Genomic DNA, 60,948 nt, shown 5'->3' on the forward strand with positions numbered 1-60,948 from the left:
GGAGGGCAATTGGTACTCCATATGTTTATATCAGACTGTTGTACCTTTGGCCAAACTTGAGGTTGATGAGTCATCGGTGTCCCTTTGTGCTGACTTGCTTGGGTCTGGTTTATAGAGGATAAAGAAGTATATGCAGAAGGTTGTGACCAGCATCATTTGAATATATATCATATAGAAAATACTGCATCATTACAGTGTATGAAATAGCATCTGCCCAGCGGCCCACTGCTTGCTAGTTACATGGCGGGCATACAAGTTTATTTTATAGCCAGCCCTGTGGGCCAATACATTTCAAAGGGTATACTTTTGACCATGTCACTGACTATGAGAAATATTTCAAAAATAATTTACAAATGTGGAAGCCAGATGATGTCTGTTAAGTTCATGATCAATCAAACAATCACTTTCACAGATCAGCCTACCCATTTATCTAACACTAAATGTTATTGGTACAGAGAATGTTTTCAGCCAATGTACAGTGTTGTTCCTTTCTGACAGTATATGACAATCACACATGAATTCATTAATTACATTATTTAAACACTTTATCTCAGTTTCCTATTCTAAATACAGGGCTGGTTACATGATAACAGGGCCTGCAACATTTCTCAGTTATCAGTTCTGTGGGCTTGCAGGGTATTTTAGGAGTTTCATACACTGACCATTACATTTTTCACATTTATGATCTTTCATTTACATGACAACGTTGTTGCATACAACAGAGACCACATATCGGTATATGGTCTCTGCATACAAATACATTCCAAATGACATGCTATGCAATCTTTAACCATAAAGGGAGCAATGGGTCAATGTTTTGAATATTCTCAAACTAATTTTCCATTTAATAGTATAGAACAGTCTGTTGTATGCTTGCAGGCAGTATGTTCCATAATGTGGCTAGTCTGTGTGTCATGGTTAGCGGCCAGTACAGGAACAGCAGTTGGGCATGACTAGTCACAATACACTTACATCACAGCCTCCAGGAGCATCCACAGTAACGCCTCGCCGTCTTCTTCTGAAACCCAATGCAAAAAATGCTATGACTAAGAAAGTTATTTCAAAGTCCACATCTGAATGAGTGATGATACTTAATCAATGGTGATACAGAATTTGGTTTCTTCTAACCTCATTTTCTTGCTGGTGTATTTCATTGCTGTAGGTATGATGCTTGTCACTGATAATGTGACTGCATTGTTACACTACATAACAGAAGGAATTGGGATGGATGATTTTCATGGGTGACAGCTGTGATATAATTAAGTTACTTTCATGGTTTTACAGAGCACACTGAACCCCCTCCTTGGCATAGGGGTTAGAACCTCTGCCTGAAGAGCTGAAAATTGCAGGTTCAATCCCCAGTTACGTCATACCAAAAGACAACCCCAGATCAAGAGGGGGTTGCGCACTCCCCCTTTAGTCAGGAAAGTTTATTAAATGACCATTGAAAAAGTGTGCAGCTTTGCTTTCTAAATGTAAGACTTGGGCAATTTCTGTGGTTGAGTAACAATTGTGTCTCACAGGAAAAATGATGGGCAAGTGTGCCTATTGCCCAAAGTCCTCCAGTCAAAGATGACACAACACAAAAGGACAGTAATAATGTGTACTGAAACAGAAGACTTAGTTATGGTTTGCAAGCTCCGACTGAACAGCCCAGGTGAAACCTAAAACACAATCCAAAGGTTAAGATGGCTTGTTGTCACCTTGACAGTGCAGGCAGAAAGAGGAAGATTTCAAGCATGGGGGTGCCACCTCCCTCTTGCCCCTGTTATGTGACAACACAGACCCTGAGGATTGGCTGAAAACACTATTGCTATGGAATCCATGGCACCAGTGCCTTGAGTCCCAAATCCCTATCAGATAACTAGTAAAGAGTGGGATATTGGGTTATTTGTGCAAGGGCCTGAGACAAAATATCCAGTCTTTTCCATGAACATTTCACTGAATCACACAATGGCAGATGAGTATGTAGGAACACACTATCACCAGTGCTTACAGTACTGTTTTAATAGAGGCACAAATATTGCAAGAGTATTGCAAAAGAGGCGTTCTAAATATTTGTAATTACTTGTAACGTCAAAACGATTCAGATCACCCTTGCATTTGTGAAATATAACTCTTCTATTCTTGAATTTCACAAAAATGAGGAAATACAGCTCCAGAAATATAAAGTAACAAACAAAACCATGGAAACTAATCTGAAACAGTAAATGTTCATTTCTGAAATGACTTTTCAGAGATGCCAAACAGTTATCGCCATCTTTTAGCGCCAATGTTCATTAAATTAATGAAACAAAATTAATTATGATACTTAATTAGCTATTCACCAATGTGTCAAGCATGTTCACGACCATCGGAAGGAAATCATGATAGTATAAATAGATGTTTTCTCACAACTAAGTGTAACAGTTATTACCATTTCAGAATTTCTCATACCATTCATGAAATAACATATATTTATTTTATACAGTAACCTCGAATTGAGTGTGTGACTATCTCAGTGTTTCTTTTACAGAAGATTGATAGAGAATGAAACAATTAATGACTTGTGAACTAGAACTTGCTGTTAAAAGATCATGTAACATCAACTCCCCTCCCCCCTCCACCACAACCCCCACCCTCCCACCCCCTGCCATATCCTTTAAGTTAAAATGAACTTCTAGGGTTTATAACTTTAACTTTTATTTTTCTTTTATGTTACTTACCACAAAGAATTCTTTTTCTGTCCATCGATTTTGTTAAGTACTTATACATTGGGGAAAAAATACTGGAAGCATAACTGACCGGAACTGCGCATGTGTGATACTGATGCAGTTTGATGGCATACTTTTATCAGGACATCTAATAATGTCAAAAACTGAAATCTAGACTTGTATGTTCCCGGGTTGGCCAGCTTCACACATTAAATAATGAACATGGGGAAAACATATACTCACTCTGTGGACACAATGCTTTTGACAGCAGCAGACCAGGTTACTATGTCTGGTGTCTTTCCCCTGTTGTCACATGCAGATGGATCTGCACCATGCTCCAGCAGCAATCTCACCACTGCCTCACTCCCCCTCTCACATGCTTTATGAAGAGGGGTAGACCCAGACCTGTCAGTCACTGATACATCAGCATTCTTGTCTAGTAGTAATCGCACCACTGCCTCACTCCCACTCTCACATGCTTTATGAAGAGGGGTAGTAAACCCATCATCATCAGTCACTGATACATCAGCATTCTTGTCCAGTAGTAATCTCACCACTGCCTCACTCCCACTCACACATGCTTTATGAAGAGGGGTAGACCCAGACCTGTCAGTCACTGATACATCAGCATTCTTGTCCAGTAGTAATCTCACCAATGCCTCATTCCCTCTCACACATGCTTTATGAAGAGGGGTAGACCCATACCTGTCAGTCACTGATACATCAGCATTCTTGTCCAGTAGTAATCTCACCATTGCCTCATTCCCACTCTCACATGCTTTATGAAGAGGGGTAGACCCATACCTGTCAGTCACTGATACATCAGCATTCTTGTCCAGTAGTAATCTCACCACTGCCTCACTCCCACTCACACATGCTTTATGAAGAGGGGTAGACCCAGACCTGTCAGTCACTGATACATCAGCATTCTTGTCTAGTAGTAATCTCACCAATGCCTCATTCCCTCTCACACATGCTTTATGAAGAGGGGTAGACCCATACCTGTCAGTCACTGATACATCAGCATTCTTGTCCAGTAGTAATCTCACCATTGCCTCATTCCCACTCTCACATGCTTTATGAAGAGGGGTAGACCCAGACCTGTCAGTCACTGATACATCAGCATTCTTGTCCAGTAGTAATCTCACCACTGCCTCACTCCCACTCACACATGCTCCATGAAGAGGGGTAAACCCACCATCATCAGTCACTGATACATCAGCATTCTTGTCCAGTAGTAATCTCACCACTGCCTCATTCTCTCTCACACATGGTTCATGAAGAGGGGTAGACCCATAGCTGTCAGTCACTGATACATCAGCATTCTTGTCCAGTAGTAATCTCACCAATGCCTCATTCCCCCTCTCACATGCTTTATGAAGAGGGGTAAACCCATCATCATCAGTCACTGATACATCAGCATTCTTGTCCAGTAGTAATCTCACCACTGCCTCACTCCCACTCACACATGCTCCATGAAGAGGGGTAAACCCACCATCATCAGTCACTGATACATCAGCATTCTTGTCCAGTAGTAATCTCACCACTGCCTCATTCCCTCTCACACATGCTTCATGAAGAGGGGTAGACCCATAGCTGTCAGTCACTGATACATCAGCATTCTTGTCCAGTAGTAATCTCACCAATGCCTCATTCCCCCTCTCACATGCTTTATGAAGAGGGGTAAACCCATCATCATCAGTCACTGATACATCAGCATTCTTGTCCAGTAGTAATCGCACCACTGCCTCATTCTCTCTCTCACATGCTTTATGAAGAGGGGTAGACCCAGACCTGTCAGTCACTGATACATCAGCATTCTTGTCCAGTAGTAATCTCACCACTGCCTCATTCCCTCTCACACATGCTTCATGAAGAGGGGTAGACCCATAGCTGTCAGTCACTGATACATCAGCATTCTTGTCCAGTAGTAATCTCACCAATGCCTCATTCCCCCTCTCACATGCTTTATGAAGAGGGGTAAACCCATCATCATCAGTCACTGATACATCAGCATTCTTGTCCAGTAGTAATCGCACCACTGCCTCATTCTCTCTCTCACATGCTTTATGAAGAGGGGTAGACCCAGACCTGTCAGTCACTGATACATCAGCATTCTTGTCCAGTAGTAATCTCACCACTGCCTCATTCCCACTCTCACATGCTTTATGAAAAGGGGTAGACCCAGACCTGTCAGTCACTGATACATCAGCATTCTTGTCCAGTAGTAATCTCACCAATGCCTCACTCCCACTCACACATGCTTTATGAAGAGGGGTAGACCCAGACCTGTCAGTCACTGATACATCAGCATTCTTGTCCAGTAGTAATCTCACCACTGCCTCATTCCCTCTCACACATGCTTTATGAAGAGGGGTAGACCCACAGCTGTCAGTCACTGATACATCAGCATTCTTGTCCAGTAGTAATCTCACCACTGCCTCACTCCCACTTTCACATGCTTTATGAAGAGGGGTAGACCCATAGCTGTCAGTCACTGATACATCAGCATTCTTGTCCAGTAGTAATCTCACCAATGCCTCACTCCCACTCACACATGCTTTATGAAGAGGGGTAGACCCAGACCTGTCAGTCACTGATACATCAGCATTCTTGTCCAGTAGTAATCTCACCACTGCCTCATTCCCACTCTCACATGCTTTATGAAGAGGGGTAGACCCAGACCTGTCAGTCACTGATACATCAGCATTCTTGTCCAGTAGTAATCTCACCAATGCCTCACTCCCACTCACACATGCTTTATGAAGAGGGGTAGACCCATAGCTGTCAGTCACTGATACATCAGCATTCTTGTCCAGTAGTAATCTCACCACTGCCTCATTCCCTCTCACACATGCTTTATGAAGAGGGGTAGACCAAAACCTGTCAGTCACTGATACATCAGTATTCTTGTCCAGTAGTAATCTCACCACTGCCTCACTCCCACTCTCACATGCTCTATGAAGAGGGGTAGACCCAGACCTGTCAGTCACTGATACATCAGCATTCTTGTCTAGTAGTAATCGCACCACTGCCTCATTCCCTCTCACACATGCTTTATGAAGAGGGGTAGACCCAGACCTGTCAGTCACTGATACATCAGCATTCTTGTCCAGTAGTAATCTCACCACTGCCTCATTCCCTCTCACACATGCTTTATGAAGAGGGGTAGACCCATAGCTGTCAGTCACTGATACATCAGCATTCTTGTCCAGTAGTAATCTCACCACTGCCTCATTCCCTCTCACACATGCTTTATGAAGAGGGGTAGACCCACAGCTGTCAGTCACTGATACATCAGCATTCTTGTCCAGTAGTAATCTCACCACTGCCTCATTCCCACTCTCACATGCTTTATGAAAAGGGGTAGACCCAGACCTGTCAGTCACTGATACATCAGCATTCTTGTCCAGTAGTAATCTCACCAATGCCTCACTCCCACTCACACATGCTTTATGAAGAGGGGTAGACCCATACCTGTCAGTCACTGATACATCAGCATTCTTGTCCAGTAGTAATCTCACCACTGCCTCATTCCCTCTCACACATGCTTTATGAAGAGGGGTAGACCCACAGCTGTCAGTCACTGATACATCAGCATTCTTGTCCAGTAGTAATCTCACCACTGCCTCATTCCCTCTCTCACATGCTTTATGAAGAGGGGTAGACCCAGACCAGACAGTCACTGATACATCAGCATTCTTGTCCAGTAGTAATCTCACCACTGCCTCATTCCCTCTCACACATGCTTCATGAAGAGGGGTAGACCCAGACCAGTCAGTCACTGATACATCAGCATTCTTGTCCAGTAGTAATCTCACCACTGCCTCATTCCCACTCACACATGCTTTATGAAGAGGGGTAGACCCAGACCTGTCAGTCACTGATACATCAATATTCTTGTCTAGTAGTAATCGCACCACTGCCTCACTCCCACTCACACATGCTTCATGAAGAGGGGTAAACCCATCATCATCAGTCACTGATACATCAGCATTCTTGTCCAGTAGTAATCTCACCACTGCCTCACTCCCACTCTTACATGCTTTATGAAGACCATCAAATGTACACACTTGTCCATTCACATTCTCATCATATACCAGCTGTTCCAGCATACCAATATTCCCAGACTGACAGCACAGGAGGGCCACTCTGACTTTCTCTTCCATTGTACAGTCCGGTAGGGAGAATCCCTGTACACAGAAACTGTCATAGAGGAATCTCTCTCTCGGTGAGCAAAGGCAGGACAGAAAAGACCTTCCAATGTCAGTGGAGCTGTATAGAAGATGTCTCTCATCTGGTGTCAGATCTTTCACACCTGCAGCAAGATGCTGGACAAACTTGGGATCATTACATGCTGGGTGCCTGAACACATGGGCATATCTCCGGTCTACCACTGCTGCAGCAAATCTCCTTGCCAGCAGCTGATAGTGACAAGGACGGATCAACACATGCAAAATACTGACAGAGTCAGGTTGCTGAACAAAGACATGGTCACAGATGAACTGCAATGGCAATGTTTTGATAATGTATTCTGTTTGTTCACAGAGTATCACATTTAATGTCTGAAACAGTTCCGGTTTGCACTCTACATACAGACAAAACATGAACACTTTACACTGTAGTATGTCCCTGCACTGACTGATGTCATTGTAAGAGTATGCCTTTGAGAGGTCCTCTACTCCACTTAACTGCAGTGCCCAATCCCACTGGTTCCATCTCCTCTCACTCTCATACTCATACTCATACTCATACTCATACTCATACTCATACTCATACTCATACTCATACTCATACTCATACTCATACTCATACTCATCCTCATCCTCATAATAGTGTCTCCTCTTAGGAAAGTTCCAGAATATGGCCTTCATCTCCCCGCCTTGCATGGCCAACAGCAGGAGAGCAGCAAATAAGACCTTGTTGTTGCTGTACAGGTGGCGACAGGTGGCCAGCAGTGGGGTCAGTGCTGTTGATGCTGCTGCTAAAGGAACAACATAGGCAATGTGTCATATCTTTTCTTCAAAAGATAGAACATCCCATCTATGAAGATACTAACATGCATATAACTGATCATGACTGACCTCAGCATCAATACCCTGAAAGTTTCATTAGCAAAACACATGCTGACATTTACAAACACTCTTATTTCAAACCAACATCACAGCTGTGTATGTTTCAGAAGAACTCTCATATACTATATGCAGGACTAACCTAATATTGACTCCCAACTGTGTTGCCCTAAAATATCATTTCCTCAAACTATTGTGACCCAGTCAATTTGACAATTATCAACAAATCATCCATTTACCACAAGCTTCCCATATCTGTCTTGTATGTGATACAAGATAAAGGGGCTTTGATGTTTCACCATTGCTGATTTTCAACACTGCGAGATACAATATGAGATGTTGATCTAAATATTCCACCTCTCTAGACAGTGCAGTGCCTTTGATGACAAAACACAGCAATTGTACGTACCTGCAATTTTGCAAGTTAATTTTTAGTTTGCAAGAATACCGGGCAAAACACAAAGGAATCACCTGATGGATGCACAAAGCACACCATCAACACCATGACCAAGTCCTAAATCTTCAAGATATTTCTCAACCCAGCAGGAACCCGATACTAGGCTTTCTGTATGCAATCTTTGAGAGCTCTGACAAGTCAAGTGGTGCAATGATGTTTATCTGATGCACTTGTGCCTCTTCTGCAGTATTGTACTTTGGACTTTATTATTACATTCCTGTACACATTAGCACCACAATGAACCATGAATGACGCTGTCGGTTCCAAATGTATTCGTGTGCTTCAAATACTCAATAACACACGGAAATTGGCCAACACGTGATGTTCAATGGCATTGTACACAAAAAAAGTAAACCATAGGGTTTTACTGTCTGCACTCATTTACATCGAGTATGGGTACAGCAGTGGAGTGTCATCAGCTGGCCATTTCAGCTGGTTCCCATGGTAGCATCTGGTGTTGCTCATTTGTGACGTCATTCTAACTTTACATCACAATATGATTTGAATGACGTCACCACTGTTGATGACACAACAAAACAATTGTTTGCGATGTTTCTATGTGTCTATACACAGTGAATAGTCTTGCAGTTTCCATGAATCTAACACCATTTCATCATGTTTTTCAACCAATCAGATTACAGAACAGAGTGACTTTTGGTTTACAATACACATTAGCACCACAGTGAACCATGAATGCATCATAAAAGTTACTGGTGATGTGTCACACCTTGAGTAAAATGTGCATATTAGTCTACCATGAACACATCACAGATGCCAACCCCAAAGTGTTGCAAATCAAAGTTTCAAGGCAAAAAATTAGTAGTTTGACCATAAAATTAAGTGTCAACTAAATACTTGAAATTATGCTGGATTCAGATAAAGAAAACATGATACTAATCAAGAGTGAAGGTTTCATTTCACATACCTCCACCAGCATATTTCCAAATTATCCACATTATATTTTCTCTTTTCATTTTTAGTGAAAATGTATATAATCAATGAAAGTATATGTTTTTGTCTATATGTGCAAATTTTAATCAATTTTCTTCATATTTCAAAGAATTTCTAGTGCAATCATGTTGGTATAGTTTGAGGCTTTAATTCACAGCAAGTACAATAAAATTGTAGATGTTTGCATCTCTGAATACATGCACTCTATATATGTGATGTAATGTCTACATTGCATATAATTGGCATGAAAACAGATTTCAATAAATATGCATAAATATGAAATAAACATCCACTACACACCTCTCTAATTACTGATGTTGCTTACCCTGACAAGACTGTGTGTTTGAAGTACATTCACTATCTTTTATCTGTGGAGGAACCACGCAGACAACCTGTGGAGAGTCTGTACGTCCTGTGGTAATGGGCTGTTGCTCCATGTGGCCGTTAGACAGTAGTCTGTTGAGGGCATAGCGGCGGAATCTCTTGGTGTGACAGTTCCGCATCACACACGGAGGCTGGCCTTTAAGAAGGGTTTCAGCAGCCTTAAAAGATGTATTTATATAATCATTTCTGTTCAGCTAAGTGGAAGGAGGAGTTTCACAATAAAAGATTAAATCTAGTCAATGTGAAGAGAACTGAAAATGGAACCTAATTGGCTTGGCATTCTCAGTGACTAAATAGGAAAGGTTACCTCTGATGAGAATCCCTAGTTTGTAAATGCAGGTGTACTTCCTACCATCAGAACATGGACTCCGCAGCTATCACCATCTGTCTGTGGAAGTGTCTTGTATGGCCTTTCCCTCCATGTTCGTAATGTCTGGCCTGTCAGTGTACTCCTCACTGCCATGTACTGTCTGCAAACCCATGCCAACAAACTCAGTGGACTGTACAAACCATATCAGGCCATGTACACATAATTTATACAACATATTTATCCCATATCTGCAACTGACCACACATAATGTGCTGTCTGCAACATGCAATATTCCATGAACTGTATAATTTAAATACATGAAGGATATACCATGTTTATCCAATGTACTGTTTGTTACCTACCATAAACTATGTGTGTACTGTGTACCTGTACTATTGACTATCACATGCATTGCATTTACCTACACCTGCGCTGAGCTAAAAGAGTGAATGCCATTCACATGACCAATTACCTCCAGTGTGGAATAAGCTTCAATGTTTCGTCTGACTGTCTTGAATTGATGACACAAATTGTTTTGTCTCGGACATTGGCTACAAGGAGTACCCAGTGACTGTTTCCAACACAAACTGGCATCAGCAGCCACGTGAATACCCTCAGATCCACCTGTAACATAGACACTAGGTAAGTCAAAGTGAGTCAAAAACACTTAGATCCACCAGTGACATGTAGATATTAGGTGAAAGGATTACACTCAGATCCAACTGTGACATAGATACAAGGTGTGGTAAATACACACAGATCCAACTGTGACATAGATACTAGGTGTGGTAAATACCCTCAGATCCAACTGTGACATAGATACTAGGTGTGGTAAATACCCTCAGATCCAACTGTGACATAGATACTAGGTGTGGTAAATACCCTCAGATCCAACTGTGACATAGATACTAGGTGTGGTAAATACACTCAGATCCAACTGTGACATAGATACTAGGTGTGGTAAACACACTCAGATCCAGCTGTGACATAGATACTAGGTGTGGTAAATACACTCAGATCCAACTGTGACATAGATACTAGGTGTGGTAAATACACTCAGATCCAACTGTGACATAGATACTAGGTGTGGTAAATACACTCAGATTCAACTGTGACATAGATACTAGGTGTGGTAAATACACTCAGATCCAACTGTGACATACATACTAGGTGTGGTAAATACACTCAGATCCAACTGTGACATAGATACTAGGTGTGGTAAACACACTCAGATCCACCAGTGACATAGATACTAGGTGTGGTAAACACACTCAGATCCAACTGTGACATAGATACTAGGTGTGGTAAATACACTCAGATTCAACTGTGACATAGATACTAGGTGTGGTAAACACACTCAGATCCAACTGTGACATAGATACTAGGTGTGGTAAATACACTCAGATCCAACTGTGACATAGATACTAGGTGTGGTAAATACACTCAGATCCAACTGTGACATAGATACTAGGTGTGGTAAATACGCTCAGATTCAACAGTGACATAGATACTAGGTGTGGTAAATACCCTCAGATCCAACTGTGACATAGATACTAGGTGTGGTAAACACACTCGGATCCAACTGTGACATAGATACTAGGTGTGGTAAATACCCTCAGATCCAACTGTGACATAGATACTAGGTGTGGTAAACACACTCAGATTCAACGGTGACATAGATACTAGGTGTGGTAAATACCCTCAGATCCAACTGTGACATAGATACTAGGTGTGGTAAACACACTCAGATTCAACTGCGACATAGATACTACGTGTGGTAAATACACTCAGATCCAACTGTGATACTAGGTGTGGTAAATACACTCAGATCCAACTGTGACATAGATACTAGGTGTGGTAAACACACTCAGATCCAACTGTGACATAGATACTAGGTGTGGTAAATACCCTCAGATCCAATTGTGACATAGATACTAGGTGTGGTAAATACACTCAGATCCAACTGTGACATAGATACTAGGTGTGGTAAATACGCTCAGATCCAACTGTGACATAGATATCAGATGTGGTGAATATGCTCATATCTACCTCTAACAAAGATACTAGGTGTGGTGAATACCCTCAGATGCTCCTGCAACTTGGATACTAGGTGAAGTGAATACACTCAAATCCACCTATAACATATATACTATGTAGCCGTGCTTGTATGGTTCGGCTCTGGGCTGTGACTCAAGAGGACAGACAATGATGATGAATCGATAATATGATTTATTGCAGTGCTGGATGAGGCTGTTGTTGAGCCAACCTGAGGAAGGGAAATATGTTTCCAGCTCAACAACAGCAAGTGGAGTCATAAACTCTTTAACCAAGTAAATAATTTTTAACAAATATTAAATAGTTTTAAATATCACAGTAAGTTATGCTAAATATATTATCTAAGATATCAGAGACCAGGTAAAAGATATTGCACTATGGAATAAACTTTGAGCACATGGCATCAGCCATGTTTAAATATACACCAATTTTATAATTTAATATTTTTAACTCAATAAATATGATTATCAATTAAATAATACTTTTGTTATTATACTTTTATTATTTGAAGGACATTTTGCACCTTTTGATAGAGAATTATGAAATATAGAGGCAGATGGAAACAGATAGAAAAATGGCCATACCTGAGGAAGGGAAATATGTTTCCAGCTCAACAACAGCAAGTGGAGTGAGGTGGAAAACAGGTGGCCAAAGGAAGTAAGAGGTCAGAGGACACAATAGCCAATAAGGAAGTAGGTAGCACATCAAAGGAAGTCTTTGATGTGACCTATAAATAGAAAAGGGAAAATCCCAAAGAATGGGTTACCTGGCTAAGAATAGAGAGGAAATTAAGGGAAATCCCTGTTGACAGGGCTCCAGGAAACAGAAGGAAAAGGTGAAGATGTTATAGAGGCGGCATTCAACGGCAAAGACTGAGACAACATGGAACAGATAATGATGTTTCTGAAATATGATGTTTGATTTGATAATGATCATGATCATGATGAATTATGATTGAACTTATGAGTTTTACGAATATATGTAACACTGCTACAACTAGGTAAGGTGAACACTCTCGAATGAATCTATAAGTATAACATAGATACAAGGTGAGGTGAATACACTCAAATCCACCTGAAACATAGATACAAGGTAAAGTGAATATGCTCAGAAGCACCTATAACAATGACATACATCCCCCAGGGTGTAAACATGTACTAAATATATGCGGACTAATTAATAATGTTGTCAGTGTGTAGAGAGACTTACATCCTTGTAGATGTATTGGCTGTATTGTTCTCTCTCCCAAAGCATGGCCAGCTGGCAGGGTAACACATAGCAGTGGTGTCTCAACAAACAACCATCACACAGCAGGCGTAAGTAACACTCTATCACCTAAAATATACCAATATATATAAATATTATGGTGCGCAATATTTTAGGGGTTATCTATAATCGTAAGTGTTTTTCACTATGTGGATAAATTCTAGATTTATTACAAACTGGAACAGTTTTGATTTCCCTACATTCAGTTTAGCAAAGCATCTCAACATTGCATTCAAGGGGAATAATATTCATTAGAACATTAAAACTCATTACAGCTTCTTCCTCCTTACTAGTCTTGTTGCCTGTTACCTGAACCAACAGACTTTTGCTGCTGACTATGGGTGGATCACTGACCTCTGACATGTATGAAAAAGGTCTTACTAACATTTACTATGATGTGTCATAAGTGGTCTTTGTGACATACACTATGATGTGTCATAATTGGTCTTAGTAACATGCGCTATGATGTGTTGGTTGTGAATGAATCATGAAGTGTTAGTGATGAAGGCAATATGCAACATAATATATTGTAGGTGAATTGTGTATGCAGAATAACGACTGTTATACTCACATTGTCATCCAGCCATGTTCGCCCCTGCAATGTAGCAAGACTGCTGCCATCTATCGTCATGTCCCCAATCCGGTAGCTGGCAGTGACATCCACCTCCACATCTTCAATCTCAGCCTGCCCCAGGTGTCTGGGCCATTGCTGTAAGGTGGGCATGAAGCTGAGGGTTGGTGTGTCTGTTCTGTATGCCCCTACAACTACAGCTGACAGAAGTACCATCAAAGTCTCCTGCTCGAGCTCATCAAACTGGAGCAGGTTCACTACGTCCATGTCTTGCAGCCTGGCTTGTACTTCACTGAGATCTGTTGGCCACAACAGTCTGACCTGCTCTGTGAGAGACATACATGGGTTGGTTCTGGAGCTCACACCTCGTCGCATCTGCCAACTTACATCACAAAGGAGTCCATCCACAATGGAGGCAAACTGCCCAGAGGTGACCAGATCTTCTAACTGGTCTGTGACACTTCTGCTGCTCTGTGTGCCTCTACTTCTTAAATCTGTGTCAACCTCCCAGAGTGCAGGATTGTCAATGTCTGCAAGGATAGCTTCAACTTTACGTTTTAATTCAGCACGTTTGATTTGCAGTTTTTGTCTCTTTGGTGGGACAGGACATTCATCATCTTCACTCACAGCCATATACGTAGAGCTGTCACACTGTCCAGTATCATTAACTGACTGTGATGTCCCTGAGCATGGGTCACACCCTGAGGAGGAAGTATGGCCCTCTCTGGATGGGGTAGACTTGCTGGCTCTTCTTGGCCACCGTGGCTCCTTGGCAATTGATACATTGCCTAGATAGTGTATCAACACAAACTGATTGGGACGAGGATACAAAACATAAACATGCTTCCTGAACTCCCGTGAAAATTCTGTTTCACTAAATTTTGCTTGGAAAAATGTTTTCTTGATTGTAGGTTTGTTTTTGGGCTGCCTACTGGTTCCATCATGTTGGAAGTGTATGTTGTCATCCTTCCACCCATCTGGAACAATATATTGAATACATGAACAGGACATACTCCTATGTGCTAGCATTGTCTGGTTAAAAGAGAACATAATGAAAATAATAATAATTTGTAACCTCCCTGGAATATGACCAAAGAAAAACAAACATGATCTTGCTCTTTTTAATAAAAACCAATGAAATTATTTATATTATTAAATTTTGTTCCCTCAGGAGGTAATGTGACAGGCAAGATTCAGGAAAAACATGATGCATCTGTAGACCTTGTCAGGGTTCCCGATAACTTTTCAACAACAGTAAGCACGCCTTATTTTTTCAATATAGGAGTACTGAATGGAATTTAATGGCATGTCAGTAATCTTGTGACTCATATATGCACCACAACATTGCTACTCTTGTGTAGACAGGCAAATAAACAATAAAACAACTCATAAACAATTCTAAGACCGTACACCATTGCTGCAGTGGGTATCTACTGTGTTTTCTCATTTTGTTCCGACCATATCATGCGTATCGGTATTTTTCATCCATACATATGCTGATATGATCCTTATCTGGAGCCCTGTCTCAGACATCTCAAGTACAGTGTTGTCCCTGATGAGGAGTGTTTCCAAGCCCTCTACCACAGTACAGCCCTTCTGACACCCTGAGTAATGCAGAAGGTTGCAGTGTTTGAGAATCTCTATATTCTCTGGAAGATTCTTGGTGGGTTCAACTAGGCAACACTTCCTGGAAGTCTAGTCCATTGTCTGGGCTTCCTGCAGAGGGAGAAAGTGTGCCAGAGCTAACAATGAGCCTCATCAGCTTAACTGTGGCAGGACCACATGATCTCTCTCGCTCTCTGCTTCACATCTACTTCAATCTGTACATGAAACCAATGAAGAATACTGTGGAGTGTGGGAGTCTCTATATTCTCTGGAGAGATCTTTGTGGGTTTGACATGGCAAGGCCTATTGGGGTGTAGACTGGGGTGAAAAGGTATACCAAGGTATTACTAGAACTTCAATATTTTGCCTTCCAACAAGATGTCATAACCTTGCTGTGTACCTCAGTCAAACAGTCGAACCCTTCACATCCATAGCATATGAGAACAGTACTTGCCATTTCATACCTATATGGTCACTCAGGGAATAAAACTTCTGGTAGAGTAACAAATCCCTTACTGTTCTTTAATGCTCAAATAACTTTGCCCCTTTGTGACCACTGCTCTTAATTACCCCTATGCATTTTTACCTAAGTGACCACTGTATTCCTCTATTAAGTAAGAGGACGATGGTCACTCATGGAATATGGTTTAGGCTTATTGTTGATTGGACGCTATAGTCTGTACATTGCTAACGAAGCCTTAAATTATCTTTTGGAACTGCGTATTTACTAAAATAGACATGGTACTATATTCAGAATGGGGTATCCCAGATTTGCCAGACTTGTTGGTTTAACCCACTCATCGTCAGTATAAGCACCATGTTTAAGGATGTAATTCCCGTTGCTTGTCTTTTAGCCAGTTTTCTTCTCTGCGTCTTTTGAAGTATATTTAAGGAGCAGACCATGCACATAAAAATTGATGTCACAACTGGCGACTTGAGAAAACAATGCGAGAAATAAAATTGTGTTCAGTAATAGCCGCTTGTTCGTTATTCTCCGACACCGCTCTAATCTGACTCCAAAAACGTCAGACTAAAACTTCCTCAGTGAAGGGAAATGCAACAACATATGAAATAACATCATACATGTATTGCTTTGGAACCCGTAAAGCAGCTTTCAATAAAATGTTCGAAAGCGCACGTAAAATCTCCAAAGCAAGCCGCCAGATCATCTGAAAACAACAATCCACCAGAATCATTCATGTCCTCATGTAATCAAATGCCCCTCCTGATTTCATCTAACAATTAATTGTTTGGTGTACACACGTGAGTGTCGAGTTCTGAAATTTTGCGACCCATCTCATGACAGCTAAACCGCCGAGAGCAGACGACAATTTCAGCTTATCACGTGATAGTCACGTGCATAAATACATGTATACGAAAGTAATATATGGCAGATGGTTTATATGTAGCGTGGAATGGGGCAGGCGATGACAAGGCTGACTTGACTTGATTTTCAAAGAATACGGCAAAGGGAAGAATACCTTTGACACGAGTTTGTACCTCAATCAATATGCGCTTTCTGACTGTTTTGTCGTATATGTTCAATAGCGAATCAAACTTTACGAATAACAACTTCTTGTTCGTTACATTGAGCTACGTTTCGGTGTAGATTCTAGATTCTTAAACCGTTATCAAACGAACAGGGTCGCATTGTCGAATATGACACTATCATGGATTGGGAGACAAGTAAAATTCATTTGGAATATGAATGGAGAGGGTGGTGACGAATGCTTTTCCGGAATGCTCCGTAGACCACGGGACGATTCGAAACTTCGAACTCCCCATTCGTAAGCATATTGTCATTCCGGCAAGTCGCAAAGAACCCAGAGAACTTTCGTAACTACTCGTCTCTTTCCGTGACCTACAAGAAGAGGCCATCCGGCTTGCCGGAATAACACGAGTAGTTACGAATTCCCGAACTCGGTCAAGAACTCGGGTTATTCCGGAAAGGGACGATTGGTGGCGAATGATTTTCGTAATTTGCCGGAAAATGCGTGTTGGGCATTAGACTATATATAGAAACCGGGATTTCCAAATCTTGATCTTAAATAACTTTCGATTAAATCACAAAAAATGATAATAAATCGATCCTGAGATATCAACAGCGAAACTTCAAATCATGAAAATGGCTCTGATGAATATCGACAAATTACAATATGCTGACTTTTCGTCTTCATGCTTATCTACTTCACCAAATCGCTTCGGGTGGACTGCATGAAAAGACAAGGAAGTAAAGAAGTAATATTAATGGTACTACCTGGATCCGTTCCGTCCTCTATGCAGTACACATAGACTTCACCCCCTCTCACGCCCCGAGGAGCAGTGCGGATCACGCGCGTCAGATCCGGGGAGTTGAGGACCTGACACGCCTCTGCCGCCCTGAAGGGCCTGAGGCGATCTCTGTAGTAGGCCATTCAAGTGTATTCGCTGGACATAGCTCTGCAAACGCCAAATGTACCGTATACCAGAATCAGTGAATACTCAAAGAATCCCCGTTTCAGCTGTACACTAAATTTGACCTGTACACCAATCACACTGCATGATCTGATCTGTACACCAAAAGGACTTGTAACACTAAAAACGAACATCAGGCCTCAAGTCAACGACGGGGTATTTGCGCGCATGGCCAAATATGGATATCTTTTATATAAAGCTACATTAATAACCCCGCGTTGATCATAGGAGCTTCTATGCTAATGTTAAGTGTAACAATTCCCACATACTGCGGTACTTGAACCACAACCTACCCGTTCTCCGTCAGTTAAGATGACTGTGCAACACCTTCCTCAACAGTAACGTGTGTCATATGAACTTTAATGCGTAGTTGATTGGTCGTTATAAATACACCACAACTTACGTCCCATTGTGCTGTGTGTAATTTCGGATTCCCGGGGAAACATTCATATGTGACGGCAGATCCGTATGACAAGTTATAACTGGCCCTGCTATGTGCGACGTGGTGTTTGTGGCTAACTGGTAACATTTTTTTAAAATCTTCCTTAACTACACATCAGCGCTGACTCAGATGTATCGGGCTATTGTACAAGGCAACCGGTAGTCACGATCGACAGATAAGGACAAAGCGAAATGGATTTACAACTGTGAGCGGGCTTAGTTTTACGCCGCTTTTAGTAATATTCCAGCTACTTCACGGAACGGTCACCACATTGTACACATGTGGGAAATCGAACTCAGGTCTTCGGCGTGACGAGCGAACACTTTAACCATTAGCCTACCCCTACCCCACCTAGTCAAACAGATACGCTGTCTACACATTATAATATTGCAAGCTCTGTGGTTTCATTTCGTCATCAACGTTAAGCTTTGATGCCTCAATGCCGCAGGAAGCTTCTGCATGTCTGTTGAAAGAAATTCCCTTTATGTTCGGCAATTCGTTACTTGAATCAGGGATAGTCTGCAACAATCTGCAACTCTGTTACTTAGAGTCTCCCTGCGTGAATGTATAACAGTTATTATAACATTCTCAAACCGCTAAAACGTCAACACATCGTTAAAAACGTGCATGGGCGAAGAGTAGCCTATCCAACAGTCCCTGAACCTTTATGATTTTCCCTCCAGCCTAGCCGTCCCTGCTTAATCCCTAAATGAAAGAAGTTTAGATTTCCTCGAATTCTGAAGCCCTGGTTTCCCTTGGCCTCATTTCCAATTTAAATGGGTTTATTTGTAACAATCAAAAGTATATATTCACAGACCATGCATTAGTCTAGGGTGAAAGGTCGGACGCCATAATTTATTTAACTGTTCTGGGATCCACTGGTCGAATCTCAGATGCTATCCTTCCCTAGTTCCTTCACATAAAAGGGTCGTCTAAGGTAAATATCCAACACATCATATAAGGCAATGACGTGCAGCAGGTTTACGCAGTTTCAGGGCATGAAGAAGGTCGTTTGGCTCCATTTTGTTATGTGTTCAACTCGAGGATAACTATACACTTGCCGACTAAGACAAGATGCCCAGACGACATCAGGATAAAGATGGACATTTATTCCAGCAGTATTCCAGCAACATCACGGCGGGGAACGCCACAAATTTGCTTCACACATTGTACCCATGTGGGGAATCGAACCCGTGTGTTCAGTGTGACGAGCGAACGCTTTAACCACTAGACTAGCCCACCACCCCGATAACATTTATTGAACACTTCCACACAACTGCAGGGTCCTTGTTGCCTCATGTCCGAAGCTTTGCAAAATGTTGTTTATAAAAACTGACCTGCAGTACCGACATAGACATGTGCCGATTGGTAAAGGATCATTTAACCTTTTCATCTAATGCTTTTCTTTACCAAAATACATACTTATGTTGCTACAGAAATTATCCCAAAAGTAAACAACCACCGTTACTCTTTAAGGACGAGTAATGGAGTGAGTGAGTTTAGTTTTACGCCGCACTCAGCAATATTCCAGCTATATGGCGGCGGTCTGTAAATAATCGAGCCTGGTCACAATCCAGTGACCAACAACATGAGCATCGATCTGCTCAATTGGGAACCGATGACATGTGCCAACCAAGTCATCGAGCCTGACCACACGATCCCGTTAGTCGCCTCTTACGACAACCATAGTCGCCTTTTATGGCAAGCATGGGTTGCTGAAGGCCTATTCTACCCCGGGACCTTCACGGTTCACGAGTAATGGAAGGATATCTGACCACGCTTACAATCTAGAAAAGATAATTTCCGGATGTATTCACATGTATGGCTATTCGAAATGCGCAACGAAACGCTAATCATAATCAAAACATCAGACCAACTCTTTGTTGTTTTCTTTTTGCTTTTTTTTTTTCATTCTTCCTTTATTTTTATTCAGAATTTAGGGCCTAATCATAAAAAATTATTCTATAAACAATCATATGAATATTTTTTAGGACTTAAATTCCGCAAAGAAAACCCACAGAGTTGGTCTGACGTTTGATTGTTTGATTATGATCAGCGTTTCATTGAGCATTTTATGTTCATTGATTTTCGAGTTAGATTGCAATGTTGCTCTTGAGTCTTGAACTGTGTTCATATTCCGTAGAGCCATGAAGATCCGGGGTAGAATAGGCCTTCAGCAACCCATGCTTGCCATAAAAGGCGACTGTGCTTGTCGTAAGAGGCGACTAACGGGATCGCAGACCTGGTTGACACATGTCATCGGTTCCCAATTGCGCAAATCGATGCTCTTGCGATTGAACACTGGATTGTCTGTCCCAGACTCGATTATTTACAGACCGCCGCCATATATCTGAAATACTACTGAGTGTGGCATAACACTAAACTCACTTACTCACTCACTCACCTATTCACTCACTCACATTTCGTATGTTCGCAAATGAAGAAACCATGGCGCTATGAAGGGCAAAACAAATCTTCACTTAACCTTCGTTTTCAAACGTATGGCGTGTTTGGCTATGTCACTTCCTAGACGAAAAGGATCCTAAGTGGTTCACACCTCGTTTCTCTGGCCGATATTCAGATACCTACTTTCATGTTAGGTGACATCGTTCGTCATTGTCCATTTTTACAACCGACATCAACACCTGCAGAGATCCGAACGATAAGATTCGGATCGGATATGTTTTCACCAGATATTGCGCAGTCATAAAATGCTGGAAAGAACCAGCAACTAGTAAATAAGCCTGCTCTATGTCATATGTCTTTCAACAGTCTAATATGCGAAAAGGTGATACATCGTTTCAGGTTTTTCACATTGGTATATAGTCTCATTGGTAACCCAAGGTAGCACGCACACCTGGCAAGTACTTGTATGATGTCCGCCATTCTCAGTAATTTAGTTAGCCAATAATGAAAATCAATCAATCAACGTATTGGCGGTTAATTCTTTGACGGAAGGGTGTTGTTTTCACACTCGCACTTTACGACAGGGTGTATAGTCAGTATAGATTAGTGAATCTGCACACATTAACATTGCCTTTTGACAAATCTGCTGTGGAAAATAAAAGTAATTAATCAGTATGTTATCGGCTAATCATTTGATTGATGTTTGTTTTTGTAACTCAGCTGATAAACCCTCTTGCATTACTTACATGCACATATTACACACACACAGAGCTACACACACACACACACACACACAGAGTCACACACACAGAGTCACACACACAGACACACACACACACACACACACACACACACACACACACACACAAATACTTGTATAGCGCCAGTATCCGTAAACCGCTCAAAGGCGCTTTGGCTCTAAGATGGTATTGATTTCACATAAAGTTCGAATGCCTCAGCAAAAAGACAAGTCTTTAGATCTGATTTAAAAACAACTAAATCTGGTTGTGTTTTGAGGTGAGATGGCAGATTGTTCCAGAGATGAGGGCCAGTCGTCTCGAGTGACCTCTCACCATATGTTTTTGTCCTAGTCACAGGAACTGTCAAAAGACACTTGTCATTTGATCGGAGGGTACGTACAGCAGGGCAACGGTGGAACAGATGACGTAGGTACTGAAGAGCTAGAACGTGTATTCTTTTGTAAACAAGAAGTAGAATTTTATGTTTTATGCGGTAGTGGATGGGAAGCCAGTGAAGTGAGAGAAGAATGGGAGTAATGTGATACGATTCCTTTGACTGAGAGATCACTCTGACTGCAGTATCCTGCACCTTCTGAAGTTTGTGTATAAGATAACTGGGAGACCGACAAGTAGCGCATTACAGTAGTCCAGACGAGATGTTACATATGCCTGAATCAGAGATTCTGTAGTCTTGACGTTCAGGTATCGTCGAATCATGCTGATGTTGCGAATGTGGCAGTATGCCCTTCTACAGACGTTATTGATGTGTGGCTCCATTGATAGTGATGAATCAAATATAACTCACAAGCTGCGCACCTCATGCTTTGGCTGAATCTCTCGCTGACCAATGCTGAAAAAAGGAAGAGAGATACTGGGTTGGAGACAACGCATAGGGTGGTAAACTATGAGTTTAGTCATATCATCATTCAGTTAGAGGTAGCGTGACGACATCCATTTTTTGATGCATTTGACACATTCTTCAATGGTGAGAAATGAAGCCACAGTTGACGAGGGAATTAAGGGTTTGAACTGTATGTAGGTCTGAGTATTGTCAGCGTATAAATGCTGTCCAATGTTGTAGGATCTGACGATGTCGCCTAGAGGAGAAGAATAAATGGTGAAAAGTAGCGGTCCAAGAACCGATCCCTGGGGCACACCGTAAGCAAGATCCTTAAGACTGGAGATGTGACCATCAATGATCGCCGACTGATGCCTACCTGATATGTATGACTCAAACCACTCAAGAGCACTTCCCCTAATGCTCATCCTGGTCTTAAGAGTATGCGTCAGAATAGCATGGTCAATAGTATCGAAGGCATTACTCAGATCAAGTAGAACCAGTACCGCCGCACCATCTTTGTCTACAGCTCTCCGGATGTCATTGTGCACTTTGCATTTGCCACATCAGAGCTTAATTCACAATGTTGAGTATTTCCATCAGACAGGAGAAATGTCAAATGGGAACCTTTGTCGAGTAATCGGAGTGGTGTTATCACTAATTACACCTGTTAATTATTCATTAACTGACCACATGTGTAGGCTTTACCATCAAACGCGGGATACGGCAAGGGAGAAGTAATGGCTGTATTCCATACAGCTTGTGGGCCGAAACTGTTTTGAGGATACCAACGGAACATCGTTGTTACATAAGAAATACATATTAGCATTTGCTGTGTACTTGGGTAAATAGGTATAATCAGTTTTGTTCTTTATCTAGAATTTTTTTTAGATTTGGTTAGAGTTACGGTTAGGGTTAAGGCTGTCGATCACTGCATTGTATGGTCCAGACTCGATTATTTACAGACAGCCGCCATATATCTGAAATATTGCCGTGTGACGTAAAACTAAACTCACTCACTCAATCAATCACTCACTCACCCATTCACTCATATTTCGTACGTAAACCAATAGAGAAACCATGGCGCTATGGCGGGCAAAACAAATCTTCACTTAACCTTCGTTTTCAAACGTATGGCGTGTTTGGCTATGTCACTTCCTAGACAAAAAGGATCCTAAGTGGTTCACACCTCGTTTCTCTGACCGATATTCAGATACCTACTTTCATGTTAGGTGACATCGTTCGTCATTGTCCATTTTCACAACCGACATCAACGCCTGCAGAGATCCGAACGATAAGATTCGGATCGGATATGTTTTCACCAGATATTGCGCAGTCATAAAATGCTAGAAGGAATCAGCAGCTGGTGAATAAGCCTGCTCTATGTCATATGTCTTTCTCATAATATTGAGTAATATGCGAAAAGGTGATACATCGTTTCAGGTTTTTCACATTGGTATATAGTCTCATTGGTCACCCAAGGTAGCACACCTGGCAACTACTTGTATGATGTCCGCCATTCTCAGTAATTTAGTTAGCCAATAATGAAAATCAATTAATCAACGTATTGGCGGTTAATTCTTTGACGGAAGGGTGTTGTTTTCACACTCGCACTTTACGACAGGGCGTATAGTCAGTGTAGATTAGTGAATCTACACACATTAACACTGCCTTTTGACAAATCTGCTGTGGAAGATAACAGTAATTAATCCGTATGTTATCGGCTAATCATTTGATTGATGTTTGTTTTTGTAACTCAACTGATAAACCCTCTTGCATTACTTACATGCACATATTACATATAACATGTAATGCATTTGCGAAACCAGACCTTAACTCATAATACTGAGTATTTCCTTCAGACAGGAGATATGCCAAACGGGAACCTTTGTCGAGTAATCTGAGTGGTGTTATCACTAATTATACCTGTTAATTATTCATTAACTGACCATATGTGTAGGTTTTACCATCAAACGCGGAATACAGCAAGGGAGAATTAAGTAATCGCCGTATTGCATGCAGCCTGTAAACACTTGTGGGCCGAAACTGTTTTGAGGATGCCAACGGAACTTCGTTGTTACATAAGAAATCCATATTCGCATTTGCAGTGTACTTGGATACATAGGTATACAATGTAATCAGGTTTTTATTTATTTAGGAATTTTTTCAGATTTTTCTTTCGTGGTTGTTAGTTTACGGATTCAAATAAATCAAATGTGCGTATGTCTTTTTATTGGCACAGACCATGGGCGTAGCTATCCAAAATTACACATTATTTTCGCAATGACAGTTAGGCCAACATTACTATGATCTCAATACTATCTAAATATAAAGCTTTGCAGTCTATCGGACGTACGCGAAACAAATGGCTTGCTAAGTGCCTGCAGACTTCATATTTTTACATGACATGGTTAAAAATGGAGGTAAAAATCACAAAAATAGGATCAGATTGGATCAGTCACTATATCATCCAAGCATTAGATAAAAAACTACACTGCTGGGAAACTTTATTACAATCAGGCAGGGAATACTAGAGGTATTTCCAAACAACGGTATGTGATGGGCAGCCACCCTTCTTACTGTTTAGGGTGAAGAAATTCAGCCAGTATAGACAGTTGTCCAATCCCCGTGTCCGTTATAAATTACGTTCGAGGTAGCAGGAGCTGACCAAGTTGCAGCTTGGTTTCGTAATTGGACCATTGGTGAGAAACATTAATCGTTCCCCATCAGTGCCTATTAAGCAATCGCCACTTTCCGTGGCAAACCGGGAGTAACGCAGATTACGGAAATATGCGAGTTTCCGGAATGACCCGAGTAGTTACGAATGGGATATTAATCATTCGTCATCACTCGGCTTGCCTCGGAATAACACAAAACCCGGATAGTTTGTTTGACCCGGAAGTGAAGATTCAGTGTTGACATGTTTGTTGACATGTGGCAGTTTTCGATCTGCCGACGTCTCCCACGGCATTGACAAGAAGGTGTGCACGTAGGTTGTCATCTGTTTACAGGCTGCACTTCCGATGTAACATCTTTACTTCGTGCACTGTGTTATGTAACTTATGCGGTACACTATGACACGGGAAACGGCGTTTGGCTTACGTACAGGTGTCCGCTATGTAAGAGTTCAGTCATCTGACAGTTGGCACAATGCGGTTCTGTAATGCTAAAGGGTATGAGAAAATGAAACCTCTGCAGAATATGATTCACGATACTTTCATGCAAGTGTCCAAGGGAGCAGCAGAGTTCAGAGAAAACTGCCTAAAATCTTTCATCACTACCCATGTAGATGTGTATAGTCTCAGAATTTGTCTGACATCTATAAATGTGAGAGAAAAAATTGTGGAAAGGGCTGGAAGGAAGGGAAAAAACTGCAGTGCAGTGAATGTGAGACTATCTCAGGTAACATATTGCAAGAAACCTGCTCACACTCCAACAATCCTTTTCCCCCTGACTATCATATTACTCACTTGAAGGAAGATTTAGGCTTTGGGAGAATGTTTAGGAACAGTTACAATTAAAATGTCCATGTGTTGGCAAAGATAGTATTATCCAATATTTGATAATATCCAAGAAATCCTTGCTATGGGAAGCAGATGTGCATTGGCAGTATAGGGGCATCCTCACTTTTATTAAGGAGGTAAAATAGTTTTGCCTTGTAATTGATTGTAAAATATCAGCATCTTTGTGTGTCACTTTGGGAGGTGCAAGCCTTTGAGGAATCACATGGTATTCTCAGAGTTTGTTTAGACTTGTAACTCAAACTATTGTCTATCAGTCAAATGACTCAAAAGTGTATTTGTCATTGTGAAATTTCCACTTACACAATAGAAAAAAAACTTAATACTGCAGTTGTTTTAGAAACTGGCATCAAAGTTTGCCCATCCAGTTTATAAAAAACAGTTCAAAATGTATTAAAGAAAATGGAAAGTTAATGTACATTTGTATGCTTTTGGGCTTCGAATCCATGTTAAATCAGTCTACTTTGATGTTTTAAGTACATAGGGACAATTTCTGAAATGACTTTAATGTTTAGGCATCACCAATAGTAATGATATTTTACAGAAACACACCTACAACAAAAAGGCTTGTGAAAAAAAGGACTTAATGTTGTCCATCTTAAATCAAAGAACTTCCCAATGAGAATGTAAATGAAGTAGAATAATTCTGTTTGATCAAAACAAATGAAGTCAGCAAACTGACAGCATAATTAAATATGTGTACAGGCAAGAGTTGAGAAGAGTTTGAGGAATGCATCTGTCACTGTTCACATTCCATGAAGTTACAAGATTTCTTTAACAATTTTCTTGTTCTAAATATTCAAGAGCTCTGTATTTCATTTTTTAAAAGTAAATTTACACAAACATAATGAATGTACATTGCTATTTTCATCCTCCATTATGGAGTTCACCTGTCCTTGATAACCAAAGGTTATTTACAGACCGCCGCCATAGCTGGAATGTTCCTGAGTGTAGGGGTAAAGCTAATATATTTTATATTTTATGCAGTTAAGTTGCCTGAAAAACTTAAGGGTTGTTTCTGTTTGGGGATGTGAATGGAACGTCATTGTTGGCAGTCACTGAACATTACCAACCATAACTGAACATCGCTGAACATCAGTGACCATTACTGAACATCAGTGACCATTACTGAACCTAACTAACAATCTTTGAACATCAGAGACTTTACTGAACTTAACCATCTTTGAACATCAGTGACCATCACTGAACATTACCGACCATTACTGAGCATTACTGACCATTACTGAACATCACTGAACATTGTTGACCATCTGTGAGTATCACTAACCATCACTGGACATTACTGACAATCATCAGCCATTGCTGATCACAACTAGACATTACCGATCATCACTGACCATCACTCATCATGACTGACCATCACTGAGCATCAGTCCCCATCCCTCACCGCCACTTAATATCACAGACCATCACTGAACATCACTGACCATCACCAACCATCACTGAACATCACTGACCATCACCAACCATCACTGACCATTACCAACCATCACAGAACATCAGAGAGGAAGTCCAGCTCCTATACTAAAAGTCACTATCATGTTTAGGCTCAGATGAACAAGGCTAAAAAAACACATTGGTGTTTGTGATTCTTACTGTGATAAATCTTGAATTGATATGTGAACACAAGTTCTATATGGCCTTGTTAAAATAGGAGTTTTGAAAATGACTCTCAATTTAGTCAGGTGGATATCGGAGGGGGACAGCATTCTCTAAATTTGGTAGTCATCTTTTCTTTATCCATGCTTGACTAACACACAGGAAGTGCTGAGCAGTAATACTCATATATCAGTAGACATGCAAGGAGGTAAGTTGGTGTCAGTGATCTACAGACAGTGTACAAGGATATATTCTATGAAAGACATTTCTGTAGCATTTATTTCAGTGTTAGGGGTGGTAGGGTAGCCAAGTGGTTTTAGCATTGACTTTACGCCAAAGGCACAGGTTCAAATCGCCACATGGGTAGATTGTGTGGAGCCCATTTCTGGTGATCCCCGTCGTGATGTTGCTGGAATATTGCTAAAAGTGGCGTAAACCAAACTCAGTCAGTAATTCAGTTTTAGATTGAAATGGTGTGTGAGTCTACACTGAAGCGTCCGTCTATACAGTAAAGAAACAGTTCTGTGGTATAAAGTTGTATGCTTCATGATTTAGTTTTGTGTTTATGGATGTGTTTTACATTGAACTACTGGTTATGTTTGGAAAGTCATGTAAATGCCAGTAAATCCGGTATATACAGATAAAACTTGCCCAAGACCGATATTTTACTGTGTCTGGTAAAATACCCAACTAGTTTTTGTCCTGCTTAAAATGTTACAGAAATTAGAATAAAATCACTAAAATAATCCTTTAATTACAGAATCAGCCACTTATGATTTTCCTGTGAGTTGAGGTTTCCTTTCAAATTCATTATTCTTTGAGCAGTGTGACTGGTCAGTATAATAGTAATTCAGAAATGATAGATGTATTTTGTTCCTTAAAGTAATGAAACACAGAAAATAACAATGTTATCTGATACTTTAAATGCCATGTGTTTGTCGAAACGAAGAGCGAACAGCTCTCTTTTTGATGTTTTAAGGTAAACGTAAGGTTTGGCTTTTGAGGAGGACAATATAATGATTCAAGTTCAAGTTGCAATCAGTCTTAAAAGTTAATTATAGAAATTTAATTCACACTTGATATCTGAATTTATATGGTTCTAATAGGAGGATGACAATGGAGCTGTTATCATGGTTATTATGTACTGTAAAATATGTGAGCTAGCAGGCCAGTTATATGGCGTTACCACAGTTGTTCTTACATTAAAAAATGTGTGAAGGTCTGGATTAGAACATTGATATTCAGTAGCCCATGCTTGTCATAAGAGGCCTCTAACAGGATTATATGGTCAGGCTCTCTGACTTGGTTGACACATGCCATTGGTTCCCAGTTGCTCAGATTGATGCTCATGTTCACTGGATTGTCTGGTCCAGATTCGATTACTTACTGACCGCTGCCACATAACTGCATTTTTCTGAGTGCAGCGTAAAACTATACTCACTTATTCACTTTATTATGGAAAAATCTGCTCTAAAGAACATCATGAAAGTGAAGCGCATCATCTTTTATTCCATTTCTTAGTCTTCTAATCTTTATCATATTTTGTGACCGGCCTGGTAAATTCGGAGGTAGTAGAACACGGTAACCAGCCTTCTAAAACCCCATCAAAAACACTGAATACTTAGTCTGAATTTAAACTTCCCATGTGAAATTAATGTGTCAGTTTGCATTGTCAGAGCCATTGGGGTTTCATGGAATTCAAACCCCCAGAACCCCCACCTTTCAAAATTCCTGGATCCGCCTATGGTATTATTTATGCTATCTAGGATTTACTTTAAGAATTTAGTCCATAGTAATTGAGCAGAAACTATATATCAGTCTTGTATGTGAAATTGTCACCATATGGTGTTTAATATCAATATATAAATATTGATCATATGTAGTCATTGAGAGAGGAGTATCTGCATTGTAGAGACAGCAGGCGTGAATGTCAGAAATGGTGGATCATCAATAACAATGTTTTTTACTTCCATATTTCTCTTAAATGTCTTTGGACAGGCTTGAAATTTTGAAGAGGTAGGTGAGAACAGTTTGCTTTATCTTAAAATTGATCCTTATTAAATGATTCCTTGGAGACAGCTTAATGGTCCTTTCATGAGGGTTGCAGTATTTCCTGGATATCTTAGCTGATAAGCTGTAGCACTTTGATTGATTGTTGCTGATGAACTGTTAATGATTTATGTATAATTTATGACTAGAGGGTCGTTAATGGATTTTATCGAGAAGCATGTACAATGTGAATGCCACCCCTACACCCCACCCCTCTAAAACTTATTTACAAAGTGAGTACCCCTCCTTCCCTTAATTATTAAGCATGATGTTTAATATTTTTATATACAAAATTGGTGGCACCTCTACTACATGAATACATGACCACCCGTAACTCCCAAGAACAAAATGCGTGACACCTCACCCCCTTAAAATCATCACCACACACACACATATACAGACGTACATGTAGAGAGAGCCATAACTAATGAACAGTCCCAATATGACCTGATATACAAGAGAAAGTACATAACAACATGGCAGTATTGAGTGTGAGGGAGGTATTGAGGATCAGTAAAGAGGTACACAATATCCCACCAGAGAATTCAGATAAATTATAACAAACTTGGTCTATAAAATGTGAAATCTGAGATAAATCATCACCAGAAATGACATACCATTTAAAGTGCATTTTCTATTCTGCTAGTATTATAGTAGGTAAGTCACAGTGTATCACTTCTCGGATACTTTTCTAGAGTCTGTTTAGGTCAAACTGATAACAGTAAATCACAATAATGCTGAATGTAGTAAAAACATCAGGCCAACTCAGGGAAAATGTTTCTTAATGTTTGTCTCCTAAATAAAAAGTTACTTAACAAACTATACTCATTTGTTTTTTAATTTCACTGTGAAATTTTACAAGGACTAAGAAATAGCAAATAGCTCCAAGACAAGCCTCAAGGGTGAGGAGTACGTGCACTTATAACACTTTGACTTTGCACTTTGAACTTAATCTTGAACTATATTTTTCAGTTAATTTCAAACACGCATATATCATTTGAATGTTGATGTTCATGTAGAGTTAGGAAAAGGCAATTACAAATGTAAAACCTTTGGATGAGGTCTTACTTATGAAAAGTAAAACCTGGGAAGAGGTCTTACTAACAAAATGTAAAACCTGGGAAAAGGTCTTACTAACAAAATGTAAAACCTGGGAAGAGGTCTTACTAACAAAATGTAAAACCTGTATAGAGGTCTTACTAACGAAATGTAAAACCTGGGAAGAGGTCTAACTAACAAAAGAAATACCTCAAATGTGGTTATTCTGGTAAAATGAGATGACCAAATATATAGTGAGAAGGACACTTCAGACTTATGTGCCATGTTAATGTCAGCATGATCAATAATTGTATCCAAAACACTAAGCATGTACTTTCACTGAGTACAAAATATTATGACTGTGACATTAATACGACAGTGTTGAGAACATTCATAAATAACGTAAATGTGTGCGTGCATTTAATCACATCATGATAATGCAAATGCGTCCTTTCTAGGTTAATGCATTGACTGTATCACCAGTTGCACTATGAGCCCTAGTGGGATCCATGTCAACAAGCTTTGTATACTGCTAATCGCGGGAGTGTTTGCGGGCGTGCTGGTGATATACCGACTGTGGCCAGGAGAGTCTAGTAAAGGGGACACCAAGCTAACTGGGCCAGTAGAGGAACACAGGATGGCAGGGAAAGACGAGTCCAAGGAGGCATCGTGGTACACCCAGTTTGTGGACATCCCATCAGATGTCAAAAGTGCTGAGAATGACCAAGTGAAGGAGGTCATAGTTGAGGTCACGTTGAATGGCAAGGTGAGGATGACATTAAACTTATCTAGCGTCCTAAGGTCAGGTTGGCTGGGATTAGTGCTAGTGAATGTTGTCCCTGAGTGAAGTGTGTGATTGAAAGAAGATGAGGTCAAATGTGGTTTTACATTGTACTCGAGAATATTTTGCTCATATGTTGACATGCATGCGTGTGTATGTGTGACTGCTTGTACTAGCACAGACTTCAACTGGTTTTGTATTGCTATCTCACTGCTGCAGTCAAGCATGAATACCCCACTCAGACACAGTATACTGACTCTGAGCCGACCTGTCCTTGTTGTACCCATCAGTGTTTCAGCCAGGCAGCTGTATTGTGCCATTTGCACCATAAAATATGCAATGTAACCTTTTAATGCTAGAGTGTACCCATTTAATAGAGTCCATAGTCTTCTTCTATAATCTTTACAATGGTTACAATCAATGGCAAAAGCTTCAACTGCATTGGCACATATTTTAGTAGTTTGGCTACCAACTTGCAAAAATCCTGGTTGAAGAACTGATCTTTTAAAGCCAAGTGTCAGGCAGGGACCAACAAGTACCATATTTTAATGTCTATTGGCATGACACAGCTGGCGATGGAACCCACAACCTTTCTCTATCTGAGCAAATGCTCCACTACACCATGCAGGTTGTCCATGACAAAATGGAGGGGAATAAGAAGTATTCCATGTACAAAGATTTTGTTATTCAACGCATTCAAATCTGCAGTACAGGCTTTTTTCTCTCCTGACAGTTGCATGACTCAAAGGACTCCTTGGGGTCAAGACTTTGCTGAGATAAGCCTGTCAAATAGACTTCACTAGGCACGTAGGCAGGGTGACTGTAGGAGATATAACTGTGTTGAGAGTCTTCATAAAATTTAGAAACAGCATGTTAACATGACATTGTGGGTTTGACCAAATAAATAAATGCTGTGGTTCCAATTACACCTTTTTAAAATCTGTGATAGGTAGGTGGGATTTGGGGTTTTTTTCACTTATTTTTCAGAAATAAAGTATGAACCAATAATCCATTTATCAATGTGTAATTGTTACTTCATTCAAACTCACAGCCATCATGTAGACTTTCTGTGTCAGAATGACCGACATCCGTCAGTTGTTTGTTTTCACCATATAGTACTAGTTACTGGTATGAGCTAACTTCCTTTTTATATCTCTCTCCTCCCCCCCCCCCCCCCCCCCCCCCATGTAATGGGGGATATAGTTGACGCCTCTTCCGGCATTTTTGGGGGGTTTTGTTTTGTTTTTCCATGGCACATTTTGATGTTAGTCTAATGGTGGGGTGGGCTTCATTTCCAGAGCAGAACTCTGACCTCAGAAACGTTCATTATTTTTCTGCAAAACTTGGTTGATATATCTATCAGAACCTAAAGTGGTGCCTTTTGCTATGTACAAATTTTTGTCATTCATTATTTTACTCACCCACTCACTCACCCACTCACCCACTCACTCACTCACTCACTCACTCACTCACTCACTCACTCACTCACTCACTCACTGACTCGCTCATATATGCCAGTGTCAAGTCCTCCTCTCTCCATAAGCATAAGGTACATTGTTTCAGTAATTGCTAAGCTTGAGCGCCCATGTAGCTAGTATTCAGGCCTACGAAAGAAAACTCCCTCTGTGCTGAAAAACGCAGAAAAGCCCACATTAATCATAGCAACATAAACACAATAACTCGCTACTCAAACAGTGAAAATGGAAACTTTAAATCGCTAACACCGGAGCAAAAAACAGAACCCTGCAACTTCAATTTTGCACATACGCACATGAAAGAGAAAGTTATGACCATTTTCCAGCTTAAAAAAAAGGTACATTCCCTTTCTGTTGTATTATCTGGCAGTTATCATCATTATGTTTGTGTGCACACTTCTTTAGTTTACTTTCCATTCAAATGAAATGATTGACAATAATTATTTAGACATATTCAATACATTTTCTACACGAGGCAATGCAAGGCTACTCGGAAATTTGACCGAAGCATTGATCATAATACACATGCATAGTAGAGGTCAAAGTTCGCTAATATAAAAATGTTGCAGTTTCATTATTTTTTGTTGCCGTTTTAACTGTTTCAGTAGTGAGGTGAGATAATTTACGTTGTTATTTCCACGATTAATGTGTGCGTTTCTGCATTTTTTCTGCACAGTGGGAAAGTTGTCTTTGGTAGGCCTGATATTGCTGCACATCACAATCTTTCCAAGGGCTGCAGTGTAAGACTACACAGACTCAGCACCCTTCATATTTATTGTGATATAATAAATTGATGTTTTATGAGATGCTATGGACATGTACATGAAGACAGATAATTGTACAAATATTGAACAATATTACAGTATTTTAGCAGAAAATACTCCTTTTTCATTTTGCTACTCTATTACCTGACCATTCAACCATGTAAGGATTTCACTAATGTGAAAACTAGAAGAAAGAAAGTTGAGCACAATTCATTAACTACATTATATTACATTGTATTCATATAAACCTATAAGTGTGCTTCTCACTATATATTAGGTCATCTCTTGTTTTCCCAGAATAACTGCATTTGAGGTTTTTGTTTTGGAGGGACAGGTTTTACTTTTCGCTGTAAAGACCTCTTCCAAGGTTTTACTTTTCATTAGTAAGACCGCTTCCCAGGTTAAAATGATACATGAGTTTTTTAAATCAACTGAAAAATATCGTTATAGATTAAACTCGAAATACAAATGTTTTCCGAAATGGAATCAGAACCACAAATCTCAGATCTGTAGGCAGACGCTCTACTGCACGGCCATCAGGCTGACAAAAGTGATGGTGTTAAATTATTTACTTATAGCTACTGTCATTAAATTGACTTTACTCGCACTTAAGTTATAGTTATGTAGCTTCATTGAATGATCATCTACATTGTAATTATCCATCATTGACAGTATATGTGATAGAGAAAACACTTCTCCTTGGTTTGGTAGACAATGTAAAACCATCTGGATCAGGAAATCCCTCCCCCTCCGGGTTTACATTGTCTACCAGAACCTCGGAGGCATGTTTTCTTCTATATGTAAATGTGTACAATTTGGAATGTATCTCATAAACTGTGTAGTATATGTGTCGTGACATGTTCAAATGAACGCATGAACTGTTTCTGGTCCTGTTTACTGCATGGAACTTCGTCTCCAAAGAATTAAGCTTCTAAATCAACAATTTTGATTATATTTCTTCAGTCCCTGAAAATATTCACAAGGCAAGCAGATCCAAAGGGAAGTGCAACAAATCTGGATGTTCTGTTTCTCCATGGACAAAGCTTCTCTTCAAAAAACTGGCTGGATATCGGGACACTTAGCCTGGTGTCTAGTTGGGGCCATAGAGGAGTGGCTGTTGACTTACCAGGTAGGTAGGTAGGTAGGTACAGGGGCTGTATATGTATCAGGTAGGCAGGAGAAAGAAGTGGTACAGGGGAGGTCAGGGGCTGTAGATGTATCAGGTGGGCAGGAAGAAGAGGCGGTACAGGGGAGGTCAGGAGCTAGAGATGTATCAGGTAGGCAGGAAGAAGAAGTGGTACAGGAGAGGTCAGGGATTGTAGATACATCAGGTAGGCAGGAGCGGTACAGCGAGGTCAGGGGCTGTAGGTACATCAGATAGGCAGGAGCGGTACAGCAAGGTCAGGGACTGTAGATACACCAGGTAGGCAGGAGCGGTTCAGGGAGGTCAGGGACTGTAGATACATCAGATAGGCAGGAGCGGTTCAGGGAGGTCAGGGGCTGTAGATACATCAGGTAGGCAGGAGCGGTACAGGGATGTCAGGGGCTATAGATACATCAGGTAGGCAGGAGCAGTACAGCGAGGTCAGGGGCTGTAGATACATCAGATAGGCAGGAGCGGTACAGGGAGGTCAGGGGCTGTAGATACATCAGGTAGGCAGGAGCGGTACAGGGTGGTCAGGTGCTGAAGATACATCAGGTAGAATGGAGGAAGCAGTGGTCAGGCAGACAAGAAAATTTTTATTTATTTTTAGACTTATCCTATAACAGGTTTTGCATCTCTCTTCCTCTCTTCGACCCAGTGTGGAAACGTGCTGTCTGCTAAGTTGAATCAAATCTTCTTGGCCTCTGACCACCCGACCTTTGCTCCCGCATTAGACACCTGTCAATCATCCTGCATGCGCAGCCGACCATGTGACATCCTCTACTTGTCATCCTCTTTCTTGTCACACCACACTGGACAAGTTGTTTTCTGAGAGAATTGATAGCTCGATTTTGTGACTGACAATGGGTGTTTCTAAAGAGAAGAATACTTCTAAAAAACGCATGCATTGTGTGAATGTAACAGCAACTTTTCGTCGGCAGATCCGCACAATTCTTGTGTTAACTGTATTGGTTTGTGTGAGTGGTCATCTAGATGTAGTTTGTGTATGGGATTAGATGACGATGAATTTGATCTGTACTGGCAGGTGAATAAGAGGAGGACGTCACATAGCGATAGGCGCAGGGCAGAAGATGGCTCTTCAGCACCTAATAAGGCAAAAAAATACCGCCCTAAATTGGTGGCATGGCATTCTGCATCTAGGTCGGCAGATGAAGACTTTCAACAGGAGACATTGGATTCTTATCTTAGTCATGATCTCAGGCTGTTATTGCGTCCGTCGACTTCGGGGAGTTTAAAGGACGCTAGCATAGTTTCATCACCACCATGCATGGTAGTGCTTTCTCCACCACCAGTCGTTTCCCGCCCAATGTCGGTCGTTCGATTCCTTCGATTCCTCAGACGGATCATCATTCTTTTACTGCTTCGAATGCACTTCGATCGTCTACGCAAGATCGAGACATCCTAGAGCGTTTGAGTGAGTCAGACAAAGGGAATCGTTTGAGAGTGTTATCCCATCCTCTGCGTGGTAGCGATTCGATTCACAATTTGATTTCAACAACATGATGTGGCGTCCACTCATCCTCTTGGAATCGTTGCGGCAATTCACAATGCGACAGCGTTTACCTTACCTCCAGTGGGTGAATCAACAACCTGTTCTGGGACATCGTTTATTCACCAGCATAGTTCAGCGCTTCCTTGCATCGAATGTATTCCAGTGATTCCCCAACCGATTCCTTCCAGTGCATCAGCGTGTGTCAATTCACCGATGGCAAGTAGTACTTTGTTTACGGGTGTGCTGAGTGGAATCACCACTTTGATTCCTCAGAGTGGTTTTTGTTCTGTGCCGATTCACAGGGTAGTGACTCAACATGCTGGGTTGAGTGGAAGCAGTTTCGGGAGTGTGGGGTGCTGGAGTGCACCTCTTGTTTCTATGTCAGTTCCACATGTAGTAGTATATACAATGGGGGTTCTAAAACACTTTCAAGGAAAGTCTCTACAAAGCCTTATTTACTAAATAAGGCTTTGGTTGGGCCCTTAGCTCTTGCTACTATTACCCCTACTACTTAACGTGTGTTGGAGGTAACGCTGTGCCGTACGGTACGATCAATAATTCTTCTCTTACAAACCCCCTACCCGGCCCATCCCTCAAGTAGTACAAGTTAGGTTCGTCGGCTTTCATATCCACTTTATCTATGTTGTAAGTTTTGACTGACCATATAGGATCGGTGGCTCGCTTACGGTTATCACCCTCGTGTTCCCCCGGCTGGTATAGATACCTCACTAGGGCCCTATCTGGTATCTGTTTCTCCTTCCCACGCAATGGAGCGGCCGACTCTGCAACTATTGATTTTAGTTTGATAGCGTCTGCCGGTTTCTTACCGGTGAGACGGGTGACTTCATGGTTGATTGCCGACACCACCTTGGGTAACCTCGTGACCCATTCAGTCGATCGTTTTCCAGGGGTGGCCATCTCCCTAGCATACTGATGGCCGAACAAGCGCTCAGCCAAAGTCCTATTAAATCTCTCAACTATGGCTTGGCTGCGATGGGCTCCGGCCGTGCCACGCCTGACCTTTGCATCGTGTTTGGCTAGCAGTTGTGACACGGCACCCATGAACTCCCGTCCGGGGTCAACTTGCAGCTCTGTTGGCCACGTCAGCGGACTGCGTTTGTATATGCGTTCGAATCCTCTGGCTACCTGGGCCGAATCTTTCGTGGTCAAGGGTTCGGCTTCCTTGTAACGACTGGCTACGTCCACTACGGTTAAGGCATACTTGTACCTCTTGTCGTGGGGTAGGAACAGTAGGTCTGCCTGGTGAACGCTATTAGGTATGTTAATACCGAACCTCCTTCTAGGCACGTAGCGTGGTGCCGGCAAATAGATCTGCCACAGGGCTTGTTTTTCAAGCCACGCTTTGGCTTCCTCCGGGGGTACTCGCGCTATTTTAGCTAGCTTATCTACTGCGCTAGCTCCTTTCCAGTACCCACGCGGGCTGTAGTAAATAGCCTCAAATTTTTTCATGTCCATACGCGTGTGTGTTTATCCCATCAATAGCTATCCAACGTTTCGTGTCCATAGGCGACAGGGACGTCTTGTTTATAGTCAGTCCGTATATCTTATGTCCATCACTTTTAAGTGTGTTCATTTTATGCCTAAAGGTACGGGTCTTGAACATGGCTTCCTTGAATCTGGCGTGTTTAATGTGTTGTTTCACCACATACTTCTTAACCCCCTTAGCCTTCCGGATCTCACTATTGTCGGCTTTCAGTATGGAGTACATCTTAGGTCTCAAACCTATGTACTCGGCTATGGGCGTGCCAGCACACTCGTCCTTCATCTTACCTAGGACCTTTTTATTTACCGTACTGTGTATGGCATGGGTCTTAGGGTAGTCGCTGGTGTCGTATAAATCGAGGTGTTTTTTCATGTCCTCATACACGTCCTCGGTTCGAATCTCCATCAGCAGGGAATCCGTGTCAGTGTACAGCACTTCACACCTGTCACCGTACTGTTTCTTGAGCTCGTTGTAGTAAAAGTCGTACATCAGGTGTTTGGATAAATCGAGGATGCTCATCCCCACGTAAACAGGCCGGTTGAATTTTATGTGGCTTTTCTTCATGTGTAGGGCAACCAGGTTGTCTGTGAATATCTTACTACGGTTGAATGCCGGACTGGCTATCAATTTCCTGAGCTTGTCTTCCTCACTCGACCGAACCAGTTTCACGGTCACGCGTTTCCTCAGGTTCTCCATAGTCTTACCAAACACCGAGTTGTTCATGAGCTTGTAGAGATTTTTCTCAAAATCACTGGTGGCTTTTTTTCGTAGGTCTGTGTTCATTCTGATGTAGGGCTCCATCCATGGGCTCTGGTCGAACATGAGCACCCTGTGTATTTTGGTCAGCCTCATACCCAACGACAGGTACAGCTGTAGGTTGCGATAGTGAACGATGTACTTGGTCTTATTCATTAAGTTAGGCACGAGTTTTTCAACGTCTGTCACACGCCCACCTAACAAGTTATGTTGGTACTCAGACATCCAGTCTGGGTTAACCCTCATATGTTCGGGGGCCAGGGGGTAGCTGTTGTGCGATGTGTGTAATTCCTTGGTATACTCTAAGTCAACCTCGAGGATATAACCTTTATTCGAATCTGGTGCAACCCCCATAACATCAACGTGGGGTACCCATTCGAATCCCCCTGTAGGTAGATACTGGCTCATGGCCCAGCCGTACAGGTTGTTTGCGTCGAGGTAGAGAATGTGATTGGTTGGCTTGTTAGGATCGTAACCTTTCACGTATTGATTATTTGCTTTAGCGTATCGTTTGGATGCCATGGAAATCCCACCTCGCAAGCCTTTCTCAATGAATAGGTGCATGTCGTAATCTGTGAGCAATTCCAAATTAACTCCGGTCTTTTTAAGCAAGGCGTCCCATGACAGACCTGGGCTGGTGTAATACCATGCGGGGTCGAGTTTATACTGCTTGAAACACGTCCGCCTAAACGTCTCAAACACGTCGGCTAACAGCAGTACATCTGTCCTCAAGTACAGGTCGTGATAATCACCCAGGTTCTTACAACCCAGTTTATTCCATACGTTAGTCGCGTGCGAGTAATCATCTCGTGAGACGGACGCCTCATTCAGCTTGCTATAAAAGCAGTCAATAGGGGGTAGTCTGGTCTCGGTGGACTTGGCCCAACTATCCATGTACTCATAGGGGTACACACCCTTCCTCATAAGCAGGGGTCTAGTCTCGGCGTCTGTGTATCGATCGGTGATAGGGAAGGTATTGTTGGCCTTGACCAGACTGTCGAGTGACGACAGGAGGAACTGAAACGAGTCAATGAACCTAAGTCCGTTTAAGCTGAAGGAGATGTATCTCTCCATATTGTTGGGGATGCACGTTATATTACCATCGATTTTCGCGATGGCCTGCATGATCAAGTGTGAGTCGTACCCTCTCAAGTTGTGAAAGACAACGGGGATGTTTATTGTCTTAGGGTTGATTTTAAGCTTGAGGTTGCACGCGCTGTGAGCGGCGCCTCTATACTTACCAGTTATGTGGCAGTGATCTCTCACCGAATCACCGTTAAGTGGTGAGTCACACACGTGACAGTTAGTGCTACTAGCGTGAGCTAGCCTGTCGACTCGGGTCATACGCATGGGAGCGATTCTATACAATGCATTCCTAATAATTTTTTCTTCCTCCTGCAAACACTTTAGAAACCTTTCAGCCGCGTCAGGGCCCCTATACACTACCGGAGCTTTCGTTTCCCCGTCACAACGGACGACAATGTATCCAAACGAACAGGCTTTATGCTCTTGTGTTTTGTGGGTGATGGGAGCCTCGCCGGCGGCACCACTGGGGGAATCCCCACCCACAACTAAGGCTTCGAAGTCGGCGTATATGATATAAGGCACAGACATTTGGTTCTTGTGGTTACTGAATTTTAGGATATTATCACCTTCCTTAGGCATGTCGACTCGTATGGCCGTCTGCCCCACACCTTGACAATCATCCCGGTGGGATTCTAATAAATCAGCTCGTGTGAAGCCATGTAGGCATCGTTCACAGAAGTGGGTCTTTTCTCTGTGTGCCAATTGGTCATACAACAGCCTGCTAAAGTGTTTTATCCATGTGTAGTGATACTTGTCACCTCGCTGGATCATGAATATATTGATAACTTGGCGATCCTTCACCGGGCTGACCCTGTGTACTATTGTTGTGTTACCTTCGTGCCCAAAGATATTTATAGCCAGATTATTCTGTTTTTCTACTTTAGTGATCTGGCATATGGGGGTGGGTTCATCTATACCATCCCAGTTGAGCCCATCATCCTGAGGATAATTAGAAGGCCTGTTCGGATTAGTGTCAGCTGGAAATAAGGCTGACCTGATAGCTAACCTCAGGCAATCGTTTCCTCTATTCTTAACGTTTACTATGGCATTTTTGTTCCTATAGTAGGGGGGTAAGGCTAGGTATGATCCGCCTCTGAACGGCACGTAGTTAGCTATGTCTAGATAGACATTATCGATTTTATCTACAGCCCACCCGGACCCCAAGTGTGTGTAGCGTTCTAGGTATTCTCGTATCTGCTGAAAACTGGTATCGATTGATGTGTCAATGGTCTCTGTATGTGTGACAACCTCTTGTTTACCTCGGAAGTAAGGCTGAACATATTCAGTGGTACTCCCAACCTGCTTATCGAGCGACATTTTCACTGTGATCTGAAACTTGATACTTCCTAGGTTATTTAGTTCCTGGTTGACCTTATCAGCTATCAGAGGCTTGATATCTGTAATGTCTATGTTTCTATCAACGTGCATGCGCCAACCTCTCAAATAGTTGCCTACAGCGCGCTCAGTGCGCACAAACTGTAGATCAATAGCTCTATTCTGTCGTAATGATTCTAAAAGTTGTGGTTTCCTCATACGGGAATACCCACCTAAACCCAAATCGTGTGCCTCGGCTTTCAGTTGTTTTACAGTGGGAGGTTTTGCTACGGGGGCATGTGATAACAATGCGGTTAACCCGGCTCTCCCCAGGTTTGAATAACCCGTGTATCCAAGCTGTTTTGCTTGAGCTTTTAATTGTGTTATCGTAGGAGGGGCTTCTAAACCTAGTAATCTCAACAATGCTGACTTCCGCATTCCAGAATACCCAATCACACCTCTCTGTTTTGCGACCCGCTTCAGCTCGCGCACAGTAGTCATAGTGTTTACACCTAAGAGAACCAATGTCTAATTGGTTCACAGTAACCTTAATAAAAAATATGTGGCTGTTTCACGCACTGTTGGATATATTGTAAAACATTTAATTGGAGTCTATCTTGAGCAGTCGCCTACGTTCTTTTATGTAGCCCTTTTTATTCTCATAGATGAGTTGATGTCTGACTACGTTCGCTCCGTGAGCTTTACATAGACAGTAGTGCCCTTTAACCCCGATACCACACACAGAACACGTGTAGTTAGGACTTCCCATATGGAAACAACAGAACCCCTGATTCCTGCATTTCCTACCACAGGCCTCGGTCTTCCCCATAAGTATGTATTCGCATCGGTATGGAGCGGGTCTCATGTTTACTTATATAGGTATTTTAATTTAATTGCTTCGCAACCAACGCAGTAGCTGCTATACCCAACACTATGAAGACCAGTTCACGATTCATTTGTCCCTTGGATGGTGTGTAGTACTGAGCGAGTGTGGGTTTATTGAGCGGTTCCAATCGTTTACCAGTTAGTAGGTAGTATTCTTTCATTGCTTCATCGACATCGTTGAATGTTTGAACGGCATGGTTTTCACGCGTGAGTTGTTCGTTAATAAAATCGATCCTCTGGAGGCGTTTTTTAGCGTACTCGGCCTGTGCCCTTTGTAATTTCTCAGTAGCGAGATCGTGCCACTTCCTTTCTTCCTGTATTGCGTGATCATCTCGTAGTTTCGAGAAGAGGAAATTACTCCCGGAAAATGCCAGGGCATTCACTAACGCCCCACCGGCCATCATAGCTATCGTGGCCATCCTATATTTATTTCATTATATTTTCAGGTATTATCCCTTGTTTTACTAGGATGTCTTTTGTGGCCATCGCCATACCAAGGTTCATTATAAGCATACCCATATCCTGCAGGTTGAAATATAGCTTGATAGTTGGTTGTTTAAGCACCATTTTAGTCAACCGAGCGTACCCTACGGCTAGACTGGCGACCACTGTGGCGTGGTATGCGTCGTTGACGAACGTTTTCCCCTCAGACATTATGTATATGATATAAAATATTAAAATTATAACATGATATGCGGGTCGACTGTGGGGGTGGGGGGCTCACTGTTGGGTGGTGGCTCACTGTGGGAGGGTACCCCCACGTATAACCACGAGATAGCCAAGGCGGCAGTTACGCCTACAGCCAACAACAGTCAGGTTGGGTTGGTCACTTTATGTTGGTTACACCACCGTTTTTTACCGGCAGCTACTCTCTTAGGATTCTTCTGTCTGGTTACTGTTGGGGGTACCTCCACTGAAGGGGGTACCCTGGTCTCCACTGTTTCCACTGGGGTCACTTCCCTCACCTCGGGAGGGGTCTCCACCGTCACCTCGGCCATCTATACTATTATTATTATTCTTTCTCTCAAATTGACAATGTTTTGCCGTGATAATCGCCGCCGTCACTGGAGCCAACAACATACCATATTTGTGGTACAGCTCGCAGCTGATAGAGCTCACGGCGTGTTCGATAAAAGGGTCTTTCTCGAGGTCCTCCCACAGGTAAAGTCGGCGCTCTGGTGGAATGGGAAGGAAGTATGACACAATACCGGTGTATATCTGGGTCATAGCCGATCCTATTGTCTTTGTCATTTCTGCTCCGAGCCGGGACTCGTATCTAGCGTACAGCTTATCGATTTCTTCGGCTGACATTTTGTGAATTTTATCCGGAGTGTAGTCTCCAAAGTAATGTTTGGCTTTGCCGCCAACAGCCAACGCCACCAGTTTCTCTCGCTTATCATCAGTGGGGCCTGCCGGCGGCGTGGGGGAGACCCCCAACTGTTCGAGCAATTCCTCACACTCCATCTCATAATATAACAAGTAAGATTTAGTTTTAACTATATAATACCCGATGCAGACAAAACACAGAGAAATGAAGGTTAAGTTGCACACGACAAATACTTCAAATATCATAGCTATATGCTTAGCTTTGCTTAGCTTTGCTTAGCTTTGCTTAGCTTTGCTTAGCTTTAGCACACTCTATATGCTACTGGTTGATCGGTCTTGAGCACGAGCTTAGCGTGTTTAGTTTCAGCGAGCTGTTTCTTCACCCGTTCCCGTTCTAATTTACTCATCACATCGTTCTCTCTCAAACACTCCTCGAACGAATCCCTGTCCTTGCAGTGAAATAAGGCCACCCATCGCGTCTGCTCCCTGAGGTCTTTCAACACCGAGTTGAACTTCTGCGTTAGCACCCAGACGCTGTGATTTGCATGCCGGCCGGAGAAGGCCAGGTACGATAGCATGTCTCTCTTTTTTGTTATCTCGCGATTAGCGCTGCAGTCGTCCAGTATGAACAGCGTCGGTTCCCCTTTAAATTTCTCGTGAAGAGCTTTCTACCAGTCCTGCAGGTGTGTTCCAGGGTCGATTTTGTGTACGTCCGGGTCCGTCATCACCCAAGGCCGCGCATACGTTTTATTCATGCTCTGAGTAGGGCACATGATAACGATGTTATCGAACACATCCTTGTAGTAACTCTCCAACATATCCAACACGAAAACGGTCTTCCCACAGCCAGTCTGCCCGCACACTATGGCGCAGTGTGGGTCAGTGGGCAGTTGTGGGTACCCCCGGGTTCCCCCACTAGTAGATGGCTTGCACGAATCTCCCATTGTCTATATTAAGTTGCGCGTCCATAATAACGTACAGATATAATTTCAACTTACCAGCGGGTTGAGCCTTCTTAGTAATCTGGATGGTTATCCCTTCGCTGCCGTTATCTATACGGCGCCCGCTACCGTGCAGTTTATCATCATCCGTGGATCGCATGTCCAACCAGAGGGCGTACTTGGTGGTCAGGTATTCACCAATCTGCACGGAGCCGAGGTCCAGGTCCTTTGTTATATAATCCCCCACTGGTAGCTTTTTTATCTCATCCCACTGCTGGTGTGGTCTCATACCATGACTGAACAGCTGGTTGGGCACGCCCTCGATGGTCACTTCCACCTTTTCAATCTCGGGGTTGAAAAACTTCTCACTGTCCCTCCGGAATGGATCGTAATACTCCACGGGGATGACCAGGATACCTTTCATCGATCGCGCCGGCACGTTCAGGTTGATATTCCACACAGTGTCGCTCTTATCTCGCACGACTGATCTATGCCTCAGTACGCGATCGTACAGGATAGCCATCTTCCCAGAGTACTGGCTTCGAACCTGCCTGGCCAGCTCCGGGCTAGTGACCATGTCGAACTCCAGAGAGATGTTGTCTATGGCATAACTGGCCTCATCACCATTCGGCGTACGCACTACTTTGCTATAGTCGTTAAACGTGAGCTCGTATTCGAGCCTATCACCCAGCGCGGCCTGGTAAAACGGCGCGTGTCCCGTGAGCAACTCGAAGTCGAGCGGCACGCAGAATCGATTCCCGTATGCTCGAGCGATGGCCTTTTCACCGTCCGATAGCTTGTCTTGCTGGTCTTGCGTGAAGACATACCCTATGCGCGCCCGGGTTGATTTGCTGATACCCTGGTACACATCATTAACTCGTTCTCCCTCGCTTTTCCAGAGATCCCTGTAGCAGTGAAACACGTCGCTGTCGTCGATGCTCAGCACCTCGTTACCGCTGATCTTGACGGTCGTTTTCTTGATGATGGCTCGCCCCACGTTCCGCACTAGCTCGCGTTTATCGTTGTTGGAGGTCAACGTGATATTGAACGCCAGTCGAACAGTGCCTGGTACAATAAGGTCATTCTCACCAAGGTTTGGAAATCTAAAAAGCAGAGTTTGATTCTGGTCTATCTTGCTGGGATTGTTGGTGATGGTCACCGACTGGCGCACGGCTCTGGCTCCTAATGGCTCTCTCAATCTTCTGAAAGGATCTAATTTTCTGCCGTACATTGTTATATATAAACGAAATATATTTTTAATACTAAATAATGGATGTAGACATACCTATGAGGGAGATGTGGGATGATACTATGGATGATACAGAGGCCGATCAGGAGACCTCATTCAGCCTACAGCCGGCTGTCTCGCAAGTTGACACACTCGTGAAGGGCGCCGTCAACGATTATTACAACGCAGTTGAAAAGAGAGACAAAATCAAGCCGTTGGGGCGAGTCTATTCCAAGTTTTTTGTTGATAGCGAGGGCACGCTGCGTTTGAAGGATCACCCGGAGATCGATCTCTTTCATCAAACAACGAGAGAACCGCTTGCTTTATCAACACTGAGAAGAGACCATAAGATTAACTTTGTCCGCAAGGAACTAGGTTTCACAAATTACGGTGGCGCGCGACCTAAGATTCCTCCGAAGACCCGTCAAGATCTGGAAGGCATCAGGGACGCCACATCGGTTCAAAACATGACTTATGATATTGAAAAGGTGTTGGACGACTACAAGAACAAGCCCTTCCCGGGCCTCGAAATTACCTTTCGGGAACTGAAGGGGTTGGACCTGTTGATGCAAACCATTCGTGGTCAGCTCTGGAAAAGCACGGCCAAAGTGAGTGAGATAGACGACCACATCGCCCGTGAAAAGACCAAACTCGGTGAAACTGAGGACGAGTCTCTGAAAGCCACCCTCGAGGAACGAATACGTAATTTGGAAGAGGAAAGGCAGGTCTGGCTGGAGACAGCGTCTGGCTACAAAGAAAAGCTTCGATCCCAGACCAACCGTGTGCGGGAAACCATCAATCAAGTCCTCTACCGAGACACCACGTTAGCAGACAGGATTCGGATATTGTTCCGGGAGCAAGGTATCACCATCGCCAGCATTCTGACTGCATTGGGTTTCATCATATCAACCCTGGTGGTGTCACTGACAGGGGGGCCTGCCGGCGGCGGGGGAACTCCCACACCTGCCGGCGGCGGTGGTGTTAAAGACTGGATAAAAAAACTCGGGGAACGCCTAGCTAAACTGGCTGGTAAAGCCGCCGAAGCCCTTCCCGGCATCCTGGGCAGCGTCGTCTCGTGGTTGTTGGGCGCTCTGGCTAAAACTGCCACGTGGCTCAGTCAAAACCTGTGGGCAGCCATCGTCGCCGTGGCGGGTCTGGTGTACGTAGCGGCTAAGAAATCTTTAACCAAATAAGTCCCAAAGCTACCCCACCAACCATCAGGGCCGTTTTATTATCAATATGCTGCTGATAGGGGGGTGTGGGGGGTACCCCCACATGAATATGGGGGTGTATGGGGGGTACCCCCAAATGAACTTTAGACTCGGGGGGTGACGCCACTATACCCGTTTCACGTGGTGGGATGTGTGGGATATAGGTGGTGTTAATATCGGGGTTGATACCCAACTTTTGATCCGCCGTGGCTATGACTATTTTGTTGTTATAACCCACCACTTTTTTTACTCTCAGTTGCATATCACTCGGAGCCATGTACAGCCCCACGCCGAACACGTAATTGACTTTCGATCTGGCGTATTCTAACACGTTTTGGTAACGGTCGATGGCCCGCGGGAGATCAACTGGAGAATTGATAGCATCCTCAACGTTGGAAACGAACTGTGTCTGAGCGTCGAAAGCAGTTCCCTTACCGATGATGTTGGAACGCGTCATCGACTGCGCACCCAACAGCGCCCACACGTACGTTCGAATCGAGTCGTTCAACCTGACTACCCCGGCACGAGTGAATCCTTTCGACGTGTCCAGCATAAACATTTTCCACCTGTCTGCGGTTGACTGCTCCACTTTCTGGATTGTGAAAGCAACACCACCTTCAAAGTCCATACGATCATCCCTCCATTCATTACTCGATAAAGCAAAGTCCTGCCTAAGTATACCTCGTTTCACTAAATCATCACTTGCATCTTTCACTGGTTTTGGTCCATATTTGGTAGGTTTAGGAACAATATCATCTAATGCATGGAACAAATTCTCAGTACTAAACATTTTTCGTTTCATAAAGTTTGTTAGTAAATCTTTCTTAAATGCTTTTACTGAGAGCCCATCGCTGTAAGGAATACCCAACCCGTGGTTCAGCCCCGGCAAACGCCAATCCGTCTTCGGGCTTATTTCGAATTCATTGCAAATACGTTCGTAGACCCGTCTATCGTACGGGTTGTTTGTTGCGTCCCACGCTTTGTCCTGTGGGAGGGGGGCGCTGATCTCTTTAAGGATACGTCTGACCTGGTAGTACACGTGGAACTTGAACACAGACTGACTCAGCGGTCCACGCCGAGTGTCGGTCAATGTCACACCACACCCCGTTGTAGCGCACCACACGGCAAAGTTTAATTGATTCTGCCAGAACTGCATAGGGTTGTTGAACCAAGCGTGGACTGCCTTGATGTTAGTCACCGAAAGCTTATACTTATCGAACACATCTAAAAGCTGGGCATTGAAATACAACCCAGGAGCAACCACGATCTTCATGGGGGAGAAATCTACATCCAGTTTAGGGTAAAACAACATTTTAAAACTCTTATATAATGAGCATATATACTCTAACATGTACATAACACTTCCAGGAATAACGAGCGGTGAGGCCGTTCAGCTGACGCACGCGATCGATAACACGTCAGGCCAACTCGAAGTCGCACTCTGCGATATCACCTACCTACCGCAATGGACTAACATCAACGTCAGCAACAATAAGCTGTTCGTCAGTGGAACTCGCAGCCAGATAACTGACGGCTACTACAGCGTGTGCTCTCTAAACGACGAGGTCTTCAAACCCCTTGGAGCCGAACTCAAGATGAACGACTCAAACGGTACAGTGGTGTTAATCAACAACGGAAGAACCTCATTGAGGCTCGGCCGACCATTAGCGAGGATACTCGGTATGTCTCCTGACGAGATAAAACCAACAACAACCGTCACAGGCACGAAGTTACCCGATCTAGTACCGTACCGAGAGCTGTACATTCATCTCGGTCAGGTGAGCACAACGTACAACATTCAAGGAGGTCACCCTTCCACTATACTGAGAGCAGTGCCGGTGAAAACTGAGAAATACAACGACGGTAGAACCGAGTCGTTTTCACCACGGCAGTATAAGAGATTAACCCAGGGCAACATACCTGAGCTGACAATATCGGTGTTAGATATAAATCATAATCCTGTAAATATAGGATACCTCAGCTTAACGCTTCATGTAAAATGACCAGCGCACAAGGGCCCGGAGTGAAAAAATGCGTCAATATCGGGATCTCCGACCTCGGAGACACGCGTAGATGGTACATCGTACGCCTTGCAACTGAAAAACAACATTTACAAACGCGTTGAAGTCACCTCTGGTGGAGCCCTAAGTGATATAGTAGATACCGCAAGAGCAAAAGTCAACACTATGTACGCCCTTGTCAACACCGGTAATAATAACTGGATAATATACCCATCGTTCGGGGGTAAACTGTTCGACTTAGACGATGTTGAGAGCACTACCGTGGTCCAAAACAAACCATATATGCTCGTCTTCACCGAAGATGACAAGTGGGTGTTGTTACCCGATAACGACGACTGGTTTCTCAATATTAGACTCGTCTCTCCCTACGTGTTCACGGATAACAAAGACAACCACCTAAACAAAGTCGTGAACAATGGAACCCTGCTCGTGGCTTACGTCCCAACTCAGAGACGTAGCATAGTCATCAGCCCACTCAACACTATGGCAGCCCACATGCTAACGAGTAAACGGACCATACAAAACGTGAAATTGCAGTTGGTGTCTGAATTCGAAGGCGTGGTCACTATACTAGAGAGTCTACCGGCAAACTCAACACTGATCATCAAAGTCTACCTAGGGGAACCATCGGGGAATGATGTTGAGATCGTGAAGGGGATCAAACTCGGGTGGGTGAAACGACACCAGTATCGAGTTTGCAACGTTTACGTGCGGGTGGGTTCCGACTCCAACACCAGTCTGCAGGGGGTCAACGTGATCGTGGAAAACGAGATATCACTAACCAATATCTTCCTGCCTGCCAACATACACTTCATGGGTATGAAGTTCACCCCTGAACTATTATCAAAAAACCAGTTGGAAATTATATCGTAATAGTATAATAATGACCAGTCATCGACCCAACACTACGCTTAACGACCTAGGAGATACGGAGGGATTCGATCAGCCTGGTGAGGAAGACGCCTTATATATCCTGCACTTCAAAGACAACGTGTACAGACGGGTGTCGTTATCAGATTTTAAAGAGCCCAAATGGAAGATCAACTTAACACTCGCCTCACCTTATATCACAATGGACGAAAATCAGTGGATCTCTAAGATTAGTAACAACGGTAGCTGGATCGGGGATTTCATCATTCCGGAGAGGGGATTCATGATATCTATTAATTCCGTAAATAGTTTAAGGTCTGTAGGAAAAAATAAATTAACATTTAGCAATCATTTGAGTAATATAGTAAATATTGTTGAGATATTTTCCCCTTCCACACTCATCATAGAAGTCTTCTTTTATTTAAGCAATGAAAACAACTCAAGAGTACACCAAATTGTACCCGGGGTGTCAATACACTGGTATGACGAACACCTAGGTCAACATTGTCGTATTGTTATACAACGGGATACCCCGGGTCATATAAACCGCTTAATAAGCCTCAGTGGGGTTTTTATTACAACAGGAAAGTCTATTAACCTCTCACCTATTACCCTGAATAGTGGTATAGACCTTATAGACTTCAAATTCACTTATGGACTATTAACTGAAACCCAATTAAAATATCTTTCATAATATATATTATAGGATGGGTCTGTACCCAGTCGTAGAGGAAGTAGCGAAGACGTTGGAAACCGTAGATGGGTTCTGCTTGAGGCAGTTATGTGATGTGAAACGTCAACTAGAACAAGACCGTGACACGCGGAAAGCACTATGTAAGAAGTACAATAGAGCTTTCAATATCGTGGACGGGGCTGACACTACCCTTATGGCAACCAGCATGGGACTAGGGGCGGCAGGCGTTGGGTTGTTGGCTACCATCGTGGCTGCACCTATAGTGCTAGGTTTTGAAATAACAGCTGGGATAGCGGGGGTGTTAGGGTTGGCGCTTAAGTTGGTATCACGCAGACTGCATCGTAAGGCATTGAAACATGACGAGATCAGGGTTCTGGCCGAAGCAAAGCTCAACACAGTGAGTGAGCGTATTTCCACGGCACTCTCTGATAGTAAGATCTCAGAAGAGGAGTTTCGTTCAATCCTCTCTGAACTCACAAAATATAACGGAATGAAACAAGATATTCGGTCCAAGTCTCGTAAGTCTGCTATCAGCGAGGACGAGAAAAAAAAGTACATAGAACAGGGGATACAAAAAGCCCAGCAAGCCTTTATTATGAACACCAAAGAGATCATAGGCGGTTCACGTTAAACTGTTTCATCGATATAAACATGACATAGGCACAGTGTTACCTCCAACACACGTTAAGTAGTAGGGGTAATAGTAGCAAGAGCTAAGGGCCCAACCAAAGCCTTATTTAGTAAATAAGGCTTTGTAGAGACTTTTCTTGAAAGTGTTTTAGAACCCCCATTGTATATACTACTCATGTGCTTACGTCAGCGCTGTTCATTGGGGTTACCCACAATGTTGGATAGGGTGTTCAGGTGTTAAGTATGGGAGCAACATATGGTGTACCGCATTTGACTGCTGCACCTAGCTAACCAGTTTCATGGGTTCCGGGATTGGAAGCAGTTACATCACAGCCCATGGACTTTGACGATTTTTTATTATGAGTTGCTGCGGCGCTTCAGCGTCAGGATCCGGCGACTCCCGTCTCATTGCCTGTAGCCATGTCACAGGCTACAATGTCTCATGAGTTGGCTAAACTTCGGCGATTGGCTACACCGTCTCCGTCATCAAACGGTTCTTTGAGTTCTGATGGGAGTTTTGATGCGGTTAATACGTCCACACTGCTTGTGTGGATCGTTGACAAACTACAATTTCAGCATAATACGTCTTCCGATGATACATTGTCTACTTTTATCATGAAGGCTGGCAATTTTGGTTTGATTATGTTCCCTCCTAGGCCATGCATTTCTCTGTTGGTTACTTTGTTGGATGCACCATTCACCAATTTGAGGAAGATTAAGGATGGTTTTAACTCACCTTGTTTCAACCTGTCTGCGGCGCATGTCCATGGGTTCTCATTGTTGATCACATCCCTGCCAGTTGATGATGATATTTCACTTCTGAATTCGAAGTAGAGGTCCTATTCTCAATTTATGGTAGAAGACTGAGAGCTGAGTCACTTGGATGGGACAATTAGGAAGATTTTGGCACCCTTGAACATGAGGGAGTAGCCATGGCACTGCAACATGCTTGTACACACCAACAAGCTTATATCAGGGCAGCGATGGATTTGCTACAGGAACAATTCAACTGCATTTTGGAGTTGATTGCTCATTTCCTTTCGTATTTGACAGCCATGCGCAGGAGGGGTCTGTTGTAATTGTCGTCGTGGGAAGACAGATTTTGTACGGACCTATTCTGTCAATCATGGCTGGGCAGGATGCTCTTCAACAGCGCTATTAGGGAAGTGGCTAGCAAGGTGAGCCAAGACACACACCTGCAGGTGTCTGTGGAGCTTTTGAAGTACCAGAGATTGCAGATGGAGGAGTCTGTAAAACAGCATCCATCTTCCTGGTATGAGCCCTCCAATCCGGATTTGAGTGCAAGTGTCAATTAATCCTTTCAAGGCAGAAGTAACAGGGGACATACAAATCGACAGAGGCGATCAGGTGATGCACCTAGACCCAATGGGGATCTGGCCAGGCTGACCCCAGGAAGACAGCCAAGCAGTGACTCAAGGACATCAGAGCCAGACTGGGTTCTTCTGCCTCCATCAGCCTTCTCCCATTGGAGGAAGATTGGGGATTTATGCAGCGAATTGGACGAAGATCCATTCGTGATGTCCATTCTGTCCAGCGGGTATCATTGTGGGGAAGCCTCCCTGGACCAGATCACCGGTGCAAAGATCCTACCTGACTCAACAGTTACAAGTGTCATGAGCCACCTTACTGGAAAAGAGTCTTTAGGGGCAATGCCAGTGAATCCAAGGTTTTATTCCCCTATTTTATGGTTACGAAGAAAGACTCAGACAAGCTGAGACTAATATTCAACAAGAAGGCGTTCAACAAGCAGTACCTACAGACCTCACTTTCGAATGGTGTCTGTAGCATTGCTCAAGACTATTATCAAAACGGGAGATTTTGTGGTCAGTCTGGAGTTGCAGGACGCCTACTTGCACGTTCTGATTTGCCAGATACATCGGAAGTTTCTGCGATTCATGTTCCAGGGCATTCACTACCAATGGCGTGTGCTCCCGTTTGGAATGTCTTCGGCTCTGTGGTTATTCACATGGGTCATGAGGCCGATCACCAAGTTTCTGCCTCGCAGGGGAATTGTGTTTGAGGCTTACATAGACGATTGCATCCAAGCTCGGAACGACGCTGGCATTCTGAGTAGGTGAATCTTAAGAAGTCGAAACTCATCCCTACATGCCGTCTGCAGTTCATTGGGGCAGTATTCGACACTCAGGCCAGCAAACTTTTTGTGCCGAGGGAGAGGTTCGACAAGATGTTACGTCTGATTCCCCTTGCCTTGTCTCAGCCCAGGACACTCAGGCAATGGTAGGAGCTTTTGGAGTTACTCTCGTACCACTTCCTGTTCGGTCAGATCTACTGGCGCATCCGCACTCTGATCAAACACACTGGTCTCCACTAACGCTCTCTCTGCAGGCATGGGTCATTACCGACCAAGGGTTATTCTAAACGTGTTGCTACTGCCATTACTACAGCACATTGTACATCCACGAGGTCGCTTCATGATGACAAGTGGAATTTTGAATTGTATTGCAGAGGGAAGGGCATTATGTCTCCCAAGACAGCATTTGCCGCAGATGGTTGCAGAGTATCTTCAACACCTACGGTCTGCTAGGAAGTTAAAGGGTGCTACGTTATCTAGCTGCTTAGCCACACTTAACACAGGTATTGCAGCGGCAGAGTAAAGATGTCTACTGTCCCCGAGCTCCAGTCTCTGTTGAGGTCGTATAAATTGGTGGATCAATCACAGAAGTTTCGAGCACCAGCTTGGGATTTGTCTGTTGTCTTGGCTCATCTTACATCGAATAAATATGAACTATTGACTGGGAAAGGTTTTGAGCATGTCACGTTCAAGAGCTTCTTCCCTCTGGCCTTGGCTACAGTCGCACATATATCTGAGTTACATGCGTTGGATGTTTCACGGGCACATGCTAGACTGTTACTAGGCTTAAGGCGGGATTTCCTTGCCAAGAACCAGTTACCAGCACAGTCGGATCATGCCTTCAGTATCCCTCTGCTGTCATCTAACTTGGGTCCAGAAGACACTGAGGATTTATCCTTGTGCCCACTTTGGGCAGTAAGGATATACTTAGCCGCCTCTATGGACCGGCGCAGACTACGAAGAGGCTCTTCATCCCACTTTCGACAGCTTCCAGAGCATCAGGGATGAATCAGTAACGGAAGTCAAAGGTCTTCGTCAATTTGGTCCATTGGTCCTGGCGCAGCAGGTGTCATCGACCCATCCACGCAGATAAGCATTTCCGCATTCTCGGTCTTGCTATGTACATAATAAATTATATCGATGTTATCCATATCGTATGTACTCTGTTCAATGGGCTAGATCGTTCTCTCCTAGGGAACTAGGGCATGGTGCACTTTCATACCCATGGCTGGACAGACAGGCAGTCTTGTACATGTGCCGAGATGATCGATACTGCGCTTATTGATCTCTGCTTTTTGAGCAATCATGTCAGTGAGGCGTTGAATTCCGATTACCTTACGGTTTTCGAAGCATTCGCTCCTAGGTCCTTTCTCACCATGGTTGGTAGGGGGATCGGTACCGAACGTTATACAAGTTGAGCATCCAGGCTACTGCTCCTTCCACCGCCGTCCATCGTGTGTCTGTGGGGGTAGTTTTGAAGCAGGGACGTGCCAAATCACTGGGGTCGTGGGGTGGCGGCGTTCATTCCTTGCCAAACTTTTGCTTAGCAAAAGTTGCGGCTGAAACCACATTTACTCTGGAATGCCCACTCCCTAGAGTTTTTGTGCTGCGTAAGCGAAGGGGTTTCCGAAGCAACCCATCACAAGTAGCATATTGGGAGTTGGTGCTACTCTTGGCCTCCTTGTGGAATGCATCCTCACCTGTACAGTGTGTCAGAGGGTAATCTGCTGCCCTCCAGTCAACTGTGGGATAATGCGTAACGTATGTTTCCACACTGGGTTGAAGAGAGGAAGAGAGATGCATAATGTGAGATAGGACAAGTATATGAATATACAATTTATAGTTAAAATTTCCAAGTTGGTGTTGAAATGTGACGGTAATAAGTACTAAATGTTAATTTGTCATAATAAATAGATAAAAGTATTTATTTTATATATTTTTTCTCGTCAGGCTATGGAAAAACTCAGGATGTTCTTGGTGATAGCTCTCGAGGAGATTTCATAGATGCATTAGTTAAGGCCCTGAAGATGACCCGTCCAGTAGTGGTCAGCCCATCAATGAGTGGTGGCTTCTCCCTTCCCTTTCTGTTTAATCAGCCAGAGACAGCTGAAGACAGGAGTCGTGGATACCTACCTGTGGCCCCGGTGGCCACTGGTCAATACACAGAAGCATACAGCAAAAGCAAGGTTGGTGTTCTTAGATTAGATAACATAATACTTTATTACCAGTGGGTAATTTTGATAACATCATAAAACACACAGAACAAAAAAAAACGTGGAATCTCAACATATCAAATTTCAGCAAGGACTAAGATAATAGACAAATAGATAGGTAAGAACAACAAATTAGAGAAAGAGTAAGAAATGACTTAATGGAATGATGAGATAAATAATGGTAGTGGTGTAAAATGGTTTACATGATGGTAAGATGATTTGTACCATGCTCTGACAGTGGTCCCTTTTATCAAAGCCGTGGTGTAATGTATAGTTAAACTACAGTTTTGAGCTGCTTTGACAGCTACTCCCTGATTGGCTATTTACAATTTTAGCCACGCCTACGTTTAGCAAATATAACTGTCTGTCTCTGGATGTAAATCTTCTTCAATATCAACCAACATTTGCTTACTCTTTTAATGCAAATAATGAAAACTTTTCATGAACATGGTGACAAATAAATCATAAAACATTTGAATCAATCACAGAGTATCTTTTGAAAGTACTTCCACAATTATTGGAACTCAAAAAGTATTGAAAAACAGTTCTGGTGAATGTTGCACTTTGGTCTGACCTCGCCCTGATAAATGATAGATTTTAGTTTCCAACATACAACAACTAACAAGAGGGTGACGTCACTGATCTCATCATCCCAGAGTTTAGAACCTTCAATTTCAACTACAGTCAGTCTGTAGTATGATCCCACTCGTGACAGTCTCGAACAGAATTGTTTAAATTAAAAAAAATCCTGCATGGTTTTTGAAATTTGAATGCAGAATGCATACATTGTACAGAACAGTTAATTCATCCAATCGCCTGAGCTTGATCCAAATGCACCACAGCCTGGTCACTGTTAATAAATTTGCATCACGGTCTACGTCCTTGATAATCGATCGATGAAACACCAGCGATCAGGGTGTGATGTTTTTGGGCCAAGATCTTATTAGAATGAAGTAACCACTACAGTATATGAACATGACGATTAACTGTAAGAATAATGAATACCACAAAAGAATGACAGAACCTGTTTGTTTTGCATGTGCAGATGACATGTAGCCAGGAAACATGTCTGTGAATCCATATTGGTGCGAAAAAGAAATTTTATTACAGTGTATTAGAATTCTAAGAAAATCATATACAGTTATGCTTTTGATATTATTAATTTTTCCTGTGCTTGATTTCAGATTCCAACCATGATAGTTTATGGTGAAAATGATACCAATTTAGGAACAAGTAGCCTCAAAGATCTGATCAAACTTCCTAACAGCAAGCCGTTTGTTGTCCCTGACGCCGGTCACGCAGCCTACATCAACAACCCATCGTTTTTCCACAGACTGCTGTACAACTTCCTAAAGATTATTGCTGCTCAGAAGTGAACATTATTGTTATGAGGGAATGTTTTTGTTGTTTTAATGTCTGAGGTGAGTTTGTGCAACTATCAAACACTAATAAAGGCTTACTTCATCAGGCATACTTACACAGGGATACCAACACAAGCCTAAATGCACTGGCATAGATATACATGCATACCAACACAAGCTTACATGTACTAGTATAGATACACAGGCATACCAACACAAGCCTAAATGCTCTGGCATAGATACAAATCCTTACCAACACAAGCTTACATGCATTTGTATAGATACACAGGCATACCAACACAAGCCTAAATGCACTGGCATAGATACAAATCCTTACCAACACAAGCTTATATGCACTTGTATAGATACACAGGCATACCAACACAAGCCTAAATGCACTGGCATAGATACACATCCTTACCAACACAAGCTTACATGCACTGGCACAGATACACAACCATAAATGCTGACTATTTGACCAGTCATTCTAGTAATAACACTTACACAAGCATACCCACACAGGCATATTTTCAGAGTCATGCTGCACAGGCACTCTTACAGAAGGACTGTGTACACAGGAATACTTATTAAGGCATGCTTGAACAGGCACACCTGCACAGGCATAATTACCAGTACACCAGTGTACCCATACCCAGGCATATCTTCAAAGGCATACTCATATAGGTGTATTTATTCGGACAACCTTCACAGGCAATAATGGCACACTTTGATTACTGTGTTTTGATGCTTTAAGGAACAGCAAGTCGGGGGTGGCTTGAACCCAAGTCATTTGCACTTCTTTTCCAGTGGTATATGTTTTTAACCATGATGTGTTTTTCAGTCTGGCATGATGGCATATTGTTTTTTGGGTTTTTTTGTTAATTTTTTGAATCAGTTAATCCAGTAGAAAGTTGAGAAAGTTGTGTGTTTTGTTGATGTATACTGAGCAGTGTGTTTGGGCAGCAGGTCAGGAAGTCCATTTCTAAGATATTTTGGTGAAAGATCAAAGGCACTGACAGTATTTTATCAGATGATAATATGCTCTTTTTGCATTGCATCACAATGCCTTGACGTCACTGCGTCATTGTAGTCTGCCCCCTCGTAATCAAACACTTTTGCATTACATCACGATGAAACCTATGTCATGGTGCATGTTAGTAGCCATCACCTCATACAGCCTGCTACAGGAAACCACTCCGTATCCCTTTTCTTGGTTCTGCAGTTGCATCACTCTGCTGACATCACTGGTGGAAACATTATGTTTATGTTTTCCATTGGATTAAACACCTCATAGTTCACCTCACAATTGTCCAGGGACACGGTAACATTTGCTATGTTTTCATTTCCAGAATGCAATCGTGGAATGTCATTTGACCAGTCGGCTTCATCTTATGTTCATTGTAAAAATGTGACGTTCATATTGCCCCATATGGCTTACATTAATCACAGATGTAATTAAAATAATCTGATATTTAACCTGAACGTATACTGTAAGGACGGTCCTCATGCCTTAATTATAATAGTTCAGAACAAAATTATACTTTATTACAAAACACATTGGGGTAGTGAGAACTTTATTTTGTAAATAATGTCTTGGTTGTATGGAAACTGCTGATGTATTAGGATTTCAGACTTGGGCACTTGCAATGTTTTTGTTGGTTTTTTTCTGTTATGCTATCATTTTAATCACCATTAATTATCACAATTTGTCAGTTCATACAGTTTTGTACGCTGTGTTGCTTGTTTATATTTTATTTACCTTTACCTTATTTAGTGTTTCATATGTTCACATATATACCATTCAAAATAAGAAGTGGATGTTCCGTTTTGCATACCACTAACCAGTGCCAATGCTTATGAGAAAAAGTAAAGTATACTCTTACAGATGAAATATTTCCAAAGAAATGGAATAAATTGTCACATTTTCGATTACTTTCTGTCCATTCTCTGTTTCCTCCTTGGCTTCACCATTTGCATTTAAATCTTGTAAATCCAATACCCCCTACTTTTTTTAATGGTATATGTGCTAATTATGATTTTCTTGTAGTTGGATGTAAGATTGACCTACTGGAACATGGTTTTGTCTGACACAAGATGTTTGTCTCCTCAACAGTGTGATCTCAATGTACCTAGAGACAACAGTTACCATAGTAACATTATCATGGTTTTGTTTATGACACTTACCAAGCATCTGTACCCACTTGCCTTGTGCCTATATAGTGTAATCTGGGCTTCACATGTATCATTTGTCCTCGATATCTCCAGGGTATATGTTCCATTAAATCTCTACTATACCCTGGATGCGTCTATGGCCTAATAATTTTATTACCTCCCTTTACAGGCTCCGCATTCTCAATCAGTTAAGCCACCATTACATCTGAGCTTGCCAGTGTCAACAAAGATAGTGGTCGCAGCTGTGAAGGTTTGTTCGCAGTGTCACTCAGATTTGGGGGGAATCATGCAGACAACTTGACAGGCCCGAAACGTTTACAAAACATGCAAGAACTCCTTCTGCCCCTTTCAGAGTACCTGTGCATCATTTGTGTTGCCAAGTTGAATCAGATTATTTAGAAAGCAAAAGTGAGTGTGATTGGTACGCGAAAGTTCCTACTCTATACATCTGAATGGATAAAAAGCCAGTCAAGGGAGGTAACTCACTGATGCATCCAGGATATAGTGGAGATTTATCTGAACGTATACCCAGGAGATATCGATGATGATGCAAGATCATTGCCTTAGATATTCAAAAGATATTACGTTATTTTATGTTACAATTACAATTAAACATGTTCAGATTCTGCCATACAAATTTTGTATGCTTTGAGGTAAGAGTATTATATTCAGGGCTTTTTTTATACTTTCCTCATTATCCCAGTTGTCTTCTGGATAGAGCACCTGCTGGGATAGCTTGAAGTTGATGGTTCATCTCACCACTGAACCATGCCAACAGACATTTAACAATGGCACTTGTGGTTACCAGGTTTGGTGCTCAGCTTGGGATAAAACAGTGATCAGCTATGAGCCTGCACAGCGTCAGAATTGAATATCCGTGTTAAGTTGTGCATGGAAGTCACTGAACTCATCAATGCTGGGCAAAAAAATTGGTCATGTTGTTAGTTGTGGTTGTTATCATGATTATGAAGAGTTTTTGGTTAACAATAAATGTATATAATCAAGTGCTTTTGTCTCTGAGCATGTTAAGATGGGGGAGAGACAGACAGACAGACAGACACACACACATGTATATGTGTATGTGCATTTGTTTTTTGTGTGTGTTACTGAGTGAATATGGTTTTAAGCTACTGTCAGCAAGACAAACTGAATTTGGTTGGTGAGAGTAAGGTAAACTGGTTGCTAAGGATACCATCATGGAGTAAAGCGGCACTGTGACAGTAGCACACATACTGAAGTTCCAATTTCTTTGAGACAAATACCAGTACCGTTCGCTCATATGCACAAAAACAATTTGTGTTGAGTCTTAGAAGCTGCTGAAATTAGACATCAAATCAAACCGAATCTGTTTTTTCATGATCAAAACAAATACTTGACTTTGCATTCGGTTGGAAACTGTCATTCAAGAAAGCTTTGTTTGCTTGTTTTTTGATAACACACTCAGGAATTTTGACAGATATGATGTGGTTCGTTGCTACTGGACCAGAAAATTCAGTGATTGACATCATGAGCATGTATCCATACAATTGTGATATGATGACGGCATCAACCATCAGTCCCCGCTTTTGACAAGCATGGGGGTACTAAGACTGCTTCTAGCCGAAACCATCGTGGTATGACTTAGATATGTTCTAAACCTAATAGGAGTGAGTGAGTGAGTGAGTTTAGTTTTATGCAGCACTCAGCAATATTCCAGCTATATGGTGGTGGTATGTAAATATTTGAGTCTGGACCAGAGAACCCAGTGATCAACAGCATGAGCATCGATGTGTGCAACTGGGAACCCATGACTTGAGAAAACCAAGTCAGTGAGTCTGACCACCCGATCCAGTCAGTTAGTTGTGGTCAAATGTGGTTAGATTGTGGCTGATGAACTGTTAATGATTTATTTATAATTTATGACTAGAGGGTCGTTAATGGATTTTATCGAGAAACATGTACAATGTGAATGCCACCCCTACACCCCACCCCTCTAAAACTTATTTACAAAGTGAGTATCCCTCCTTCCCTTAATTATTAAGCATGATGTTTAATATTTTTATATATAAAATTGGTGACACCTCTACTACATGAATACATGACCACCTGTACCTCCCAAGAACAAAATGCGTGACACCTCACCCCCTTAAAATCATCACCACACACACACATATACAGACGTACATGTAGAGAGAGCCATAACTAATGACCAGCCCCAATATGACCTGATATACAAGAGAAAGTACATAGCAACATGGCAGTATTGAGTGTGAGGGAGGTATGTGCAGTGGTAGTTGCTGATCGATGCATACTAGACTAAAAGTTTGATGCAAATTGTAAACATCATGATTAGGATCAGTAAAGAGGTACACAATATCCCACCAGAGAATTCAGATAAATTATAACAAACTTGGTCTATAAAATGTGAAATCTGAAATAAATCATCACCAGACATGACATACCATTTAAAGTGCATTTTCTATTCTGCTAGTATT

General features: G+C 42.4%; 2 protein-coding genes across 5 annotated transcripts in view; one reads left to right on the forward strand and one right to left on the reverse strand.

The window, feature by feature from the left end:
* Positions 1-18,172, reverse strand: part of LOC137273391 (uncharacterized) — a 22,648-nt gene extending 4,476 nt beyond the window's left edge. Inside the window, exons 1-10 of the mRNA XM_067806021.1 lie at positions 18,112-18,172; positions 17,622-17,803; positions 13,760-14,736; positions 13,132-13,257; positions 10,340-10,491; positions 9,910-10,027; positions 9,499-9,715; positions 2,937-7,677; positions 973-1,018; positions 5-104 (exon numbers count right to left, since the gene is read on the reverse strand). Coding sequence (XP_067662122.1) covers positions 5-104; positions 973-1,018; positions 2,937-7,677; positions 9,499-9,715; positions 9,910-10,027; positions 10,340-10,491; positions 13,132-13,257; positions 13,760-14,736; positions 17,622-17,778 — 6,634 coding nt within the window. The 5' untranslated portion in view covers positions 17,779-17,803; positions 18,112-18,172. The remainder of the gene's footprint in view (positions 1-4; positions 105-972; positions 1,019-2,936; positions 7,678-9,498; positions 9,716-9,909; positions 10,028-10,339; positions 10,492-13,131; positions 13,258-13,759; positions 14,737-17,621; positions 17,804-18,111) is intronic.
* Positions 18,173-25,133: 6,961 nt separating this feature from the next.
* LOC137273398 (putative protein-lysine deacylase ABHD14B) lies at positions 25,134-59,478 on the forward strand. 4 transcript variants are annotated; one of them, XM_067806054.1, is made up of 6 exons: positions 25,134-25,225; positions 30,931-31,238; positions 34,456-34,621; positions 54,679-54,914; positions 56,126-56,362; positions 58,644-59,478. In XM_067806054.1, exons 2-5 carry the CDS (start codon positions 30,963-30,965, stop codon positions 56,315-56,317), a joined length of 870 nt encoding a protein of 289 aa, XP_067662155.1. In that variant the 5' UTR covers positions 25,134-25,225; positions 30,931-30,962; the 3' UTR covers positions 56,318-56,362; positions 58,644-59,478. The 4 variants fall into 4 exon arrangements, with proteins under 4 accessions (XP_067662155.1, XP_067662152.1, XP_067662154.1 ...); XM_067806053.1 differs by having other exon boundaries at positions 25,156-25,233; XM_067806052.1 differs by having other exon boundaries at positions 25,157-25,233; positions 57,652-59,478.
* Positions 59,479-60,948: the final 1,470 nt, after the last annotated feature.

Source organism: Haliotis asinina, chromosome 2, assembly GCF_037392515.1.
Source record: "Haliotis asinina isolate JCU_RB_2024 chromosome 2, JCU_Hal_asi_v2, whole genome shotgun sequence".
NCBI classification, from domain to species: domain Eukaryota; kingdom Metazoa; phylum Mollusca; class Gastropoda; order Lepetellida; family Haliotidae; genus Haliotis; species Haliotis asinina.

Bases quoted from the DNA above. Each gene is read 5' to 3' on its own strand.
- LOC137273398 (XM_067806054.1), top strand. From the start codon at position 30,963: ATGAGCCCTAGTGGGATCCATGTCAACAAGCTTTGTATACTGCTAATC. The intron at 31,239-34,455 runs GTGAGGATGACA...ATATTTCTTCAG, and splicing joins AGGTCACGTTGAATGGCAAG to TCCCTGAAAATATTCACAAG. The intron at 34,622-54,678 runs GTAGGTAGGTAG...TTTTCTCGTCAG, and splicing joins AGTGGCTGTTGACTTACCAG to GCTATGGAAAAACTCAGGAT.